Source organism: Ictidomys tridecemlineatus, chromosome 6 (genome assembly GCF_052094955.1).
Source record: "Ictidomys tridecemlineatus isolate mIctTri1 chromosome 6, mIctTri1.hap1, whole genome shotgun sequence".
Classification (NCBI taxonomy): Eukaryota; Metazoa; Chordata; class Mammalia; order Rodentia; family Sciuridae; genus Ictidomys; species Ictidomys tridecemlineatus.
The window spans coordinates 159348521-159420609 of NC_135482.1; the positions used below are offsets into that span (position 1 = coordinate 159348521).

General features: G+C 40.5%; 4 protein-coding genes and 1 long non-coding RNA gene across 5 annotated transcripts; 4 read left to right on the plus strand and 1 right to left on the minus strand.

The window, feature by feature from the left end:
• The first annotated feature begins 11835 nt into the window (after positions 1-11835).
• LOC144365117 (sperm motility kinase 2B-like) lies at positions 11836-13365 on the plus strand. Its single transcript, XM_078015915.1, has one exon. It carries the CDS (start codon positions 11836-11838, stop codon positions 13363-13365), a length of 1530 nt encoding a protein of 509 aa, XP_077872041.1.
• A 12557-nt stretch (positions 13366-25922) lies between these two features.
• Positions 25923-27416, plus strand: LOC144365118 (sperm motility kinase 2B-like). The gene has a single exon (XM_078015916.1). The coding sequence runs from the start codon at positions 25923-25925 to the stop codon at positions 27414-27416; it is 1494 nt and encodes a 497-aa protein (XP_077872042.1).
• Positions 27417-39315: 11899 nt separating this feature from the next.
• LOC144365119 (sperm motility kinase 2B-like) lies at positions 39316-40809 on the plus strand. The gene has a single exon (XM_078015917.1). The coding sequence runs from the start codon at positions 39316-39318 to the stop codon at positions 40807-40809; it is 1494 nt and encodes a 497-aa protein (XP_077872043.1).
• Positions 40810-52731: 11922 nt separating this feature from the next.
• LOC144365120 (sperm motility kinase 2B-like) lies at positions 52732-54225 on the plus strand. The gene has a single exon (XM_078015918.1). It carries the CDS (start codon positions 52732-52734, stop codon positions 54223-54225), a length of 1494 nt encoding a protein of 497 aa, XP_077872044.1.
• A 1407-nt stretch (positions 54226-55632) lies between these two features.
• On the minus strand, positions 55633-58363 carry LOC144365144 (uncharacterized). The gene is made up of 2 exons (XR_013423359.1): positions 58137-58363; positions 55633-56428 (listed from the first exon to the last, which is right to left on the minus strand). It is a non-coding gene; the product is annotated as an uncharacterized LOC144365144 (long non-coding RNA).
• Positions 58364-72089: the final 13726 nt, after the last annotated feature.

A 72089-nucleotide genomic window follows, 5' to 3' on the forward strand; every position in this document is an offset into this window, starting at 1 on the left:
GGAGGAGGAGGAGGAGGAGAGAGGAGAGAGAAAGCAGAGAAGAGAGAGCAAGAGAGAGAGAGAGAGCAAGAGAGAGGGGCCCAGCAGGAGGGAGTTTTTAGCCAAAATCTAATGGTGTCTTTGAGTCTGCAAGCTGCCTTGTTGGCCTAGTGATTGGATCACACAGTAGTTGCTAAGGCTGTCATCTTCTGCCTTCAGGCAGACGGGGCAGGGGTCAGATGTGGGTTTTCATTGCGACAGACGGGTGGGGGGGTCCAGTTTTCGGCCTTGAGTGGGGTTGAGTGTTCAGATTTGACGCAAACAGGTGATAAAGGACCAGAGGTGGGGGGTTTGAGTGCCCGGGTTATCCTGCAGCTAACATTCATTCAGCCCACCCTGCAGACAACTTAGTTCAGCCTGCCCTGCACCTAACAGACCCAAAATCCACAATATATTTTATTTTATTATTTTTAAATTTTATTATTTTTAAATTTTGTTTTTTAAATACATGACAACAGTGGAATGCATTACAATCTTTTTTTTTTTTAAGAGAGAGTGAGGGGGGGGGGAGAGAGAGAGAGAGAGAGAGAGAGAGAGAGAGAGAGAGAGAGAATTTTAATATTTATTTTTTAGTTCTCGGCGGACACAACATCCCTGCTGGTATGTGGTGCTGAGGATCGAACCCGGGCCGCACGCATGCCAGGCGAGCGCGCCACTGCTTGAGCCACATCCCCAGCCCCTGCATTACAATCCTTATTATACATATATAGCACAATTTTTCATATCTCTTAATATAAAGTATGTTCATGCCAATTTATTCCATTATATATGTTCCTCTTAATACACATATATACCACGATTTTTCATATCTCTGTATGTTGGCACCAAATTCAAATCTTCATTCATGTATTTTGAATAATGATGGCCATAACATTCCACCATCCTTGCTAATCATCTTCCTCCTCCCCTTTCCCTTCCACTCCTCTTCCCTATCTAGAAATAATCTAATCCTCCCATGCTCTCCCTCCCTATCCCGCTTTGAGTCACCCCCCTTATATCAGAGAAAACATTCGACATTTGTTTTTTTGGGATTGGCTAATTTCACTTAGCATTAACTTCTTTAACGCCATCCATTTACCTGCAAATGCCATGATTTTCTTCTTTTTTTAGTGCTGAGTAATATTCCATTGAATATAATTGTCACTTTTTTTAATCCATTCATCCACTGAAGGACATCTAGGTGGGCTCCACAGTTTAGGTATTATGAATTGTGCTGCTATAAACATTGATGTGTCTGTGTCCCTGTGTCTGTGTCTGATATGCTGTTTTAGGTCCTTTGGGTATAGTCGGAGAAGAGGAATAGCTGGGTCAAATGGTGGTTCCATTCCCAGATTTCCAAGGAATCTCCATACTGCTTTCCAAATTGGCTGCACCAATTTGCAGTCCCACCAGCAGTGTATGAGTGTACCTTTTCCCCCACATTCTCCCCAACACTTGTTGTTGTTTGTCTTCATAATAGCTGCCATTCTGACTGGAGTGAGATGATATCTTAGAGTAGTTTTGATTTACATTTCTCTGATTGCTAGAGATGATGAGCATTTTTTCATATATTTGTTGATTGATTGTATATCCTCTACTGAGAAGTATCTGTTCAGGTTCTTGGTCCATTTATTGATTGAATTATTTGGGTTTTTTTGGTGCTTGAGCTTGTTGATTTCTTTTCATACCCTAGAGATTAGTGCTGTATCTGATGTATGAGGGGTAAAAATTTACTCCCAGGATGTAGGCTGTCTGTTCACCTCACAGATTGTTTCTTTTGCTCGGAAGAAACTTTTTAGTTTGATTCCATCCCATTTTTGATTCTTGGTTTTAATTCTTGCTCTATAAGAGTCTTATTAAGGAAGTTGGGCCTAATCCCACGTGATGGAGATGGGCCTACTTTTTCTTCTATTAGACGCAGAGTCTCTGGTTTAATTCCTAGATCCCTGATCCATTTTGAGTTAACTTTTATGCATGTTGAGAGATAGGGAGTCAATTTCATTTTGATGCAACTGGATTTCCAGTTTTCCCAGCACCATTTGTTGAAGATGCTATCTTTTCTCCAGTGCATGTTTTTGGCATCTTTGTTTAATATAAGATAAGTTGTAATTTTGTGGGTTAGTCTCTGTGTCCTCTATTCTGTACCATTGGTCTACTAGCCTTTTGGTGCCAGTACCATGCTATTTTTGATACTATTGCTCTGTAGTATAGTTTAAGGTCTGGTATAGTGATACCATCTGTTTCACTCTTACTGCTTACAATTGCTTTAACTATTCTGGGTCTCTTATTTTTCCAGATGAATTTCATGATTGCTTTTTCTATTTCTATGAGGAATGCCATAGATGATCGGAATTGCATTAAATCTGTACAGTGCTTTTTGGTAGTACGGTCATTTTGATAATATTAATCCTGCCTATCCATGAGCAAGGTAGATCTTTCCATCTTCTAAGGTCTTTTTTGATTTCTCTTTAGGGTTCTGTAGTTTTCACTGCATAGATTCTTCACTTCTTTTGTTGATTTCCAAGTGTCTTATTTTTTTTTTTTTTTGAGGATATTGTGAATGGGGTAATTTTCCTCATTTCCTTCTCAGAGGAGTTGTCACTGATATACAGAAATGCCTTATTTTTAAAATTTTTTTATGTGGTGCTGAGGATCGAACCGAGTGCCTCACATGTGCTAGGCAAGTGCACTACTACTGAGCCACAACCCCAGCCTGTGTCCCTTTTTTATAATTATACTTCCTGTTGATTCTGTTCCTCTAGAGAACCCTGACTAATACCTCTCCCATCCCTTCAGTCTCAGCCACACTGGTCTCCTAGCTGTTCCTCATACAGCCCAAGCGCTCTAGCTTCAGGGCCATTGCATTTCCCAGCGCCCATTTCTCAGTTCTTAGAAACTGCGTGTTGCCTCTGCTCTCACCCAGCTTGCGCTCTCATTTCATTCCGTCTCCTCTCAGTCACACCTTTCCCTGGCCACCCATCCAACACAGCACCCCCGCCATCATTCTCTTTCTTTTTTACCTTGCTTTCTTTTTTCTCTTTGATGAGGTCTTGCTAGATTGCCCTGCCTCCCAAGTAGCTGGAGTTGCAGGTCCATGCCACACAACTAGCTTTATTTTTCTTTATAACAAGTCTCACTGAGCAATATTTACTTACATGTTTGTTTATTATCTCTCTCTTCCTAAGTAAGGGGCAAAGTCCAAGAGGAAAAGAGCTTTGATTTATTCGTTGTTGCATGGATTGTGCCTACTATAGTAGCTGGCATAAAAATGAAATTAATAAATATGCAATGGTTGTATAATTTGTCTAAAAGAATATATTTTTTGAGACTATAACTAACTGGGTAACCTACCTTAGAGCTAGGCTTTCACCACACTTTTTTCCATTCTATGGATTTAAACTGATTTAAATCAAGAATAAGAATATGAGATTAAAGTCATGAGGAAATAAGACCTAGACAGTAGGGTAATCTGCTGATCTGCATTCAACTTATATTCTTGGTACATAATGAATTTTTTGAATTCATAAAATCAGGGCATAAAGAAGATTAAGAATGATATCAATTGTATTAAGCACTAAATTTATATTAGGAACTTGGAAAATTGCTTCTTCAGAACCAGATGGGTATAGTTAGCACAAAAGGAAGTACAGATTGGGTAAAATAAAGAGCTTATCAAGATAAAATTGGGGCATCTGACTTCTAAATTGGTCAAATTATGTTGGTAATTACTAAGTCTTTGTTTTATGTCATGATGACCAGAGACCATTAAGCACTGTTGAAGACTTCACTTATTGAAATACTGAGAGAATGGGATAGGACATTGTCTAGGTTTGTTAAGAACTGTGTCATACACTGGACTTTTCATATTTACATAAGGATCTTTCACCGAGGTAAAACATAACTGAGACGTCATTAAGAGAGAATGCTCTGTCACATTTGGGAGTAAATGTATGGGTGCAAAAGGATTCTGTGTACGGTAGGGTTTGGATAATGGCCCCAAGAATGTCAAGGTACTAATTCCTGGAACCTATAAATGTTAACTTATATGGTAAAAGAAACTTTGCAGGTGGCATTAGGTTAGGGATCTTGAGACTTGAGATCATCCTAAATTATCTGGGTGGGCCCTAATCATAACCACAAGGGTCCTTATAAGAGGGAGATAGAGAAGACTTAACAATAGGAGAGGAGAAGGCAATGTGATGATGACAACAGAGATCAGATGGGACACCTGGAAGGAGCCACAAGCCCAGGAATAAAGGTATCACTAGAAGTTGAAAAGAACAGAGACATTCTCCTTGCAAAGCCTCCAGAAGGAACCAGCTCTGCCAACACCTTGGTTTTGACTCAGTGAAATTGATTTCAGATTTCTGACTTACAGAACTGGAAGAGACATTGTTCTGTTTATACTAAGTAACTAGACTCCTGATAACTTGTTACAGCAGCAATAGGAAACTAATACATGTGTTTTCTGGGAATACTTTGCTTCCAAGGAGTGGATACCAGAGCATCTGAAGTGGAAGCAAGCTCCTAGCTGTGACACCCATGCACATTGGCTGCTGCCTTCACCTTGTTTCCCAGAAAGCAGGACGTTTGGCAAAGGATAGGATGCTAACATCTTTATGAGGGGTGAAAATCTGGGATAGTAAGGTGAGAAAAAAAAGGGGAAGTGAAGCAAGAAAAGTTGCCTAAATTATTGACTCTAAGATATGTTGCTTCCCTGGCCACTAATTTTTTTTCTTCTTTATTTATTTTTCTGGGGATTGATCCGAGGGTGCTTTATCACATTCCCAGCCCATTTTATCTTGAGACAGGATCTCACTAAGTAGCTTAGGTTCTTGCTAGGTTGCTGACCCTGGCATTGAACTTGTGATCCTCCTGCCTCAACCTCCAGAGTTGCTGAGATTTTAGGTGTGCGCCACTGTGCTTGGTTCCACTGATTCTTTATGAAAATAAAGAAAGGAAAAAATAGTATGCTGAGGGACACAGGGAATTTTAGCAAGGGAAAGTTATGCATATTTTTCTGGCTTAATTTTTCTGACATGTTGTTTATCATGGGCTTTGGGGCGGGACGTTGTAGGTTTTGACAAATTGTGAATGTGACTACACATGCTTAAGTACCCTAAGTATTCTATAGCAATGGAAAATTAAATAGGCTTAAAGAAGATTTTAAAGTGGTTAATAATGAGACTAAAAAAATCAAATATTACAATTTGAGAAGACTAGACCATTCCATTTTTCCCGTGCAGTTAGTGTGTACTAAAAATGAATAAACAAATTTTCAAAAAGGAAAATTCAACCTTGAGGTGCATTTCTGTAATCGAGAAATATAGCAGAAAGTAAAAACATCCTAATTCTCTAAGAAAAAGCAAAAGTCATAAAAGACAAAATAACTAAAATGATGCAAGAAGGAAACTATCCATTTATGTGAGTGTAGACACACACACATGCAGTAGTTTAATTGTAATTTGTTCTGAGACTATGTGACAGATCGTAGAGAGAGACTACAGACAAAACATCTTCACCAAGTCGTTTTTCCACTCCTCTTGGTTTGTGTTCAATGTGGCCAGCACACTCCAGAGGGTCATAAAGGGCCTGTTGAGCCTTGTTGACTTGACCTAAGGAGGTATTTCATGGAGTCTTTGTGATGTCCTTTTCTTTAGAGAGGATGGCAAGAAGGTCTCTGGAGCTGCTTGGGCAGAAGAGCTCACTGGCTCTCTAGACCTTGTGAGAGGTCATTTTACGTGAACAGGGATATCTTTTCTCTAGGTTTTCTCTAGGTCTTCTGTAAGGTAAATGGCAAAAACTTAGAATATTTTTGCATTGGTAATTCTTGCTGACCTTGAACTCCAGTTGAATTTGAACCACTTTGTTTATATTCCAAATCACAGGTGAAATGGAGCACAGGAGTTCAGCAGGAAGCATTTCCATGGGGTGTTTCTTCACAGAAACGTTTGATACTTTTTCTTGCATTACTTCTTTTCATTGAATTTCTTTGGATCTGTTTGTGAACTTGGTAAAGACATCATCTTCTGGTGTCTGTCTTCCTGAGCTGTCTTCCAGTGTAACGTCTCCCTAGCCCTCCAGAGATAGACTCTTGGGCATGGGCAGGGAGAAATGCTTAAAGGCCCCTGGATGGACTAGAAATTTGTGATTCTACTTAAGGTACAGTAGAGAGGTTTAAAGGGTTCTAGCTTTAAAAGATGCAGATAGTTCAATTAGAACATTGTACTGAATAACTCCATTTCTTTTTACAAATGAAAAATGACAAAATTAAGATCCCAAGCCAAGAAACACATCATGATGTCCCTTGGTGAAAAATCTCCGGTTGGCCACCTCTGAAAGTTAATCATAACCACTTTCTGCCCTCAGGAGAGAGCTGGTGGTCGTGGCCCAGAATGCTTTCTGTGCTGGCTGTGGCACTCCAATAGAGCCTAGTAAATGTGGATAATGGATTACTCTGTCTATTATTGATGACAGAGCAAAGAATATCAGAATAATGGCAGCGCATTATTTTTGTGTAAGATGCATTGACAGGGATTTGTTGTAAGAGATTCATGTACATTCTCCCCCATTTATAAAAGGGCCATGGTGACCACAATGCTGTATGACTGACCAGAAATCAGGAGGACCTGAGTCCTAGCTGCCTCCCCATTAAGCATTTGGCTCTAGTCACATGGCCTCCCTATTGGACCTTCAGGGGGCCAGCTCATTCTTGACTGAGGGATTGGCACCTATGTTCTTCTCCCTCCAGTGTCCATCCGCTTAACTCCCACAGACATCCTATGACTGGTTCCTTTACTTCTGTAACATTTTCACTCAAAAATCTTGGGGTCTTCCCTAGCTACCCTATGGGGAAAATGCCCAGCTTTCCATACTGGCCACAAGCGATTACATGAACACTTTGTATAAGCTGTCATTATGTTTAATTCTTTGCATGTTCTTGCTAGAATACTCTTCTATTTTACTGACTTGTCTCCTTAACTGTCTCCATCACTAGATTGTTTTATCTCCAACTCCTAGAAGAGTGCTGGGCTCATAGCTGGTCCTCAAAGGTTGAGAGAATGAATGGCATGCTGTGATGGTTTAGATGTAGTGTCCCCCAAAAGTTCACATGTAAGACTATGCAAGAAGCCTGGAGGAGAAATGACTGGGTTATAGTCTTAACCTAGTCAGTGAATTTATCAGGGATAAACTGAGTGGTGGCTGGAGGCAGGTGGGGCGTGGCTGGAGGAAGTAATTCACAGGGGGGCATGGTTAGGGGTTATATATTTTCTATCTGGAGAACGGAGTTTCTTTATCTCTCAGTTCCTGATGTTCATGGGAGCTGCTTCTCTCTGCCATACTCTTTTGCCATGATGTTCTGACTTCTATGAACTTTTCCTTTGGAACTATGAGCTCTTAAATAAACCTTTCCTTTTCTACAATTGTGCTAGTTGGGCCTTTTAGTTACAACAGAAAAATAGCTGACAAATATACCTGCCAAGAAGCTGGCCAGCCTTTTTGGAGAGAGTTTGGGGAGGTAGCCTGCGAGGATTGATCACTTCTAAGCTGAGACCTAGAAAGCCAGGTTTCTCTACCTGGAAATGCAAGATTCCCTCTTGGAACTGGGAATTCCTTTCACCCCTATCAGGCACTCTACTTCAAGACATAAAAAGAGAAAGCAGAAATCTTTCTGGACTTCCTCTACTCTGTTGGATGACAGTGCCGACAGGCAGTTTTCTCTGTTATGATAGTGATTTGCTCATGTGGCAAAGTAAAATGAAATTTAAACTAAGTAAAATTTAAATCCTGTTCCTTATTCACATTAGCTACATTCTAAGTGCTCAGCTAACATATGTAACAGGTGGCTACTATGGTGGAAAGCACAGATATAGAATATTTCCAGAAAGTTCTATTTGGATAATCCCATTTTAGAATATTTCCCTCCTATATTTTCCATGTCATTAACTTTTCATGATAGAAGAACAGTTGCTGCTTAGAGCAGGATTTCTCTAATTTAGTGCTGTTGCCTTTCTTGTTGGGGGATGTCCTGTGCCTTGTAGGATATTTAGCAGCATTTGGCAGTAGGAGCCCCCAGTAATGACAACTGGAAATGTCTCCTGCTATTTCTAAATGTTCTTTGAAGAATGAGAGTCACTAGTTTAGGAAACTTTGTTCTGTTTTAATTAAAGGTATTAGGAAACCAGAAGAGATGAGCATAATTTATTCTGTATAGGTATAACACTTGTATGTTTGATGAATGGATGAACAGATGTTGAGATGTTAGGAGCTTTAGATGTTAGAGGAAGATGAATTCCATCAGGAAAATTTATTGGCCCTCCTTTCCTTGTTTCTCTTCCAGTCTTGCCAAGTTTGATCAGGAATTAGAGTGCAGAATCAAGAATATATTAATTAGCTCCAGCTATGACTGTCAAGCCCTGCACCTCCTCTGCTGCACTTGGTGGAGGGAAGGGGAGGAGCTGATGCCTCTGCTTCTGCCCAAATTATCCCTCAGGCCCAGGTCACACTCAGAGCTGATTTTTAAAAGCAAACTAACATTGTAGGTTCTTACTGTTTGCACTCCTTATGCTCCATAAGGTGCCATGAACGCTTTCTGAATTCCTCTGCTTCCTCATTGGCAGTGTATCAAAGGACAGGGCATTAATGCAGGGAGAAATTCTCAACTTATTTTTGTGAGGATGGCATTGCCAGATCATTCAACCAGAAAAGACAGTGCCAAAATAAAACAATGGAAGAAACCAAAATTGACTGGCCAAATTCCATCATGAACTAGACATGAAAGTTTCTATATAATAAGCTATTTTTATTGACAAATGTAGCAAAATCACATCTATGAATTAAAAACCTCTTAGAAAAATAGGAATAGATAGTGGGTTGATATATCCCTGCAATGCATGTTTAGATTTCAACCCCAGACCTAAGAAAAAGGAATGTATTTTTAGAAATGGCATTATTATGATGTATTTACCCCAAGACGGGGTCATAAGGGAATATAGGATGGGTTATTGGTTCAGTGTGACTTGCTTTCTTATAAGGAGAGCAGGGTGGGATGTTGGTACTGTTGCAGTTTTGTCCTTATAAGGAGAACAGAGTGGGCTAGTGGTTCATTGGAACTTGTGCCCTTATAAAAAGAACAGGGAAAGCTCTTATTCACTATGCTTTTCATCCTTCTATGATTGTATTCTGTCTAGTTGATTTTTGTAGTGAAATATTTGAATTCCTATCCCTTTTCATTTTGGATTTGTTCTTCGTGGATTTCTCTGTGGTTCCCAGAAGGGTCCCTTTAACAGGGGAAAGAGAAATTATCTGATGTGAACATAGCAGCCTAACTTCAGTAACATGAAGAATGCTGCTTCCATACATCTGTACTCCGTCTCACTGATGTCAGAAATGTAACAAGTGTACGCATTGTGTGCAGAGTCAAGGATGAAGTTCCTCTGAGGGCCTATGTACTTAAGCCTGGTGAAACAACATTTTAGGTATCCTCTGGGTGGGCAGAAGATCCCATGATCTCTATTCAAATAAATATTCTCTTCTGTTCTTTGGAGCTACTCTCAGTGGGTATGATTTTGCACGTTCCTGAGATACCCTCAAAGCATCTTCCCTATTGTGTTTGTGCAAAGAATCTAGTATGTCTTTAGGGTCGATAAGATCTCCAACAATCACATCTTCTTTAGCATCAACTTTGCATGTGCATTTCTCTCCAAACTGCAAGTTTTAAAAATCCTTTTGCTCTGTTTGCTGCTTCCCATTCTCACAGTAAAGTGGGCTAAAAGCTGCCAGCAATATACATGCCAGTGACTGAATGCTATGCTATCTTGAAATTTCCTCCACTCGGTTAATTAGCCCCTTGCTTTCAAATTCAGCTAAAACAGAGTCTTAGCAAATGGGCAAAATATGATCAAGTTCTTTGACAGAAAATACACAAACGACCTCTAGTCTGATTTCACAGTCTTCATTTCTTTCTGAAACCTCATTAGCATGGTCAGCATTCCTACTGATATTCTGGTCTTCTGAGCTCCCCCCGACAATTGCTCATTAAGCTCTGCTTACTACATTCCAAAACTTTTCAGGCTTGCATCTTTAAACTGTGAAAACCAACTCCAAAGGTTTCTGATCCATGTGGTCCAGTTATCACAGGAATGACCCCACTTCTTGGTGCCAATTTCTGTTTTTTTTAGCTTAATTTGGCAGTAACCACACCACCCAATGAGAACAACTTAGGGATGAAAACTTTATCCCAAACACATGCTTTTAGAGGTCACAGTCTGTAGATGGCTGAAAACATTGCTCTGGGCCCAATATGAGGCAGCACATCATGGGCAAGGACTAAGCAAAGGAAAGCTGCTCTCTTCATGGCAAAAATGAAGTAGACCCAGGGAAGAAGCACCCTTTCAGCTTCCACCTGCCTATAGTTAACTAACCACCCAGTTAGTCCATTGGAACTAGTAGGGTCTGATTAGGTACAGCTCTCACAATCCAGTCGTTTTGTCTTTGAATATTCCTGCATTGACACAACAGCTTTTGGGGAACACCTCATTTTTAAACCACAAGAAGTCGTAAGCCTATCTGCTCAGGATAGTGAAACTGGGGAAATGACATGTTCAAGCCCAGCTTGAACAACTTAGAAAGACCTTTTCTCACAATTAAAAGGATATGGATCTAACTCAGTGTCAGAGTACTTGCTTAAAGCATGTGATACTCTGGGTTGATGCGTTGAGTTGCCAGTATGTTGTGGGGGGGGGAGAAAGAAAGAAAAAGGGTGAGGGGTTTTTGAGGGAATGAGTTCCATCCTCTGCCCTTCTATTATGTGAGGACACAGAACCAAAGTAGTGCTTTGACCTTGAACTTGCCAGTCTACAAAACTTGGACAGATGAATTTGTTAATAAATTGCCCAGTCTAATGTATTTGGTTACCACAGCAGGAAGGTACCCAGTCATCTGAGAATGCCTCCATTTCTTCCTGCTTTGGGATGGACACTTGTACTGGTTCTAGGATTCTTGGCTTCCAGAGTATATCTTTTATCACTTTGAATGTTTCAACACACTGTGTTTTGTGCTCTAGTGTTTCTAAGCAGAGATCTGATGAAGACCTTATGGGGAAATTATGATGAGCCCTTTCTCCCTGTCAACCTTGTAGGTGTGCCTACCATGCTCTAGAGGGTCTTAGGGAACCGAGCATTGTTATATTATAATGATGTGTGTGAGGTGCAACCATCCTTTTGACACCCATTATTCAGTGTTGGATAGAAGAAAAAGAAGTGGGATACCTTGAGTGTAGATCTGATGAGGTCTTTCAATTCCAAAGTGATTACAGACTTCTAGACTTGAAATGAAAAGTCCATTGACTACTGTACAAATTTTAATTAAAAAAAATACATGTCAGTTTCTATAACCCATTGAATTGAAAAACTTCTGGATTCCTTTCTAATTCTTACTATGAAAGTGGCCTAAAGGGAGATGGCCAGTGTGGGTGATGTCCAGGCGTGACCGGGACATTTCTCACCAATGTGAGCGAATTTCAAACACTGGATATATATATAAGAGGGTGGCTGCAGCTGGGTATTTGTCCATAAGTACAGGAAGCTCTTGGTGGTGACCTGTCAGACTCCCAGCTAGTTAGCACATTTGTTTGGTGGTTGGCAGTTGGTGGTTATGGTCTTTAGAGATTGGTTCTTTGATTTGGGTTTCTTGTTTTGTCTTTGTTTTGTTTTGTTTTGTTTGTTTGTTTTGTTTTATTTATTTATTTATTTATTTTTTAGGTGGCATCCTTATTTGGTGTTCCTGCTTAGGATGCATAGTAGTGAGACTAGTGTAATGCCGCAGAGGACTTATTCCTGCCAGGAGAAGGCCTTCACAGACCATTACCAGGTCTTGAAGGACATTGGGTATGGATTGTTTTGTCAAGTCAAACTAGCTCGCCATCTGCGCACTGGAGCTGAGGTGGCAGTGAAAGTCATTCCAAGGAGCATGTGGAAGACTTTGGTCCTCCCTGAAATGCAGGCGATGAAGACCCTGAACCACCCGAACGTGATCCAGCTCTTTGAGGTGATTGAAACCTGCAAACAGATCTACATCGTGATGGAGTACGGGATTGGGGGAACTTTATTTGACCTCATCCCGCCTGGGGGCATGCAGGAGGAGGAGGCCAGGAGACTCTTCAGGCAGATCACGTGTGCGGTGTGCTACTGCCACAAGATGCACATCTTGCATGGAGACCTGAAGCCCGAGAACATTGTGCTGGATGCCAAAGGCAACATCCGAATCATCGACTTTGGCTTAAGCACCATGTTCAAGCCTGGGCGGAAGCTGACCCACTTTTGGGGCACCCTGGAGTACCATGCCCCCGAAATTGTGCGCAAGGAAATACACGAGGGTCCCCCAGTGGACAGCTGGAGCCTGGGTGTCATTTTGTATTTTATGTTGACTGGTCACCGCCCATTTAGGGCATCCAGCAAGAAGAAGCTAAGGAAGAAGATCTTACACCCGAAGGTGAAATTTCCCCAGCATGTCTCGGCCGAAGCACAAAGACTCTTAAAGAAAATCTTGATAGTGGACCCTAGAGCAAGGCTCTCCGTAGAGGAAATCTTGGAGGACCCATGGCTGAATCAGGATGAGGAGAATTTATCTTACCATGATGTTCCCCTCCCCAACCTCTCAGACCCCACAGTACTGACAATGCTGTTCGACATGGGGTACGACCCTTACAGTACCTGGGTGTCGCTGTCCCAGAGAAAGTTTGATGAGGTGATGGCTTCCTATCTCATAATCCAGCGGCAGATAAGCCAGGAGGCAGGCTGCATGAAGCCTGTGAGAAGGGATCCTTCCATTTCCCCTGCCCTCCTGCAGAGGAGGGCGAGTGAGCCTGCCCTTCACACCTTCCCCTTGCCCTGTGAGCATCATCAGCCTCAGGAGGCCAAGGAGTCAGGGCAGAAGGGCTTCAGAAGGGCCAGCTGGCCTGCCATTAGTCTCTGCTTCCTGCATGAGAAGCCCCCCACTCCCAGGCTAGCCTCCCAGCATTACTCTATGTTCGACTCACCCCAACCCTGCCCATCAACAACAGACAGCCATGTCTCCCAAGATGCCACCACAGGGAGTCCCTGGGGTCACAGGAAGGGCTGGAAGCAAGTAAGGCAGAGGATCGCTGCCTCCTTTCGCATACTGTGCTGTAGCACATCCTCATGTGATGGCGAAAACAAGGCTCCTACAAGGAGATTAGAATCCTATGTTACTACAGTTCAGATGGACCAAACGAAGAAACAGCCAGCCAGAGGACCTTTTGCTCTGTGGATGCTGTCATCACTATGTGGGCATTGGTCATGTGGACCCCAACAGCTGCAGGACTGAGAGGGCATACTGGTTGGGCTTCTCCACATGGGGTCCAGCCAGGAGCACACCTGGATCTACCTGGACATCAGGCGCCTCCCTTGCCTTCACCTGCCGGGAACATCAGATGAGACTGTTTACCCGGGGACCCTTCCCCTGCCCTGCTCTTCTCTGTCCTTTCTCCCATGCTCCTGGGATGGCAGAGATATTTCTTAATAAATTTGTTTCTCTCAAATTGCATAGTCAAATTGATATTCTAAAGATTAAAAAAAACTAATCAAACAAACAGGGTGGGGGGTGTCTGTGAGTGAGGGCTGGAGCCCACCAGGCATCCTCTCTAAGGCCTGCACCACTGTGCCTCCCTCTCCTGTTCAATGTACAGAGACTTACTCGCCTTGAACCAGTGCAGATGAGGACTCACTTGCTTTAGCTTGTGTACAAGGGAACACACTCACCTTTAGCCAATGTAGATGGAGACTCACTTGCTTTGATCTAGTGCCAGTGGAGACTTGCTCCCATTAAACTAATGGATGAATGTTTTGACTTAGAGCCAGTGTAGATATGAGTGACTTTGATCTGGTAGCTTTTGGCAGAAGGAATCCCTCTCTGAGGTATGTGGAGAAGAAGGTGGGTGGCAACTGTTGGAGAAATCATATCCGAGAAGACCCCGGAGAGTTCTATGACATCATCTCCTTCATACTGTTTGCTAGGAAGTCGGAGGGGGCCAGGGGTTAGGGGTGGGCTTCCTGCAGCAGTGACTGTGTGCCTCACCACCTGCCATGCTGCCTCGTCACCCAAATCTTCCTCTTGGCTCCTGCTTGTGAGAAACTAATGTGACTCCATTTTTGAGAAACCAGCCTCTACCTCAGAGCAAAGCCTGTCCAGGAAGGGAGCATGACCCTTGTCCTTGGAAAAACCCACAGAGCACTCCTAGGCACCTACCCACCCTGCTGAGTTGCTTGTCTGCAAATAATGAAAGACCTGCAGCGCCAGGTGTCCCTGACTCAGGCTAGGTGAGGACCCATAGCAACCCCCTAGTAACCACCAATCAGCATGAGACAGGGAAAATACCTGGGATGCCAGATGACCCCCCCAGTAGTTTATGGTGGTTGATAACATGTTGGGAAACCATGTAGTTTAGTACATACACCCCTCGTGGTTTAAACCAGTCAGTTCAAACGAACCCCCCTCTTGTACTAGCCAATCACCCCTACCCAACTTGTTCCCGCCAGTGAATGTGCTAATCAATGTTAAGAGCTGTCGTTTGATTTTCCCCACGGTGTGGAATGATTTGCTGTATGATGTTGTGATGCATAGAGTATCCCCCTAAAACCTATAAAATCTCACTGAACAAAGGACCAGGACTCACTCCCCGGGACCGCTGCATTGGAAACGGTTGTGAGTCCTGGCTCGAGCTTGCAATAAAGACTCTTGTGTGATTGCATTGGATTCAGCTCCTGGAGGTCTATTGGGGTCCCATGAATCTGGCACAATACTTAGAGGTAGCAGAGGAGGGAGCACATGGGATTTGGGGAGTCAGATGACAGGCCATCTTATGGATGCTATTTACATAAAAGCAAAGTGTACCCATGTGGAATTGCTCTTTGTTTTGGGTTCTCTTGATGCTGAAGTTTGTAAATTAAAGGGTGCCCAAATGAAGAGTGGGAATACTGTGTTGGCCAGGAGGAGAGGCTCCAAGTCCTTCTGCCCTGATACCTTTATAGGACTGCGCCCCCAGAGTTTATCTGGCAGTTTTTTCCTATTATTCTCTCAGTGGTCAGATATGGATATACCTTTTAAAAAAAGTATGTCACATGTGTCATTTTAGTAGTTTGCTATTTTGTGATAGGCCTCTAGTTGTAAGGTTATCCGATGGAAGTTTTTTAAAGAGAAACTCTGCACACATTTTTCTATAGAAAAATCCCAATGGTGGTGAATCCCCCTAAGGCAAAGCCACTTCCCCGCTTGAGTCAGGGCACAGGGTGTACAGACAGGAAATGGCCATTTTCTGACCTAACCTTGGCCTGAGGAAGGGATTGCCTAAGAGCTGCCTGAAAGATCACAATGTGCAGGAGGTTCTGGGAAACAGGAGAGGCCATCATGGAGGTGGTCCTGGGGAGGAAGCCCAGGCTCAGGTGACAACTCCAGGCCCACATTGGGACAATCACAGGGGTGTGCAGGGATCCTGGAGGACGGAAGGGGGCCAGTGTAGAGGAGGAACGCCTTTTTGCATTTTGTGTGGCTTGTTCACAGGAGCAGAAGGACATTTCAGCCCTATTTTGTATTTCATTTAAAGACAGGGTCTCATTGAGTTGCTTATTGCTTCGCCATTGCTGAGGCTGGCTTTGAACTTCTGATCCTCCTGTCTCAGCCTTCTAAGCTGCTGGGATTACAGGTGTAGGCCACCATGGCCAGCCAAGAAAAATGGATTTTAAACAGTGTATTTTTGAATGTATCTGATACATCAAAACATAAAAAGTATACACATGATGAGGTTTTGTGATATTTTAATACATGGGTACATTGTGAAATGTTTAGATCAGGTTGAACATATCTATTTCCTAAAACAACATTTTTATGGTAAAAAATTCAAAATCCTCTGGCTTTTGCAGATACCCAATTCATAACTGCTATATGTAGGTGCCATGTTGTACAAGAGCACTCCAGGAGTTCTTGCTCCTATCTTAATGGTGACTTAGTACCCTTTGATCAACATTTCCCCATTCCTCCTCCCCCCTACTCTCCCCAATCACTGGTAAGCACCATTCTATTTACATCTTCTATAAATCAACTCTTCTAGATTCCATGCATTTGTGAGATCATGCAGCCTTTGTTTCATGCACCTGGCTTACTTCACTTAATAATCTCTAGTTCCATCCATACTGTCACAAATGCCAGGGTTTCTTCCTTTTTATGGCTGAGTGGGATTTCATTGTGTATATGTACCACATTTTCTTTATTGGTTCAGCAGCTAATGGGTACTTAAATTGTTTTCATATCTTGGTTATTGTGAATAGTGCTACACAATCATGGGACCTGCCAATGTCTCTATGACACCCTGATTTTATTTCCTGTGAATATATCCCATTAGAGGGATAGTTGGATCATGTGGTAGTTATGTTTTTGAAATTTTGAGGAGCCTTCATACTATTTTCATAGTTTAGCTATTGTGAATTGAATTGTATCATCATTGATGTGGCTATATTAGTATAGTATGCTGAGACATACTATATTAATATGGGTATAGACCGAGGAGTGGGATAGCTAGGTGAAATGGTGGTTCCATTCCAAGTTTTCTAAGGAATCTCCGTACTGCTTTCCAGATTGGTTGCACCAAAATGCAGTCCCACCAGCAATGTATGAGTGTGCCTTTTCCCCCTACATCCTCGCCAACCGTTACTGTTGTTAGTCTTAATAGCTGCCATTCTTACTAGCATGAGATGAACTCTTAGAATAGGCACAAGGTGTACAGACAGGAATTTGCATTTCTTTAATTACTAGAGATGTTGAACATTTTTTCATACATTTGTTGATCAATTTTATGCTTTTTAGCTCAATTATTGAGTTTTATTTTTTTTTGGTGTTAAGTTTTTGAGTTCTTTATATATTCTGGAGATTAGTGCTCTATCTGACATGCATGTGGCAAAAATTTGCTCCCATTCTGTAGGCTCTCTTCACCTCATTGTTTCTTTTGCTGAGAAGGAGCTTTTTAGTTTGATTGCATCCAATTTATTAATTCTTTTCTTTACTTCTTGTACTTTAGGAGTCTTGTTAAGGAAGTTGGGCCTAATCTGACATGATGAAGATTTGGGCCTGCATTTTCCTCTATTAGGCTCAGGGTCTCTGGTCTAATTCCTAGGTCCTTGATCCACTTTGAGTTGAATTTTGTGCATGGTGAGAGAGAGGGTTTAGTTTCATTTTGATGCATATGGATTTACAGTTTTCCCAGCACCATTTGTTGAATAGGCTATATTGTCTCCAGTGTATGTTTTTGGCACCTTCTCCAATGTATGTCTAGTATGAGATAACTGTATTTATGTGGGTTTGTCTCTGTGTCTTGTGTTCTATACCATTGGTCTACATGTCTATTTTTGTGCCAATACCATATCATTTTTTGTTACTATAGCTTTATAGTATAAAAGATCTGGTATTGTGATGCCTGCTTCATTCTTCTTGCTAAGGATTGCTTTGGTTATTCTGGGTCTCTTTTTTTAAAATATTTTTTAGTTGTTGATGGACCTTTATTTTATTTATTTGTATATGGTGCTGAGAATCGAATCCAATACCTCCCGCATGCTAGGCAAGTGTGCTACCACTGAGCCCCAGCTCAGCCCCTCTCTTATTTTTACAAATAAATTTCATGGTTGCATTTTCTATTTCTATAAGGAATGATGTTGGAATTTTAATTTGTATCACTTTGAATCTGTATAACGCTTTGGGAAGTATGGCCATTTTGATAATATTAATTTTGCCTCTCCAAGAGCATGAGAGATCTTTCCATCTTCTAAGGTCTTTTTCAGTGTGTTTCTTTAGTGTTCTGCAGTTTCTTCTGTCTCATTGCTCTGGCTAGAGTTTCAAGGACTATGTTAAATAGAAGTGGTGAAAGTGGGCATCCCTGTGTTATTCCTGTTTTAGAGGAAGTACTTCCAATTTTTCTCCATTTAGAATGATGTTGGCCTTGGTTTTAGCATAGATAGCTTTTACAATGTTGAGGTCATGTTCTTACTGTTGTTTTAATAGCTGTCATTCTGGTTTTTCTAATGTTTGGAACATGAAAGGGTACTGTGTTTTGTCAAATACATTTTCTGCATCAATTTCTATAATCATGATTCTTATCTTTAAGTCTATTGATGTGATTAATTATATTTAATGATTTCTGTGTGTTGAACCAATCTTGCATTCCTGGAATGAACTCCATTTGATCATGGTGCACTATTTTATAAGTATGTTTTTGTATGAGATTTGCCGGAATTTTATTGATAATTTTTGCATCAATGTTCATCAGGGATATTAGTCAGAAATTTTCTTTCCTTGATATGTGTCTGTCTGGTTTTGGTATCAGGATGATACTAGCTTTGTGGAATGAGTTTGGGAGGGTTTCTTCCCTTCTATTTCATGGAATAATTTGAGGAGTACTGAGATTAATTCTTTTTTGTAGGTCTTGTAGAACTCAGCTGTGAATCTGTCTGGTCCTAGGCTTTTCTTGATTGGTAGGCTTTTGATGGCATCTTCTATTTCTTTGCTTGAAATTGATCTGTTCAAATTGTGCATGTCCTCTTGCCTCAGTTTGAGTTGATCATATGCCTCTCGAAATTTTTTAGTGTCTTCGAGGTTTCCTATTTTAATGAATTATAATTTTTCAAAATAGTTTCTATCTTCTATGTTTCAATTGTGTCTGTCGTGATATTTCCTTTTTCATCACAAATTTTAGTAATTTGAGTTTTCTCCCTCCTTCTTTTCATTAGAGTGTCTAGGGTTTGTCAATTTTATATTTTTTCAAAGAACCAGCTATTTGTTTTGTCAATTTTCTGAACTTGTTTCTTTTGTTTCAATTTCATTGCTTTCCACCCTGATTTTAATTATTTTCTGTCTTCTACTATGTTGATGTTGGTTTGTTCTTCCTTTTCTTGGGCTTTTACCTATAATGTCCGGTCATTTATTTGTTGACTTTTTCTTCTTTTAATGAAAGAACTCCATGCAATGAACTTTCCTCTTAGTACTGCCTTGGCAGTGTCCCAGAGATTTGGATAAGTTGTCTTGGAGTTCTCATTTATCTCTAAGATTTGTTTTTAATCTCCTTCCTGATGTCTGCTGTTATCCATGCATTATTCAATAGCATATTGTTTAGTCTCCAGGTGTTGGAGTAGCTTTTCTTTTTAATTTTATCATTGACTTCTAATTTCATTTCATTATGGTCAGACAGAATGCAGGGCAGTATCTCTATTTTTTTTTTTTTTTTGTATTTGCTAAGACTTGCTTTGTGGCATAACATATGATCTATTTTGGAGAAGGATCCATGTGCTGCTGAGAAGAAAATTTGTTCACTCGATGTTGGATGGAATATTCTATATATGTCTGTTAATCTAAGTTATTGATTGTATTATTGAGTTCTGGAGTTTCTTTGTTTAGTTTTTGTTTGAAAGATCTATCCAGTGGCGAGGGAGGTGTGTTGATGACACTCAGTATTAATTGTGTTGTGGTCTGTTTGCTTCTTGAAATTGAGAAGGGTTTTTTTGATATACATAGATATTTATGATTGTTTTGTCTTGTTGATGTATGACTCCCTTGAGTATTATGAAATATCCTTCTTTATTGCATTTCACTAACTTTGGTTTGAAGTCTACTTTATCTTATATGAGGATGGAAGCCCCTGCTTGTTGATGTGGCCCATGTGAGTGAATGTTTTTTCCCATTGTTTTACCTTTAGTCTGTGGCTATCTTTTCCTGTGAGATGAGTCTCTTGAAGGCCACATATTGTTGGGTCTTTTTAAAAAAATCCAATATGTTAGACTATGTCTTTTAATTGATGAGTTTAGGCCATTTACATTCAGGGTTATTATTGAAATATGTATTTCATTTTCATTTGTATTCCCAGGCATTTTGGTTTATTTTTGGTTTTTTTAAGGTATTAGTAACCTGTAGGAACACAACAAGATTATAGGGTAGAAACTGCAATATCTCACCTCTGAACTGCAAGAGAGGAAGACTCACCAACACATGAAAAAACAAGGGAAGAAAGTGCCCCAAACAAACCAAGGTGATACAATAATAGAATCCACTGACACTGCAGTCGATGAAATGTCAGAGAAGGAGTTCAGAATGTACATAATTAAAATGATCTGAGCATCAAAGAATAACATAAGAGAGCAAATAAAGGCAACAATTGATCTGCAACAAAAAGACAAGAGAGCAAATACAAGTAGCAAAAGATTTCTTAAAGAAAGAGATTCTGAAAAAAAGCCAAACAGAAATCCTTGAAATTAAAGAAAAAATAAATAAAATTAAAAAAAAACTAAATAGAAAGCATCACTAACAGACTAGATCTTGGAAGACAGAACCTCAGACAATGAAGACAAAATATACTATCCTGAAAATAAAGTTGACCACATAGTGAATATGGTAAGAAACCATGAACAGAATATCCAAGAATTATGGGATAGCATCAAAAGACCAAATCTAAGAGTCATTGGAATAAAGGAAGGCATGGAGATTCAAACCAAAGGAATGCACAGTCTCTTCAATAAAATATCTGAAAATTTTCCAAACAGAAAGAATGAATTGGAAAATCCAATACAAGAGGCTTACAGGATACCAAATGTACAAAATTACAACAGATTTACATGTAATTTTATATATATATAATATATATTGTATAATATATAATAATTATAATTTACACATTATAATGAAAATGCCTATCATGCAGAATAAGGATAGAATTTTAAAGTCAGGAAGAGAGAGGAATCAGATCACACATAGAGGGACCCCAATTCAGATCTCAGGAGATTTCTCAACCCAGACCCTCAAAGCCAAGAGATCCTGGAACAACATATACCAAGCTCTGAAACAAAATGGATGCAAATTAAGATTCTTATACCTAGCAAAATTAACCTTCAGATTTGATGATGAATTAAAAACCTTTCATGATAAAAGAAAATTAAAAGAATTTATGGCAAGAAAGCCTGCACTACAGAACAGTCTTGGCAAAATATTCCATGAGAAGGAAATGAAATGAACAGTAAAAATCAGCAAAGGTAGGAACTACACTAAGGGAAAGGACAATCAAAGGAGAAGCCAAGTTCTGTTAAAAACTTCCTATTGATTCTATTTCTCTACAGAATCCTGAAAAATACACCATCCTTTCTGTCCTTTAGGGTTCATGTCTTTAAATCCTTAATTGTTGTTTTTCAGCACTTTTTGCTCTTGTTATAGAGGGACATACTAAAGAAAAGTAATGTTCAGGGTGCCATCTTGGAAGAAAGATCAAGCTTTTAGTTTCTATGTGTGTGCAGTTCAGCTACCTTCTTAACTCTTCTCAATACCTCTATGTCTCACTGTCTCAGGAGCACTTCTAACAGGGAACTGCTATTTGGGACTCTAAAAAGTTGGTTTTGATGATGGTGTGATCTTTTTTTCAGGGCCCACATTCTTTAAAAAGAATGCCATAATATTGAACTGAAACTTATATACCATAAAATAACATTTACTTGCATTGTTTAATGAAGTTTGGCAGATGAATACAGTCACATGAATACTCCAGTGAAGCCTGAAAGCATTTCCATAATTCAACATTCAATGAATTTTTCTTTGGAACCACAGAGAATCTAGTTAAAAAACTGGGCTAAACTGAGTAATATTTTACTACACAAATTGACCTGATTTTTTTTTTATTAAATAAGGATAAGAAGTCACTCTTTAAAAAGGAATAGTTGATTTTTTTTACTGTTTTTTTTTATCATTTCAAAGCACCATACTGTACCATCTGAGTGGTTTCCTGATAAGCCCAGTTGGCCTTATTGTCATAATGCTATTATGACTGTGTGTTTAGACACAGAAGAGCTGGGGATCAGGGTGGGGAAGTGCATCAGCATCTAGGACACACATATTTAAATCCTGGTTATTTATTCACCATTTGTATGTGTATGTGCACACTATTCAACCATTTGGGTCTCAGTTTCTCATGTAAGAAAAGGGAGAATAATAGTCCCTGCCATGAGAGGTAATTGCAAAAATTAAATGAGTTGTAAATGTAAAGTATGTGGAGCAGAGCTGACATAATGGTGAGCATAGTTTGAGAGCTGGTTTTATCAGCACTGTGTGGATTGCAGGGTTAAAAAATGGTCTTGCAGAGCATCAAGTACTCATGTACCTGAACCAGTGTTATGGAACATAAGGAAATATGGGATGCCATTTGTGAATTATTTGAGCTTATTTGAACATCTTCACTTGGCCTTGAGATTTAGGTTTGGCATTGCAAACTATTTGTGGCTCCTTTCACTCAATGGATTGTGCAATGCTAGGGAGACTGCACTGCTAGCTGTGAAGTTGGGTGTAACCTGTTGGAAACTGAACAGCCCATCTCCTATCTTAATTGGTGAAGAACATTCTAGGGAAGACATTTGATATTTCTGCCATACAAATAAAGCAAATGCAAGCTCTTATCCTCTTTCCAGTGTGAAAGCTCTGTCCCTAAGCTATAAGAGCCTTCCAACCCTCCTCCACGGCCTCCCCCCACACCCCGCTTTTTAAAAATACTTCCGATGTCCTTTAGTTTCTCTGCTGTTTTCTCTTTCTTAGCTTTATTTCACAGCCTGCCTATTCCACTGAAGAGGAGTCTTCAATTCCACCACCTGCATGGGCCATGGGTGGGATAGAGAAATATGGAAAATTGTGGCATTGGAAAGAGACAAATGGCACTTGGAGATGTAGAAGAGCAAGGTTCTTGAGCACCAGTGTGAGCTCAGTGAGGCAGCACCTCATGGGGGAAGGGCCAAACAGAGGAGAGCTGCTCCCTTCATGGCAATATCAGAGCAGAGGGAGGGGAAGGAGACACAGGGAAGAAGCACCCATTCAGGGCATGACTCCAGTGACCCATCTCCTCCAGTCACTTTCCACCTGCCTACAGTTAACACCCATTTAGTCCATTGAAATGAGTAGGGTCTGATTAGGTACAGCCCTGGTACAGCACTACTATTCAGTCATTTTGCCTTTGAATATTCCTGCCTTCACACAGCAGCTTTTTGGGGAACACCTAATTTTGAAACCACAAAAGGTTTAAAAGCCTATCTGCTTAGAACTCTGAGGCAGGGGGATCATATGTTCAAGCCCAGGCTTAGCAACAGAGCAAAATCTTGTTATTTTCATGTGAGTATCAGAAAATGTGAACTGAACAACAGAAAACATAAGCTACAATGGACTGAAATAAACCAATTTTTGAAAAGCATGAACTACCCAACAATATGAACCTTTCAGGGTCCAATGATCATTAGGAAGTTAAGTTGCTAATTTGAGAATCTCCAAAGGGATCTTGGGTATAGGTGGAGAATTCTACCTCACAATTAAAGAAGAATCAGTACAATTCTATGCAATCATTTCCGGGAAGCAGATGACCAAGGAGCAATTCACAAGTTATTTTATGAGGCTAGCATTACTATATCATTAACTAGAAATTATAGTGTCAAAATAAACAATGGAAGAAACCCAAAATTGAGTGTTCAAATTCCATCCTAAAGTAAACATGAAAATCCCTATATCATAGTACATTTCATTGATAAGAATAGAATAACAGGGCAAATTCAACATCTATGGATAAAAACTGTTAGAAAACTAAGAATATAATGATATAGCTTGAAATATATCCCTTGAAAGCTTTCTTAGGTTCTAACAAGACTGAAGGAAATGGCATTATGATGATGTAATTACCACAAGATTGGCTCCTAAGGGAATAGGACAAGCCGGGGCAAGGGCCAAGCTTCTCCTTTCCTAGCAACAAGGGACAAACAAGGAAAGGAGACACAGGAAAGAAGTACCCTCTCAGGGCTTTACTCCAGTCACTTTCCACCTACCTACAGTTAACACCCAATATATCCATTGAAACGAGTAGGGTCAGATTAGGTACAGCTCTCACAATCCGCTCATTTTGCCTTTGAATATTCCTGCCTCAACACAGCAGCTTTTGGGGAACACCTCATTTTTAAACCACAAGTGCCTTAAGCCTATCTGCTCGGGACACCGAGGCAGGGGGAATCACATATTCAAGCCCAGCTTAAACAACTCAGCAAGCACTCGTCTCACCATGAAAAGGAGACAGATCTAACTCAGTGGTACAGCACTTGCTGAAAGTGTGAGAGGCTCCTGGGTGTTGGGTTGAGTTCCAGTATATACAAAAAGAACAAAATAGAAAAGATGTAGGGCGAGGGGTTCTGAGGAAATGAGTTCCGTTTTCTGCCTTTCCATCGTATGAGGACACAGCACCAAATTGCATTGACCTAGAAGTTGCCAGTCTACACATGTGGGACTAGATAATTTGTTAATAAATCACCCAGTCCACGGCATTTGCTTTCAGCAGCATGAAGGGTCCCTGAGAATGCCTCCATGTCTTCCCCGTCTGGGAAGGACACTAGTACTGATTCTAGGATTCTTGGCAATCAGGGATTGTTCTTTATCACTTTGAATGTTTGAACCCACTGTGTTTTGTTCCTTAGTGCTTCCTCTCTCTAGACCCCATAGCTGTGCCTACCATGCTTGAGAGTATCTTAGGGAAGAGAGCATCATATAGTATCATGATGTGAGGGGCTACGATCCTTTTGACACCCACGATTCAGTGTTGGAAATAAAGAAGTTGAATATCTTCAGTGTAGATATAAAAATGAGGTCATTCAAAGGCTAAGTTATTACAGACTTCTAGACTTGAAATGAAAAGTCCATTGAGATCCTGTTGTGGCATTCCTTCCTCCACAGAAAATCTTAACTAAGCTTCTCCAGAAATTTTCACCGTAATTTATTTTAGGACTCTCAGCAGAAGAGTCTCTACAGAAGAGTTCTGTGTAGGTAAACTTCCTATTATCCTGTTTCTGTATTTTCCTTGGCCAGTGCCCTGGAAAGAAATCAGCACTCTGGTGCTGTATGCCCTTTTACTAGTTTTTCACAAACATAGATCCAATATAGTACTTTATAGCTGCAAAATGTGATTTGAAAAAAAAGACAAATCCTTTAACCAGGCATCTGGCCTTGAGCTGGAACTTCACAGAGATGTCTATACTTCTAAGACAGTACAGGCTACCAATTGGGCTCCATAGTCACAGCTGGCAGGAGGAGGAAAGAAAGGGGAGAAGAAGCTCTCCCTTCTCAGGCACTGTCTTTGAAGGGTTAATTTTCCCAAAAGAGTAAAAGAAAGATGTGCTTTTGTGTGAACTTCTGCAGACTGTGAACTTCTGAGCCCCTCCCCTAACAAACTGGGTATAAAGTTCTGAAACTACTTGAACTTGGAAGTCAGGGCATTACTTGATTACAGTGAAAACTGTACCCTCTGAACCTGGCTGCAGCCAAGGCAGCCAACTGTACCCTCTGAACCTGCTGTCTTAGGTTCCCTGCATCATCTGTCCCCTACAAGCGCAATGTTCACATTTTAATTTAAAAAAAATACATGCCAGTTTCCATAACCCATTGAATGAAATCCTTCTTGGATTCCATTCTTATTCTTACTGTGAAAGTAGAAAAGGTCCTGTAGGCTCAAAGGGTGATGGCCAGTGGGGGTGATGCCCAGGCATGATTGGGCCATTTCTTGCTGTGACCTCACAAGGAGCCATTGTGAGGGAGTCTGAATCCCAGGGTATATAACAGAGTGACTGAGGCTGGGATTTTGTCCATAAGTACAGGAAGCTCTTGGTGGTGACCTGTCGGACTCCCAGCTAGTTAGTGCGTTTGGTGGTTGGCGGTTGGTGATTTGTGGTCTTTGGCGATTGTTTCTTTGATTTGGGTTTTTTGTGTTATCTTGTTTTGTTTTTTGATTTTGGTTTGTTGTTTTAGTTTCTTATTTTGTTTTTAGCTAGCATCCTTAGTTGGTGTTCCTGCTTAGGATGCATAGTAAGAGTAGTGAGTTTAGTGTAGTGCCTCAGGGGCCTGGCTCCTGCCAGGAGAAGGCCTTCACAGACCATTACCAGGTCGTGAAGGACATTGATCATGGGGCAAATGGTCAGGTGATCCTAGCCCGCCATCTGCACACTGGGGCCGAGGTGGCGGTGAAAGTCCTGCCAAGGAGCACGTGGGAGAATTTGGTCCACTCTGAAATACTGGCGATGAAGACCCTGAACCACCCGAACGTGATCCAGCTCTTTGAGGTGATTGAAACCCACAAACAGATCTACATAGTGATGGAGTACGGGGTTGGGGGATCTTTATTTGACCTCATCCCGCCTAGGGGCATGCAGGAGGAGGAGGCCAGGCGACTCTTCAGGCAGATCGCGAGTGCAGTGTGCTACTGCCACAAGATGCACATCTTGCACAGAGACCTGAAGCCCAAGAACATTGTGCTGGATGCCAGAGGCAACATCCGAATCGTCGACTTTGGCTTAAGCACCATGTTCAAGCCTGGGCAGAAGCTGACCGAGTTTTGGGGCACTCTGGACTACCTCGCCCCGGAATGTGTGCGCGAGGAAGTACACGAGGGTCCCCCAGTGGACAGCTGGAGCCTGGGTGTGATTTTATATTATATGTTGATTGGACACCGCCCATTTATGGCAGCCAGCATGAAGGGGCTGATGAGGAAGATCTTACACCCCAAGTTGAAATTTCCCTGGCGCGTCTCAGCCAAAGCCAAAAGACTCATCAAGAAAATCTTGACAGTGGACCCCAGAGCAAGGCCCTCGGCAGAGGAGATCTTGGCGGACCCGTGGCTGAATCAGGGTGAGGAGAAGTTACCTTCCCATGATGTGCCCCTCCCCAACCTCTCAGACCCCACAGTACTGACAATGCTGTTCGACATGGGGTACGACCCTTACAGTACTTGGGTGTCGCTGTCCCAGAGAAAGTTTGATGGGGTGATGGCTTCCTATCTCATAATCCAGCGGCAGATAAGCCAGGGGGCAGGCTGCATGAAGCCCCTGGGAAGGAGGGTTGCGCCTCGCCCATGCCCCAGGGATCCTTCCATTTCCCCTGCCCTCCCCCAGAGGAGGGCGAGTGAGCCTGCCCTTCACACCTTCCCCTTGCCCTGTGAGCATCATCAGCCTCGGGAGGCCAAGGCGTCAGGGCAGAAGAGCTTCAGAAGGGGCAGCTGGCCTGCCATTAGATTCGCCTTGCTATATGAGAAGCCCCCCACTCCCAGGCTAGCCTCTCAGCATCACTCTGACATACCCCAACCCTGCCCATCAACAACAGACAGCCATGTCTCCCAAGATGCCACCACAGGGCGTCCCCAGGGCCACAGGAAGGTTTGGAAGCGGGTGAGGCAGAGGATGGCTGCCTGCTTGCGCAGACTGTGCTGTTGCACACCCTCATGTGATGGCGAAAACGAGGCTCCTACACCAGGAGAGCAGAAACCTCCTAGGTTCACAAATCGGGTGGTTCCTACATAAATGGACAGTTCAGATGGACCAAAGGAAGAAACACCAGCCAGAGGACTCTCTACTCCATGGATGCTGTCACTATGTTGGCATTTGTCACATGGACTCCCACAGCTGCAGGACTGAGTGCCTACTGGCTGGGCTTCTCCACATGGGGGGTCCAGCCAGGAGCACATCTGGATCTATCTGAACATCAGGCATCTCCCATGCCTCCACCTGCCGGGGACATCAGATGAGACTGTTTTCCCTGAGACCCTTCCCTCCTGCCTTTTCGCATGCTTTTGTATGCAGTGATATTTCTCAATAAATTGGTTTCTCTGAAATTGCATAATCTACCTGATATTCTAAAAAATTTTTAAAAAGAGGCTGATCTATAAAAGGGGGGAAGTGTCTGTGTCAGAGCCCACCAGGCATCCTCTCCTAGACCTAACTGCTTCCCTCTCCTGTTTAATGTACATAGACTTGTTCACCTTGAACCAGTGCAGATGAGGACTCACTCACTTTAGCCTGTGTATAAGGTAACATGCTCACCTTTAGCCAATGTGGATGTGGACTGTTTCCTTAGTGTGGAGGGTCTCTTGCCTCTCACCAGTGTAAATTAATCTCACATGCTTTGACCTATTGCCATTGGAGATTTGCTCCCTTTAACCCAGTTGGATGGGACATAACTGACTTTGAGCTGGCAGCCTTTGACAGAAGGAATCCCTTCCTGAGGTGTGTGGAGGGGATGGATGGCAATTGTGGAGAAATCACATCTGAGAAGACATTGGAAACCCCACAGAGTTCTATGGCATCATCTCCTTCCTACTGTTTGCAAGTAAGGCCGAGGAGGGCCAGGGGTTGGGATGGGCCTGCCTATGGCCCTGACTGTGTGCCTCACCACCTGCCATGCTGCCTCACCATTCCTCGTGGCCCTTGCTAAAGGTAGTAGGGAAGGGAGCACATGGGGTTTGGGGAGTGGAGATGACAAACCATCTATGGATATTTGCTTAAAAGCAAAATGTACTCATGTGGAATTGCTCTTTGCTTTGGGGTTCTCTTGCAGCTTCTGCTATTCCCTCAATGATTGGGTGTGGATACCTTAAAAAAATGTAGGTCACATGTGTCATTTTAGTAGTTTTTTCCATTTTCTGAAATTAGGCCCCATTTGTGAAATTGGGATTTTTTTTTTTAAGGGAAACACTTTGCATGTTTTATATGGAAAAAAATCCCTATGGTGGTGAATCCCTCTAAGGCTTGAGGCAGGGGCACAGGTGTGTAGCCAGGAAATGGCCATTTTCTGACCCAACCTTGGCCTATGGAAGGGATTGCCTAAGAGCTGCCTGAAAGGTCACAAAGTGCAGGAGGTTCTGGGAAGCAGGAGAGGCCTACTGAGGATCATGGAGGAGTGTCCTGGGGAGGAAGCCCAGGCCCAGGTGACAACTGCAGGCCCACACTGGGACAGTCACAGAGGTGTGGGATCCTAGAGGACGGGAGGGAGGCAGTGTAGAGGAGGAACACGTTTTTGCATTTTGTGTGGTTGTTCTCAGGAGCAGAAGGACAGGGTGTCCTGGGCTGGCATTTGCCTCGAGGCCTGCCCCTGGGCCAGGCTGGCACTTGTCAGGCAGGTGTTCTCCCTGCGGCTCCTAGAAACAGATGTTGGCCTTTCCTCTGGGGTCAGTGTAACTCCTGCTCTAGGTAGGAGGAAAGGGCTGTTTCATTTACTCAAATATTTATATATGTTGATGTCGAGTTCCTTCGTGCTGAGGACTTTCTGTTGAGTAGAGGACAAACCATGGGTTCCATCCTTACAACCTACACCAGCTTTTCCACTTTTCCAAGATGCCTGTTCCCTCCAGGGCCTTCTTGCCTCTTCCTGCCTGTTGGACACAAGTATAGTCAAGAGGCGATGGTATGGGCAGTGCATATCTCCAACTGACAGGAGTTTATCCAGAGTGGTCTAGAAAGCCATTTGTGACATCTTTCATCTTCACAAACACTGAATAGAATAGGTCTCATTTTTAGAGTGATAGAAAATTAAACCTTACTAGTTGTCTCCATTGCTCCTTGAGATGACTGGCTATATTTGCTTCCTAAAACCAATGAGATGTTGGAAACAGCTTTACACACTTTTGATTTCACCCTGTCTCTCTGCAAGCAATAACTGCATTTCACAGACTAATCTACTTTTTCACATTCAAAGGTGATTTGAACATTGTGATTCTAGTCTTGCCCTTTGCTCTCTCCTCTTGATCTTTCTCTGACTTTTCTCTTTCCTTTCTCGGTTACCTCTTTGCTTCTTAGGCTACATTGAGACTCCTACTAGGATGTGCAATTTGATCATAGAAGTTTTTTTTTTTTTTTTGTAAATCATTTCAGGGAGAGTTTGATATCTCCCTTTACAGAATTTTAAGAGATGATTTTGGTCTGGTTCATATCTGTAATCCCAAATGACTTGGCAAGCAGAGGCAGGAGGATCACAATTTGAAAGGCAACTTTAGCAACATAGTAAGCATCTTTCTCATATTAAAATTAAGCAATAATAATAAAACAGACTGGGGATGCAGCTCAGCAGTAGAGGACCTGTGAGTATAGTCTCCAATCTCTCTCTCTCTCTCTCTCTCTCTCTCTCTCTCTGACACACACACACACACACACACACACACACACACAGCAGATTATGTTTAAATTGATATTGACCATTCTATCTATATTCTGGTGTTTTCCAATTCAAATGTCATACTGATCTCCATCTTTCCTATTTCTTTAAGAAGCCGCATTAACAAAGTGCTCAGTTTTCCATGAATATATTTTATAGTTCACCTGGGTAATGTCTGATGCTGTGCTGACAGAGCAAGTGGTGTAGATTCTGTTTCCTGAAGATTGATCATCTATTGATCAGTTGACAGATATTTTTGTCTGGTGGTTTCTTACACTGATGGAAATGAGAAAACTATGTTATTTCAAGAAACCTCTGTTAGGACTGCAAACTTATAGGTCTTTACAGTACTGCCCACCTCTCTGATTTTTTTTTGGTTGAGAAATGAATTTCCACAGTGAATTAAAAGACTGAAATATATAGACATTTGGTGTAATGTCTCTTTACATGGAATTTTAATAATTTTTTTCTGAGAATTGACATATATACATGAGTATATTATGAGAATATGACATATACACGAGTTGTTATCAATTTTATTTCATTGATTCCTATTCTGTAGGTTAAAAGAGAGCTATGTAGTAGGTTTAGAAATAGTTGATTAGAGACCTTCTGTAGGTCCCATTAATTAGTCGTATTTTTTATGTTAGGGTGATAAATTTTAAATAACTATGTTGTGTTAGTAATTATTCAGAAAGCTTTACTGATTTACAGGGATTGGCTTTTTTTTCCTAAAGTTTTTAGCTGGTCACACATAAGCATATTAACTGAAATACCATCTTATGTTGCATTATTGTAATTAAATGGATTTTGCATATTTTGGTATAAGGTATTTTATGAATAGTATCAACATGGTAGCCGTATTAATAATCCTAAATCATTTATATTAGCTTTAGGATATCTGTATGGATATTCTTTGAATAAAGAGTGGTTGAAACTTTACTAGAAAGAAAATAGTGAAGGCCCACTGGGCAGTTCTAATACAAGAGGGTTGAAGAGCCCAGATTCTCCAGATACCTCAATACCAACCAAGTCAAGTTTCAAATTACTCTGTGTATGTTTGATTTAAAGCTTCCCCTCTGCATGTGAAATAGGGATAAATACAAAATAGGATGTCAACAAGGCAACCAGTGAAGTGGGTGCTTAGGTATCCTCATGAGACATCAAAGTGAGATATGAAAGTAAGACATGAAATGTCTGCAGGCAGTCTGTCTTTTGCTGATAGTGGAGGGTAGACTCTTCACTTTAAAAAATTTTTGCATTAAAATTCTTAATACACCATTATACCATAATTTATATTTCTGCTTATATATAAGGTATGTTGACACCAAATTCACATCTTCATACGTGTATTTTGTATAATGATGAGGGTCTCTTTTGATTTATCATCTTGATTGGAAAACTCGAAACATCAACAGGCAGGTGTCCAACTTTTGTAGGGAGTATTTTTCCAATTTATTTGCATTCTTTCAAAAAAAATTTTTTTTATTTGGACACAATGCCTTTATTTTATTTATTGTTATATGGTGCTGAGGATTGAACCCAGAGCCTTCATATGCTAGACAAGCACTCTACCACTGAGCCACAACCCCAGCCTCATATTTGCATTCTTAAATTAGATATTCCATGACTTTATTGCACAGAGAAGATAAGAAGAAAATCATCTTGGCAGAAGATTGCCAATGTAAATGGCAAGAAATTTCCTGTTTAGAATTTTTTTCTTTTTTGTAATATCAGAAATTCTGAAAATTTGTAGATGGTAAACCTGTTTCAGAGTGAAAAAGAACAACATTGATTTTGAACAGTATATTTTTGTACTTAAATTTATTTTGGAACATAAAAATCATAAACACAAAATCATAATGTAAAATTATGTAATATTTTGATTCATGTGTATATTGTAAAATGTTTAGATCAGGTTAAACATATCTATTTCCTCCAACATATTTTTATGTGTTGGAGGAAATAGAAATTCAAAATCCTCTGGCTTTTGCAGATACCCAGTTCATAATTGTTATGTGTAGTTACTGTGTTGTACAAGAGCACCCCAAGAGTTCTTGCTCCTGTCTTAATGGTGACTTCGTATGCTTTGATCAACATTTCCCCAACCCTCCTCTCTACTCTCCCCAGTCACTGGGAAGCACCATTCTATTTCCAACTTCTGTGAAATCAACTCTTCTAGATTCCATGTATTTGTGAGATCATGCAGTCTTTGTCTTCCTGCACCTGGCTTACTTCATTTAATAATCTCTAGTTGCATCCATGCTGTCACAAATGCCAGGGTTTCCTCCTTTTTATGGCTGAGTGGTATTCCATTGTGTATATGTACCACATTTTCTTTATTCATTCATCAGCTGATGAGTACTTAGATTGTTCCCATATCTTGGTTATTGTGAATAGTGCTGCACAATCATGGGAGTGCAGATGTCTCTATGACTCACTGATTTCATTTCCTGTAGATATATCCCAGTGGGGGATGGCTGGATCATGTGGTAGTTCTCTTTTTGAAATTCTGAGGAACCTCCATACTGTTTCCATGATGGCTGAGTTCACCAGCTGCTCCTACCAATAGTATGTATTCACTCCATGTCCTTGTCAGCACTTGATGTTGTCTTTTTGATATTAGTCATTCATACAAGAATGAAGATTTGACATTGTGGATTTGATATATATTTTCCTCATGATTAGTGATGTCCTAAAGCATTTCCCATGTTTCCATCTAGTAGTTTCACAGTTTCAAGTTTTACATTTAGTCTTTAATCCATTTGGAATTGGTTTTTTTTAAAAAAAATGGTGATAGGTTAGGAATCTAGTTTCACTCTTCTGCATATGAATTTCCTTGTTTTACCAACAACTTTTACTGAAAAACCTATCTTCTCTCCATGACATGTTCCTAGCACTTTTTGTTGAAAATTAGTTGGCTGTTAATTTGTGTGTTTACTTCTAGGCCCTCTATTCTGTGTATGTGACTACTTTTATGCAAATATCATGCTGTTCTTACAGCTTTCACTCTCATTTATTTGGGAATGTTGTACCTTACATTAAAATAAAGTAGTGTTTTCTTATACATGAATTAATTTTTTTTATGAAGTCCTTTTTTATTGATAGACTCATTTCTAATATCTTACTGTTCAACTCTGTACACACCATATAAATCCTTACATGTGGACACGTTTATACAAATAAATATTCACCTATGAATTCCTAGGATAGCTTTTTCTCCCCCACCCAACTGTTTTGGAGACAGATTATTATCATTCTATTAGTTATTGGTCTAGGCTTCCAAGTCACCAGTGTAAGAAGGTATTCATTTTTACCAACGTAATCTTTCTGGGGTCAGGGTGAGCTGTTGTCCAGTGGTAACAAGGTCCTATTATTTAAACATAATGATTGGGTCATTGGTTTTATAGAATAGAATAGGTGTAATTTAGTCAGGATAGAAATATTCATTCAAATTATTTTTAAGCAACTGATATTTGAAATATATGAAGTTCTTACCATTCAATGAGCTGCAATTTCAGTACTTTGTGATATTCTCCCACAGCATTGATTTTTAATGTTGATTAATTATGGTGAGTAATCTTTTTCTTTGCATCTTTCCTCCACTGACCATCATTCATTTACCCATTTTCTGCTCTTTGATGTAGTCCAAGATGGAGTTTATCCAGTGGTGTGCTGGTCATATTTTATAGCCAGATCTAGGAGAATGGGTGGTAAAACTCTGCTTTTGACAATTCCTGAGATGTAAAATACTTGTTATGGCTGTGGATGACTTCAAGCTACCTATGTGATGCTATGGACACAGAGCATGGAAGAGATGGGCTCTCACAGGCTGGTGCAAGCTGAATTGCTCACCCTGGCTTATCCCATCTTAGCCCTAATTCTACTACAAAGATAACGAATCATGAATGATTTTCTGGTTGGTATTGTTCTTATACTATAGTTAGGATTTTGAGTATAGCCAAGTATAAAATACCTGTGGGTATGTACCATTATTATGATATTCCAAAATAAAAACTGACAATGTATAACCCCATCTTTTCCATTTTTCAGTTGGATGGAAAGCTTTAGATGTGAATCTAATATTGAATTAGATTCCAATTGTGTATGAAACAAACTATCTTGCAACAAGAGATTCTTAGGATTGAATAGACTGTCTGATGTTTAACTCCTGGTATATACAAACAAATCTAATAAAATATCCAAGTGAATTTTTTATAATATTCAATTGAACTAAAAGTTTTATGAAATGGGAGAATATTGTAAATGCTTAGGAGAAAGAAAACAAAAGTAAGGATGTGTAGTTCATTTATTCAAATTTAAAGGTAATTAAAGCAGACTTCATCTTTATTGGTTAAATTTCCAGATATGGTTTTGAAGTGTACATACACAAGGGGCCTTTGTTCTGAAGCCAGCTCCTTTGCTCATATTTTCTCCGCTATTGAGATTAGCTCACTGCAGACAGAGGCTCATCACGACATTCATGTAGTGTGGTCCCAGAGATTGGGATTTGGGGTGTTAACTTTCTTCTACCTAAAACCTTTATCTTAAGTGGCCCGAGATTCTGTATTAGGTAATAATGGGCCTCATATAGAATGCATGTGGAACCTGCCATTGGTCTCAGTTTATAAGAGGCCAGTTACATTATCCAGAATTGCTTTTTTTTGTTTTTTTGTTTTTTGGTTTTTTTTTGTTACTGATTGAACTCAGGGGCACTCGGCCACTGAGCCACACCTCCAGCTCTATTTTGTATGTTATTTAGAGACAGGGTCTCACTGAGTTGCTTAGCACCTTGCTTTTGCTGAGGTTGGCTTTGAACTTATAATTCTCCTGCTTCAGCCTCCCAAGCCACTGGAATTACAGGCGTGCACCACCATGCCCAGCTATCCAGAGCTGTTTTTTGACATTCAGAAACTTATGTCCTGAGACCTTTAAAAATTTGTCACACCTCTCTAACCTCTAATAAATAGCTTTCAATAGGGCACTTTAATTGCTATTACTAGTAATTTGACTCCTTCTCATATAGAGTCAAAAAAATTCTGTTTCTCTTTGCTTTATTTTGTAGATCATTGAAATAATTTTGTAAATTATTTTGTAAATTATTGTAAGTAGTAATTCTGTGTTTAGTTATAGATACTGATGAGTGGTAATCTAACTTCAATCCAGTTTTAAACCGAGCATTACCCATTTTTACATTAACAAAATCAGAAGATATTTCCTATGATGGGTCTTCAGAGTCACAGGATACTGGTTAATACCATGAAATCAGAAAATGCTCATAGTCTACCCTTCACAGACTATAATTTAAGAGACAGAGGGTTTGTCAGAGAAAGTAGGTAGTGCACTTGAAGGAGATCACCAGGAGTCATCTTGAGTGGCTGGAGGAGCTACATGATTTGATTCAGAAGGACAGACACTGGCTAAGGCATCCAGGAGGGTGGGAAGTGAAGGGGAAATGCTGGGTACAAGCTTTTCTTAATCCTGAGGTGTATGAGGACAGAGCCAGCTCTTTAGTATTCATTAATCATTGATTGACCTTGTGAATCAGATCTAAATGGTGCTTTATAATCTGCTGACAATTCCTGTGATTATCATGGCATGTTGTAGTTTCTGGCTCAATGCCTGCTGTTTTCTTGTCTATTATGAAACAGCCTAGAGCATCACAGAGGTAAGCATTTCCTGACTGGTTTGGCTGCCTGTGTAAACATTTTCCCATATCTGAGACAGATAAGTCTTTCCAAAAGTCCTATCCTGGGGACATTAGCCCATATGCTTGATCTTCATCCCAAATCATCCCATTTTTATTTAGGTGTTTATAACTGCATTGCCTTCTTGATGATTACTGTCATTGTGATTAGGATCCATAACATTAACTATGGCAGTTTCTACATCATACCTTCCTCAGACTGTTCTTCACCTTTGCTAGTTTTATGAACTAATAAACAGTGTAATATTGCATTATTGTGAACAGTATAATATTGTATTCAAGTGTGGATTTTGAGTGCTTTAAATGTATCTAATCTGAAATGAGATGTGCTATAAGTGTAAAATAATACACATTATTTCATTCTTCTTTATGGCTGAATACAACTCCATTGTTTGTATATACCTCATTTTCTTGAATCATTCATCTGTTGATGGACATCTGGGTTGTTTCCATAATTCGGCCATTGTGAACTATGCTGCTATAACCATTGCAGTGGGTATATTGTTACAGTATGCTGATTTTAGTTCTTTTGGATAAACACTGAAGAAGCACCCCTCAGGGCATGACTCCAGTGACCCATCTCCTCCATTCACTTTCCACCTGCCTACAGTTAACACCCATTTAGTCCATTGAAATGAGTAGGGTCTGATTAGGTGCAACGCTAGTACAGAGCTACTGTTCAGTCAATTTGCCTTTCAATATTCCTGCCTTCACACAGCAGCTTTTTGGGGAACACCTAATTTTGAAACCACAAAAGGTTTAAAAGCCTATCTGCTTGGAACTCTGAGGCAGGGGATCATATGTTCAAGCCCAGGCTTAGCAACAGAGCAAAATCTTGTTATTTTCATGTGAGTATCAGAAAATGTGAACTGAACAACAGAAAACATAAGCTACAATGGACTGAAATAAACCAATTTTTGAAAAGCATGAACTACCCAACAATATGAACCTTTCAGGGTCCAATGATCATTAGGAAGTGAAGTTGCTAATTTGAGAATCTCCAAAGGGATCTTGGGTATAGGTGGAGAATTCTACCTCACAATTAAAGAAGAATCAGTACAATTCTATGCAATAATTTCCGGGAAGCAGATGAGAAAGGAGCAATTCACAATTTATTTTATGAGGCTAGCATTACTAGATTATTAACTAGAAATTATAGTGTCAAACAATGGCAGAAACCCAAAATTGAGTGTTCGAATTCCATCCTAAAGTAAACATGAAAATCCCTATATCATAGTACATTTCATTGATAAGAATAGAATAACAGGGCAAATTCAACATCTATGGATAAAAACTGTTAGAAAACTAAGAATATAATGATATGGGTTGAAATATATCCCTTGAAAGCTTTCTTAGATTCTAACAAGACTGAAGGAAATGGCATTATGATGATGTAATTACCACAAGATTGGCTCCTAAGGGAATAGGACAAGCCGGGGCAAGGGCCAAGCTTCTCCTTTCCTAGCAACATGGGACAAACAAGGAAAGGAGACGCAGGAAAGAAGTACCCTCTCAGGGCTTTACTCCAGTCACTTTCCACCTACCTACAGTTAACACCCAATTTATCCATTGAAACGAGTAGGGTCAGATTAGATACAGCTCTGACAATCCGCTCATTTTGCCTTTGAATATTCCTGCCTCAACACAGCAGCTTTTGGGGAACACCTCATTTTTAAACCACAAGTGCCTTAAGCCTATCTGCTCGGGACACCGAGGCAGAGGGAATCACATATTCAAGCCCAGCTTAAGCAACTCAGCAAGCACTCTTCTCACAATGAAAAGGGGACAGATCTAACTCAGTGGTACAGCACTTGCTGAAAGTGTGAGAGGCTCCTGGGTGTTGGGTTGAGTTCCAGTATATACAAAAAGAAAAAAAATAGAAAAGATGTAGGGCGAGGGGTTCTGAGGAAATGAGTTCCATTTTCTGCCTTTCCATCGTATGAGGACACAGCACCAAATTGCATTGACCTAGAAGTTGCCAGTCTACAGATGTGGGACTAGATAATTTGTTAATAAATCACCCAGTCCACGGCATTTGCTTTCAGCAGCATGAAGGGTCCCTGAGAATGCCTCCATGTCCTCCCCGTCTGGGAAGGACACTAGTACTGGTTCTAGGATTCTTGGCAATCAGGGTTTGTTCTTTATCACTTTGAATGTTTGAACCCACTGTGTTTTGTTCCTTAGTGCTTCCTCTCTCTAGACCCCATAGCTGTGCCTACCATGCTTGAGAGTATCTTAGGGAAGAGAGCATCATATAGTATCATGATGTGAGGGGCTACGATCCTTTTGACACCCATGATTCAGTGTTGGAAATAAAGAAGTTGAATATCTTCAGTGTAGATATAAAAATGAGGTCATTCAAAGGCTAAGTTATTACAGACTTCTAGACTTGAAATGAAAAGTCCATTGAGATCCTGTTGTGGCATTCCTTCCTCCACAGAAAATCTTAACTAAGCTTCTCCAGAAATTTTCACTGTAATTGATTTTAGGACTCTCAGCAGAAGAGTCTCTACAGCAGAGTTCTGTGTAGGTGAACTTCCTATTATCCTGTTTCCTGTTTCTGTATTTTCCTTGGCCACTGCCCTGGAAAGAAATCAGCACTCTGGTGCTGTATGCCCTTTTAATAGTTTTTCACAAACATAGATTCAATATAGTACTTTATAGCTGCAAAATGTGATTTGAAAAAAAAGACAAATCCTTTAACCAGGCATCTGGCCTTGAGCTGGAACTTCACAGAGATGTCTATACTTCTAAGACAGTACAGGCTACCAATTGGGCTCCATAGTCACAGCTGGCAGGAGGAGGAAAGAAAGGGGAGAAGAAGCTCTCCCTTCTCAGGCACTGTCTTTGAAGGGTTAATTTTCCCAAAAGAGTAAAAGAAAGATGTGCTTTTGTGTGAACTTCTGCAGACTGTGAACTTCTGAGCCCCTCCCCTAACAAACTGGGTATAAAGTTCTGAAACTACTTGAACTTGGAAGTCAGGGCATTACTTGATTACAGTGAAAACTGTACCCTCTGAACCTGGCTGCAGCCAAGGCAGCCAACTGTACCCTCTGAACCTGCTGTCTTAGGTTCCCTGCATCATCTGTCCCCTACAAGCGCAATGTTCACATTTTAATTTAAAAAAAATACATGCCAGTTTCCATAACCCATTGAAGTGAAATCCTTCTTGGATTCCATTCTTATTCTTACTGTGAAAGTAGAAAAGGTCCTGTAGGCTCAAAGGGTGATGGCCAGTGGGGGTGATGCCCAGGCATGATTGGGCCATTTCTTGCTGTGACCTCACAAGGAGCCATTGTGAGGGAGTCTGAATCCCCGGGTATATAACAGAGTGACTGAGGCTGGGATTTTGTCCATAAGTACAGGAAGCTCTTGGTGGTGACCTGTCGGACTCCCAGCTAGTTAGTGCGTTTGGTGGTTGGCGGTTGGTGATTTGTGGTCTTTGGCGATTGTTTCTTTGATTTGGGTTTTTTGTGTTATCTTGTTTTGTTTTTTGATTTTGGTTTGTTGTTTTAGTTTCTTATTTTGTTTTTAGCTAGCATCCTTAGTTGGTGTTCCTGCTTAGGATGCATAGTAAGAGTAGTGAGTTTAGTGTAGTGCCGCAGGGGCCTGGCTCCTGCCAGGAGAAGGCCTTCACAGACCATTACCAGGTCGTGAAGGACATTGATCATGGGGCAAATGGTCAGGTGATCCTAGCCCGCCATCTGCACACTGGGGCCGAGGTGGCGGTGAAAGTCCTGCCAAGGAGCACGTGGGAGAATTTGGTCCACTCTGAAATACTGGCGATGAAGACCCTGAACCACCCGAACGTGATCCAGCTCTTTGAGGTGATTGAAACCCACAAACAGATCTACATAGTGATGGAGTACGGGGTTGGGGGATCTTTATTTGACCTCATCCCGCCTAGGGGCATGCAGGAGGAGGAGGCCAGGAGACTCTTCAGGCAGATCGCGAGTGCAGTGTGCTACTGCCACAAGATGCACATCTTGCACAGAGACCTGAAGCCCAAGAACATTGTGCTGGATGCCAGAGGCAACATCCGAATCGTCGACTTTGGCTTAAGCACCATGTTCAAGCCTGGGCAGAAGCTGACCGAGTTTTGGGGCACTCTGGACTACCTCGCCCCGGAATGTGTGCGCGAGGAAGTACACGAGGGTCCCCCAGTGGACAGCTGGAGCCTGGGTGTCATTTTATATTATATGTTGACTGGACACCGCCCATTTATGGCAGCCAGCATGAAGGGGCTGATGAGGAAGATCTTACACCCCAAGTTGAAATTTCCCTGGCGCGTCTCAGCCAAAGCCAAAAGACTCATCAAGAAAATCTTGACAGTGGACCCCAGAGCAAGGCCCTCGGCAGAGGAGATCTTGGCGGACCCGTGGCTGAATCAGGGTGAGGAGAAGTTACCTTCCCATGATGTGCCCCTCCCCAACCTCTCAGACCCCACAGTACTGACAATGCTGTTCGACATGGGGTACGACCCTTACAGTACTTGGGTGTCGCTGTCCCAGAGAAAGTTTGATGGGGTGATGGCTTCCTATCTCATAATCCAGCGGCAGATAAGCCAGGGGGCAGGCTGCATGAAGCCCCTGGGAAGGAGGGTTGCGCCTCGCCCATGCCCCAGGGATCCTTCCATTTCCCCTGCCCTCCCGCAGAGGAGGGCGAGTGAGCCTGCCCTTCACACCTTCCCCTTGCCCTGTGAGCATCATCAGCCTCGGGAGGCCAAGGAGTCAGGGCAGAAGAGCTTCAGAAGGGGCAGCTGGCCTGCCATTAGATTCGCCTTGCTATATGAGAAGCCCCCCACTCCCAGGCTAGCCTCTCAGCATCACTCTGACATACCCCAACCCTGCCCATCAACAACAGACAGCCATGTCTCCCAAGATGCCACCACAGGGCGTCCCCAGGGCCACAGGAAGGTTTGGAAGCGGGTGAGGCGGAGGATGGCTGCCTGCTTGCGCAGACTGTGCTGTTGCACACCCTCATGTGATGGCGAAAACGAGGCTCCTACACCAGGAGTGCAGAAACCTCCTAGGTTCACAAATCGGGTGGTTCCTACATAAATGGACAGTTCAGATGGACCAAAGGAAGAAACACCAGCCAGAGGACTCTCTACTCCATGGATGCTGTCACTATGTTGGCATTTGTCACATGGACTCCCACAGCTGCAGGACTGAGTGCCTACTGGCTGGGCTTCTCCACATGGGGGGTCCAGCCAGGAGCACATCTGGATCTATCTGAACATCAGGCATCTCCCATGCCTCCACCTGCCGGGGACATCAGATGACACTGTTTTCCCTGAGACCCTTCCCTCCTGCCTTTTCGCATGCTTTTGTATGCAGTGATATTTCTCAATAAATTGGTTTCTCTGAAATTGCATAATCTACCTGATATTCTAAAAATTTTTTAAAAAGAGGCTGATCTATAAAAGGGGGGAAGTGTCTGTGTCAGAGCCCACCAGGCATCCTCTCCTAGACCTAACTGCTTCCCTCTCCTGTTTAATGTACATAGACTTGTTCACCTTGAACCAGTGCAGATGAGGACTCACTCACTTTAGCCTGTGTATAAGGTAACATGCTCACCTTTAGCCAATGTGGATGTGGACTGTTTCCTTAGTGTGGAGGGTCTCTTGCCTCTCACCAGTGTAAATTAATCTCACATGCTTTGACCTATTGCCATTGGAGATTTGCTCTCTTTAATCCAGTTGGATGGGACATAACTGACTTTGAGCTGGCAGCCTTTGACAGAAGGAATCCCTTCCTGAGGTGTGTAGAGGGGATGGGTGGCAATTGTGGAGAAATCACATCTGAGAAGACATTGGAAACCCCAGAGTTCTATGGCATCATCTCCTTCCTACTGTTTGCAAGTAAGGCCGAGGAGGGCCAGGGGTTGGGATGGGCCTGCCTATGGCCCTGACTGTGTGCCTCACCACCTGCCATGCTGCCTCACCATTCCTCGTGGCCCTTGCTAAAGGTAGTAGGGAAGGGAGCACATGGGGTTTGGGGAGTGGAGATGACAAACCATCTATGGATATTTGCTTAAAAGCAAAATGTACTCATGTGGAATTGCTCTTTGCTTTGGGGTTCTCTTGCAGCTTCTGCTATTCCCTCAATGATTGGGTGTGGATACCTTAAAAAAATGTAGGTCACATGTGTCATTTTAGTAGTTTTTTCCATTTTCTGAAATTAGGCCCCATTTGTGAAATTGGGATTTTTTTTTTTTTAAGAGAAACACTTTGCATGTTTTATATGGAAAAGAATCCCTATGGTGGTGAATCCCTCTAAGGCTTGAGGCAGGGGCACAGGTGTGTAGCCAGGAAATGGCCATTTTCTGACCCAACCTTGGCCTAGGTAAGGGATTGCCTAAGAGCTGCCTGAAAGGTCACAAAGTGCAGGAGGTTCTGGGAAGCAGGAGAGGCCTACTGAGGATCATGGAGGAGTGTCCTGGGGAGGAAGCCCAGGCCCAGGTGACAACTGCAGGCCCACACTGGGACAGTCACAGAGGTGTGGGATCCTAGAGGACGGGAGGGAGGCAGTGTAGAGGAGGAACACGTTTTTGCATTTTGTGTGGTTGTTCTCAGGAGCAGAAGGACAGGGTGTCCTGGGCTGGCATTTGCCTCGAGGCCTGCCCCTGGGCCAGGCTGGCACTTGTCAGGCAGGTGTTCTCCCTGCGGCTCCTAGAAACAGATGTTGGCCTTTCCTCTGGGGTCAGTGTAACTCCTGCTCTAGGTAGGAGGAAAGGGCTGTTTCATTTACTCAAATATTTATATATGTTGATGTCGAGCTCCTTCGTGCTGAGGACTTTCTGTGGAGTAGAGCACAAACCATGGGTTCCATCCTTACAACCTACACCAGCTTTTCCACTTTTCCAAGATGCCTGTTCCCTCCAGGGCCTTCTTGCCTCTTCCTGCCTGTTGGACACAAGTATAGTCAAGAGGCGATGGTATGGGCAGTGCATATCTCCAACTGACAGGAGTTTATCCAGAGTGGTCTAGAAAGCCATTTGTGACATCTTTCATCTTCACAAACACTGAATAGAATAGGTCTCATTTTTAGAGTGATAGAAAATTAAACCTTACTAGTTGTCTCCATTGCTCCTTGAGATGACTGGCTATATTTGCTTCCTAAAACCAATGAGATGTTGGAAACAGCTTTACACACTTTTGATTTCACCCTGTCTCTCTGCAAGCAATAACTGCATTTCACAGACTAATCTACTTTTTCACATTCAAAGGTGATTTGAACATTGTGATTCTAGTCTTGCCCTTTGCTCTCTCCTCTTGATCTTTCTCTGACTTTTCTCTTTCCTTTCTCGGTTACCTCTTTGCTTCTTAGGCTACATTGAGACTCCTACTAGGATGTGCAATTTGATCATAGAAGTTTTTTTTTTTTTTTTGTAAATCATTTCAGGGAGAGTTTGATATCTCCCGTTACAGAATTTTAAGAGATGATTTTGGTCTGGTTCATATCTGTAATCCCAAATGACTTGGCAAGCAGAGGCAGGAGGATCACAATTTGAAAGGCAACTTTAGCAACATAGTAAGCATCTTTCTCATATTAAAATTAAGCAATAATAATAAAACAGACTGGGGATGCAGCTCAGCAGTAGAGGACCTGTGAGTATAGTCTCCAATCTCTCTCTCTCTCTCTCTCTCTCTCTCTCTCTCTGACACACACACACACACACACACACACACACACAGCAGATTATGTTTAAATTGATATTGACCATTCTATCTATATTCTGGTGTTTTCCAATTCAAATGTCATACTGATCTCCATCTTTCCTATTTCTTTAAGAAGCCGCATTAACAAAGTGCTCAGTTTTCCATGAATATATTTTATAGTTCACCTGGGTAATGTCTGATGCTGTGCTGACAGAGCAAGTGGTGTAGATTCTGTTTCCTGAAGATTGATCATCTATTGATCAGTTGACAGATATTTTTGTTTGGTGGTTTCTTACACTGATGGAAATGAGAAAACTATGTTATTTCAAGAAACCTCTGTTAGGACTGCAAACTTATAGGTCTTTACAGTACTGCCCACCTCTCTGATTTTTTTTTGGTTGAGAAATGAATTTCCACAGTGAATTAAAAGACTGAAATATATAGACATTTGGTGTAATGTCTCTTTACATGGAATTTTAATAATTTTTTTCTGAGAATTGACATATATACATGAGTATATTATGAGAATATGACATATACACGAGTTGTTATCAATTTTATTTCATTGATTCCTATTCTGTAGGTTAAAAGAGAGCTATGTAGTAGGTTTAGAAATAGTTGATTAGAGACCTTCTGTAGGTCCCATTAATTAGTCGTATTTTTTATGTTAGGGTGATAAATTTTAAATAACTATGTTGTGTTAGTAATTATTCAGAAAGCTTTACTGATTTACAGGGATTGGCTTTTTTTTCCTAAAGTTTTTAGCTGGTCACACATAAGCATATTAACTGAAATACCATCTTATGTTGCATTATTGTAATTAAATGGATTTTGCATATTTTGGTATAAGGTATTTTATGAATAGTATCAACATGGTAGCCGTATTAATAATCCTAAATCATTTATATTAGCTTTAGGATATCTGTATGGATATTCTTTGAATAAAGAGTGGTTGAAACTTTACTAGAAAGAAAATAGTGAAGGCCCACTGGGCAGTTCTAATACAAGAGGGTTGAAGAGCCCAGATTCTCCAGATACCTCAATACCAACCAAGTCAAGTTTCAAATTACTCTGTGTATGTTTGATTTAAAGCTTCCCCTCTGCATGTGAAATAGGGATAAATACAAAATAGGATGTCAACAAGGCAACCAGTGAAGTGGGTGCTTAGGTATCCTCATGAGACATCAAAGTGAGATATGAAAGTAAGACATGAAATGTCTGCAGGCAGTCTGTCTTTTGCTGATAGTGGAGGGTAGACTCTTCACTTTAAAAAATTTTTGCATTAAAATTCTTAATACACCATTATACCATAATTTATATTTCTGCTTATATATAAGGTATGTTGACACCAAATTCACATCTTCATACGTGTATTTTGTATAATGATGAGGGTCTCTTTTGATTTATCATCTTGATTGGAAAACTCGAAACATCAACAGGCAGGTGTCCAACTTTTGTAGGGAGTATTTTTCCAATTTATTTGCATTCTTTAAAAAAAATTTTTTTTTATTTGGACACAATGCCTTTATTTTATTTATTGTTATATGGTGCTGAGGATTGAACCCAGAGCCTTCATATGCTAGGCAAGCACTCTACCACTGAGCCACAACCCCAGCCTCATATTTGCATTCTTAAATTAGATATTCCATGACTTTATTGCACAGAGAAGATAAGAAGAAAATCATCTTGGCAGAAGATTGCCAATGTAAATGGCAAGAAATTTCCTGTTTAGAATTTTTTTCTTTTTTGTAATATCAGAAATTCTGAAAATTTGTAGATGGTAAACCTGTTTCAGAGTGAAAAAGAACAACATTGATTTTGAACAGTATATTTTTGTACTTAAATTTATTTTGGAACATAAAAATCATAAACACAAAATCATAATGTAAAATTATGTAATATTTTGATTCATGTGTATATTGTAAAATGTTTAGATCAGGTTAAACATATCTATTTCCTCCAACATATTTTTATGTGTTGGAGGAAATAGAAATTCAAAATCCTCTGGCTTTTGCAGATACCCAGTTCATAATTGTTATGTGTAGTTACTGTGTTGTACAAGAGCACCCCAAGAGTTCTTGCTCCTGTCTTAATGGTGACTTCGTATGCTTTGATCAACATTTCCCCAACCCTCCTCTCTACTCTCCCCAGTCACTGGGAAGCACCATTCTATTTCCAACTTCTGTGAAATCAACTCTTCTAGATTCCATGTATTTGTGAGATCATGCAGTCTTTGTCTTCCTGCACCTGGCTTACTTCATTTAATAATCTCTAGTTGCATCCATGCTGTCACAAATGCCAGGGTTTCCTCCTTTTTATGGCTGAGTGGTATTCCATTGTGTATATGTACCACATTTTCTTTATTCATTCATCAGCTGATGAGTACTTAGATTGTTCCCATATCTTGGTTATTGTGAATAGTGCTGCACAATCATGGGAGTGCAGATGTCTCTATGACTCACTGATTTCATTTCCTGTAGATATATCCCAGTGGGGGATGGCTGGATCATGTGGTAGTTCTCTTTTTGAAATTCTGAGGAACCTCCATACTGTTTCCATGATGGCTGAGTTCACCAGCTGCTCCTACCAATAGTATGTAAGGGTTCCCTTCACTCCATGTCCTTGTCAGCACTTGATGTTGTCTTTTTGATATTAGTCATTCATACAAGAATGAAGATTTGACATTGTGGATTTGATATATATTTTCCTCATGATTAGTGATGTCCTGAAGCATTTCCCATGTTTCCATCTAGTAGTTTCACAGTTTCAAGTTTTACATTTAGTCTTTAATGCATTTCGAATTGATTTTTTTAAAAAAATGGTGATAGGTTAGGAATCTAGTTTCACTCTTCTGCATATGAATTTCCTTGTTTTACCAACAACTTTTACTATCTTCTCTCCATGACATGTTCCTAGCACTTCTGTTGAAAATTAGTTGGTTGTTAATTTGTTGAAAATTAGTTGGTTGTTAATTTGTATGTTTACTTCTAGGCCCTCTATTCTGTGTATGTGACTACTTTTATGCAAATATCATGCTTTTCTTACAGCTTTCTCATTTATTTGGGAATGTTGTACCTTACGTTAAAAAAAGTAGTGTTTTCTTATACATGAATTAAATTTTTTTCCTTTATGAAGTCCTTTTTTATTGATAAAAATTCGTTTCTAATATCTTACTGTTCAACTCTGTACACACCATATAAATTCTTACATATGGACACGTTTATACAAATAAATATTCACCTATGAATTCCTAGGATAGCTTTTTCTCCCCCACCCAACTGCTTTGGAGACAGATTATTATCATTCTATTAGTTATTGGTCTAGGCTTCCAAGTCACCAGTGTAAGAAGGTATTCATTTTTACCAACGTAATCTTTCTGGGGTCAGGGTGAGCTGTTGTCCAGTGGTAACAAGGTCCTATTATTTAAACATAATGATTGGGTCATTGGTTTTATAGAATAGGTGTAATTTAGTCAGGATAGAAATATTCATTCAAATTATTTTTAAGCAACTGATATTTGAAATATATGAAGTTCTTACCATTCAATGAGCTGCAATTTCAGTACTTTGTGATATTCTCCCACAGCATTGATTTTTAATGTTGATTAATTATGGCGAGTAATCTTTTTCTTTGCATCTTTCCTCCACTGACCATCATTCATTTACCCATTTTCTGCTCTTTGATGTAGTCCAAGATGGAGTTTATCCAGTGGTGTGCTGGTCATATTTTATAGCCAGATCTAGGAGAATGGGTGGTAAAACTCTGCTTTTGACAATTCCTGAGATGTAAAATACTTGTTATGGCTGTGGATGACTTCAAGCTACCTATGTGATGCTATGGACACAGAGCATGGAAGAGATGGGCTCTCACAGGCTGGTGCAAGCTGAATTGCTCACCCTGGCTTATCCCATCTTAGTCCTAATTCTACTACAAAGATAACGAATCATGAATGATTTTCTGGTTGGTATTGTTCTTATACTATAGTTAGGATTTTGAGTATAGCCAAGTATAAAATACCTGTGGGTATGTACCATTATTATGATATTCCAAAATAAAAACTGACAATGTATAACCCCATCTTTTCCATTTTTCAGTTGGGTGGAAAGCTTTAGATGTGAATCTAATATTGAATTAGATTCCAATTGTGTATGAAACAAACTATCTTGCAACAAGAGATTCTTAGGATTGAATAGACTGTCTGATGTTTATACAAACAAATCTGGTATATACAAACAAATCTAATAAAATATCCAAGTGAATTTTTTATAATATTCAATTGAACTAAAAGTTTTATGAAATGGGAGAATATTGTAAATGCTTAGGAGAAAGAAAACAAAAGTAAGGATGTGTAGTTCATTTATTCAAATTTAAAGGTAATTAAAGCAGACTTCATCTTTATTGGTTAAATTTCCAGATATGGTTTTGAAGTGTACATACACAAGGGGCCTTTGTTCTGAAGCCAGCTCCTTTGCTCATATTTTCTCCGCTATTGAGATTAGCTCACTGCAGACAGAGGCTCATCACGACATTCATGTAGTGTGGTCCCAGAGATTGGGATTTGGGGTGTTAACTTTCTTCTACCTAAAACCTTTATCTTAAGTGGCCCGAGATTCTGTATTAGGTAATAATGGGCCTCATATAGAATGCATGTGGAACCTGCCATTGGTCTCAGTTTATAAGAGGCCAGTTACATTATCCAGAATTGCTTTTTTTGTTTTTTTGTTTTTTGTTTTTTTTTTTGTTACTGATTGAACTCAGGGGCACTCGGCCACTGAGCCACACCTCCAGCTCTATTTTGTATGTTATTTAGAGACAGGGTCTCACTGAGTTGCTTAGCACCTTGCTTTTGCTGAGGTTGGCTTTGAACTTATAATTCTCCTGCCTCAGCCTCCCAAGCCACTGGAATTACAGGCATGCACCACCATGCCCAGCTATCCAGAGCTGTTTTTTGACATTCAGAAAGTTATGTCCTCAGACCTTTAAATATTTGTCACACCTCTCTAACCTCTAATAAATAGCTTTCAATAGGGCACTTTAATTGCTATTACTAGTAATTTGACTCCTTCTCATATAGAGTCAAAAAAATTCTGTTTCTCTTTGCTTTATTTTGTAGATCATTGAAATAATTTTGTAAATTATTTTGTAAATTATTGTAAGTAGTAATTCTGTGTTTAGTTATAGATACTGATGAGTGGTAATCTAACTTCAATCCAGTTTTAAACCGAGCATTACCCATTTTTACATTAACAAAATCAGAAGATATTTCCTATGATGGGTCTTCAGAGTCACAGGATACTGGTTAATACCATGAAATCAGAAAATGCTCATAGTCTACCCTTCACAGACTATAATTTAAGAGACAGAGGGTTTGTCAGAGAAAGTAGGTAGTGCACTTGAAGGAGATCACCAGGAGTCATCTTGAGTGGCTGGAGGAGCTACATGATTTGATTCAGAAGGACAGACACTGGCTAAGGCATCCAGGAGGGTGGGAAGTGAAGGGGAAATGCTGGGTACAAGCTTTTCTTAATCCTGAGGTGTATGAGGACAGAGCCAGCTCTTTAGTATTCATTAATCATTGATTGACCTTGTGAATCAGATCTAAATGGTGCTTTATAATCTGCTGACAATTCCTGTGATTATCATGGCATGTTGTAGTTTCTGGCTCAATGCCTGCTGTTTTCTTGTCTATTATGAAACAGCCTAGAGCATCACAGAGGTAAGCATTTCCTGACTGGTTTGGCTGCCTGTGTAAACATTTTCCCATATCTGAGACAGATAAGTCTTTCCAAAAGTCCTATCCTGGGGACATTAGCCCATATGCTTGATCTTCATCCCAAATCATCCCATTTTTATTTAGGTGTTTATAACTGCATTGCCTTCTTGATGATTACTGTCATTGTGATTAGGATCCATAACATTAACTATGGCAGTTTCTACATCATACCTTCCTCAGACTGTTCTTCACCTTTGCTAGTTTTATGAACTAATAAACAGTGTAATATTGCATTATTGTGAACAGTATAATATTGTATTCAAGTGTGGATTTTGAGTGCTTTAAATGTATCTAATCTGAAATGAGATGTGCTATAAGTGTAAAATAATACACATTATTTTATTCTTCTTTATGCCTGAATACAACTCCATTGTTTGTATATACCTCATTTTCTTGAATCATTCATCTGTTGATGGACATCTGGGTTGTTTCCATAATTCGGCCATTGTGAACTATGCTGCTATAACCATTGCAGTGGGTATATTGTTACAGTATGCTGATTTTAGTTCTTTTGGATAAACACTGAAGAAGCACCCCTCAGGGCATGACTCCAGTGACCCATCTCCTCCATTCACTTTCCACCTGCCTACAGTTAACACCCATTTAGTCCATTGAAATGAGTAGGGTCTGATTAGGTACAGTGCTAGTACAGAGCTACTCTTCAGTCAATTTGCCTTTGAATATTCCTGCCTTCACACAGCAGCTTTTTGGGGAACACCTAATTTTGAAACCACAAAAGGTTTAAAAGCCTCTCTGCTTGGAACTCTGAGGCAGGGGATCATATGTTCAAGCCCAGGCTTAGCAACAGAGCAAAATCTTGTTATTTTCATGTGAGTATCAGAAAATGTGAACTGAACAACAGAAAACATAAGCTACAATGGACTGAAATAAACCAATTTTTGAAAAGCATGAACTACCCAACAATATGAACCTTTCAGGGTCCAATGATCATTAGGAAGTGAAGTTGCTAATTTGAGAATCTCCAAAGGGATCTTGGGTATAGGTGGAGAATTCTACCTCACAATTAAAGAAGAATCAGTACAATTCTATGCAATCATTTCCGGGAAGCAGATGACCAAGGAGCAATTCACAATTTATTTTATGAGGCTAGCATTACTAGATTATTAACTAGAAATTATAGTGTCAAACAATGGCAGAAACCCAAAATTGAGTGTTCGAATTCCATCCTAAAGTAAACATGAAAATCCCTATATCATAGTACATTTCATTGATAAGAATAGAATAACAGGGCAAATTCAACATCTATGGATAAAAACTGTTAGAAAACTAAGAATATAATGATATGGGTTGAAATATATCCCTTGAAAGCTTTCTTAGATTCTAACAAGACTGAAGGAAATGGCATTATGATGATGTAATTACCACAAGATTGGCTCCTAAGGGAATAGGACAAGCCGGGGCAAGGGCCAAGCTTCTCCTTTCCTAGCAACATGGGACAAACAAGGAAAGGAGACGCAGGAAAGAAGTACCCTCTCAGGGCTTTACTCCAGTCACTTTCCACCTACCTACAGTTAACACCCAATTTATCCATTGAAACGAGTAGGGTCAGATTAGATACAGCTCTGACAATCCGCTCATTTTGCCTTTGAATATTCCTGCCTCAACACAGCAGCTTTTGGGGAACACCTCATTTTTAAACCACAAGTGCCTTAAGCCTATCTGCTCGGGACACCGAGGCAGAGGGAATCACATATTCAAGCCCAGCTTAAGCAACTCAGCAAGCACTCTTCTCACAATGAAAAGGGGACAGATCTAACTCAGTGGTACAGCACTTGCTGAAAGTGTGAGAGGCTCCTGGGTGTTGGGTTGAGTTCCAGTATATACAAAAAGAACAAAATAGAAAAGATGTAGGGCGAGGGGTTCTGAGGAAATGAGTTCCATTTTCTGCCTTTCCATCGTATGAGGACACAGCACCAAATTGCATTGACCTAGAAGTTGCCAGTCTACAGATGTGGGACTAGATAATTTGTTAATAAATCACCCAGTCCACGGCATTTGCTTTCAGCAGCATGAAGGGTCCCTGAGAATGCCTCCATGTCCTCCCCGTCTGGGAAGGACACTAGTACTGGTTCTAGGATTCTTGGCAATCAGGGTTTGTTCTTTATCACTTTGAATGTTTGAACCCACTGTGTTTTGTTCCTTAGTGCTTCCTCTCTCTAGACCCCATAGCTGTGCCTACCATGCTTGAGAGTATCTTAGGGAAGAGAGCATCATATAGTATCATGATGTGAGGGGCTACGATCCTTTTGACACCCACGATTCAGTGTTGGAAATAAAGAAGTTGAATATCTTCAGTGTAGATATAAAAATGAGGTCATTCAAAGGCTAAGTTATTACAGACTTCTAGACTTGAAATGAAAAGTCCATTGAGATCCTGTTGTGGCATTCCTTCCTCCACAGAAAATCTTAACTAAGCTTCTCCAGAAATTTTCACTGTAATTGATTTTAGGACTCTCAGCAGAAGAGTCTCTACAGCAGAGTTCTGTGTAGGTGAACTTCCTATTATCCTGTTTCCTGTTTCTGTATTTTCCTTGGCCACTGCCCTGGAAAGAAATCAGCACTCTGGTGCTGTATGCCCTTTTAATAGTTTTTCACAAACATAGATTCAATATAGTACTTTATAGCTGCAAAATGTGATTTGAAAAAAAAGACAAATCCTTTAACCAGGCATCTGGCCTTGAGCTGGAACTTCACAGAGATGTCTATACTTCTAAGACAGTACAGGCTACCAATTGGGCTCCATAGTCACAGCTGGCAGGAGGAGGAAAGAAAGGGGAGAAGAAGCTCTCCCTTCTCAGGCACTGTCTTTGAAGGGTTAATTTTCCCAAAAGAGTAAAAGAAAGATGTGCTTTTGTGTGAACTTCTGCAGGCTGTGAACTTCTGAGCCCCTCCCCTAACAAACTGGGTATAAAGTTCTGAAACTACTTGAACTTGGAAGTCAGGGCATTACTTGATTACAGTGAAAACTGTACCCTCTGAACCTGGCTGCAGCCAAGGCAGCCAACTGTACCCTCTGAAATTGCTGTCTTAGGTTCCCTGCATCATCTGTCCCCTACAAGCGCAATGTTCAAATTTTAATTTTAAAAAAATACATGCCAGTTTCCATAACCCATTGAATGAAATCCTTCTTGGATTCCATTCTTATTCTTACTGTGAAAGTAGAAAAGGTCCTGTAGGCCCAAAGGGTGATGGCCAGTGGGGGTGATGCCCAGGCATGATTGGGCCATTTCTTGCTGTGACCTCACAAGGAGCCATTGTGAGGGAGTCTGAATCCCCGGGTATATAACAGAGTGACTGAGGCTGGGATTTTGTCCATAAGTACAGGAAGCTCTTGGTGGTGACCTGTCGGACTCCCAGCTAGTTAGTGCGTTTGGTGGTTGGCGGTTGGTGATTTGTGGTCTTTGGCGATTGTTTCTTTGATTTGGGTTTTTTGTGTTATCTTGTTTTGTTTTTTGATTTTGGTTTGTTGTTTTAGTTTCTTATTTTGTTTTTAGCTAGCATCCTTAGTTGGTGTTCCTGCTTAGGATGCATAGTAAGAGTAGTGAGTTTAGTGTAGTGCCGCAGGGGCCTGGCTCCTGCCAGGAGAAGGCCTTCACAGACCATTACCAGGTCGTGAAGGACATTGATCATGGGGCAAATGGTCAGGTGATCCTAGCCCGCCATCTGCACACTGGGGCCGAGGTGGCGGTGAAAGTCCTGCCAAGGAGCACGTGGGAGAATTTGGTCCACTCTGAAATACTGGCGATGAAGACCCTGAACCACCCGAACGTGATCCAGCTCTTTGAGGTGATTGAAACCCACAAACAGATCTACATAGTGATGGAGTACGGGGTTGGGGGATCTTTATTTGACCTCATCCCGCCTAGGGGCATGCAGGAGGAGGAGGCCAGGAGACTCTTCAGGCAGATCGCGAGTGCAGTGTGCTACTGCCACAAGATGCACATCTTGCACAGAGACCTGAAGCCCAAGAACATTGTGCTGGATGCCAGAGGCAACATCCGAATCGTTGACTTTGGCTTAAGCACCATGTTCAAGCCTGGGCAGAAGCTGACCGAGTTTTGGGGCACCCTGGACTACCTCGCCCCGGAATGTGTGCGCGAGGAAGTACACGAGGGTCCCCCAGTGGACAGCTGGAGCCTGGGTGTCATTTTATATTATATGTTGACTGGACACCGCCCATTTATGGCAGCCAGCATGAAGGGGCTGATGAGGAAGATCTTACACCCCAAGTTGAAATTTCCCTGGCGCGTCTCAGCCAAAGCCAAAAGACTCATCAAGAAAATCTTGACAGTGGACCCCAGAGCAAGGCCCTCGGCAGAGGAGATCTTGGCGGACCCGTGGCTGAATCAGGGTGAGGAGAAGTTACCTTCCCATGATGTGCCCCTCCCCAACCTCTCAGACCCCACAGTACTGACAATGCTGTTCGACATGGGGTACGACCCTTACAGTACCTGGGTGTCGCTGTCCCAGAGAAAGTTTGATGGGGTGATGGCTTCCTATCTCATAATCCAGCGGCAGATAAGCCAGGGGGCAGGCTGCATGAAGCCCCTGGGAAGGAGGGTTGCGCCTCGCCCATGCCCCAGGGATCCTTCCATTTCCCCTGCCCTCCCGCAGAGGAGGGCGAGTGAGCCTGCCCTTCACACCTTCCCCTTGCCCTGTGAGCATCATCAGCCTCGGGAGGCCAAGGAGTCAGGGCAGAAAAGCTTCAGAAGGGGCAGCTGGCCTGCCATTAGATTCGCCTTGCTATATGAGAAGCCCCCCACTCCCAGGCTAGCCTCTCAGCATCACTCTGACATACCCCAACCCTGCCCATCAACAACAGACAGCCATGTCTCCCAAGATGCCACCACAGGGCGTCCCCAGGGCCACAGGATGGTTTGGAAGCGGGTGAGGAGGAGGATGGCTGCCTGCTTGCGCAGACTGTGCTGTTGCACACCCTCATGTGATGGCGAAAACGAGGCTCCTACACCAGGAGAGCAGAAACCTCCTAGGTTCACAAATCGGGTGGTTCCAACATAAATGGACAGTTCAGATGGACCAAAGGAAGAAACAGCCAGCCAGAGGACTCTCTACTCCATGGATGCTGTCACTATGTTGGCATTTGTCACATGGACTCCCACCGCTGCAGGACTGAGTGCCTACCGGCTGGGCTTCTCCACATGGGGGGTCCAGCCAGGAGCACATCTGGATCTACCTGAACATCAGGCATCTCCCATGCCTCCACCTGCCGGGACATCAGATGAGACTGTTTTCCCTGAGACCCTTCCCCCCTGCCTTTTCGCATGCTTTTGTATGCAGTGATATTTCTCAATAAATTGGTTTCTCTGAAATTGCATTGTCTACCTGATATTCTAAATATTCTGACAATGCTGATCTATAAAAGAGGGGAAGTGTCTGAGTGTCAGAGCCCACCAGGCATCCTCTCGTAGACCTAACTGCTTCCCTCTCCTGTTTAATGTACATAGACTTGTTCACCTTGAACCAGTGCAGAGGAGGACTCACTCACTTTAGCCTGTGTATAAGGTAACATGCTCACCTTTAGCCAATATGGATGTGGACTGTTTCCTTAGTGTGGAGGATCTCTTGGTCAATAGGTCATGCTTTGACCTATTGCCATTGGCGATTTGCTCCCTTTAACCCAGTTGGATGGGACATAACTGACTTTGAGCTGGCAGCCTTTGACAGAAGGAATCCCTTCCTGAGGTGTGTGGAGGGGATGGGTGGCAATTGTTGGAGAAATCACATCTGAGAAGACATTGGAAACCCCAGAGAGTTCTATGGCATCATCTCCTTCCTACTGTTTGCAAGTAAGGCCGAGGAGGGCCAGGGGTTGGGATGGGCCTGCCTATGGCCCTGACTGTGTGCCTCACCACCTGCCATGCTGCCTCACCATTCCTCGTGGCCCTAGCTGAAGGTAGTAGGGAAGGGAGCACATGGGGTTTGGGGAGTGGAGATGACAAACCATCTATGGATGTTTGCATAAAAGCAAAATGTACTCATGTGGAATTGCTCTTTGCTTTGGGGTTCTCTTGCAGCTTCTGCTATTCCCTCAATGATTGGGTGTGGATACCTTAAAAAAATGTAGGTCACATGTGTCATTTTAGTAGTTTTTTCCATTTTCTGAAATTAGGCCCCATTTGTGAAATTGGGATTTTTTTTTTTAAAGAGAAACACTTTGCATGTTTTATATAGAAAAAAATCCCAATGGTGGTGAATCCCTCTAAGGCTTGAGGCAGGGGCACAGGTGTGTAGCCAGGAAATGGCCATTTTCTGACCCAACCTTGGCCTATGGAAGGAATTGCCTAAGAGCTGCCTGAAAGGTCACAAAGTGCAGGAGGTTCTGGGAAGCAGGAGAGGCCTACTGAGGATCATGGAAAGGTGTCCTGGGTGTGAGACCAGGACGCAAGAAAAGACCACTGACTCCAATTAAAATCAAATTAAAGCAAGCTTATTATTTCGACCGGCCGGACTGCCTTTTCCTCCCAAAACGGTGGGAACAAGACAGCAGCCCCAGCTTTCCTACCCAGAAAGTTCCACAAAGGGGGGTTACAGATAACAGAACTCTGACAAGCATCACACTAATGGTAGTTTACATTTTTTGCTGGCCCCAACATCAGAATTTATGAGGACCATTAGAGCCTCAGAGAGGGTCGTTGTCTGGCCAGGGAAGGCCAATATTTATGAGGTGTCACTAAAGTTTCAGAGAGGGCTGCTATCTGGTCAGAGAGCCAGGCATGGGTGAGTTCAAGGCACGGGCAGGCATTTCAAGCAGGTTCAGAATTTGCAGTAATTTATAGTAAAGCCGAAATTAGCTTTTCATGGCTTTGTGGTGAGAGGGCTCCCAATTTAATAAAAGATCAGGTTGGGTTTATCATTCCCCCCTTTTCTTATGTGTCCCTTTCAAATTTTTGATAGGGTAGGGGAAGAGCACTGAGGGAATTTTAATCCCTCAGGTAACAGTCTCCAAATTTTTAGAACTCACCCAAAACCGGTCTCCCTGATTTTACCTGACTTAATTAATTACTTATATTGATAATCTATTTATTTTTGGCTCCATTGTTGTAAGAAGAGAGGCGTCACTCATTTTGGCTTCTTCTGAGCTGAGAGAGGGTGATGTGAGGGGGCACGGTGTGAGGGACATGAGTTGCCTTTTAGAAGTCAGTTCGGTTTGAAGTCTGGTTGGGGAAGAACAGGTTGTAAAGTCATCTGGGGATGGGTGCTTCTATGAGAGAAACAAAAACCGTGAGTACTGAGTAAATGTTGCAGCAGCTGGAACATGTCACTGTATAGAAGTTCCCTCACCAGGCTTTAACATTTCCAGTTATCAGGCCTGTAAATTTAACATTTAACTTTTAGTGTTACAGATGTCCTTCCCCATAAGATACAGCTTAATAATTTAATGTCATCTGATCTTGCAAAATTCTTTTACTAGTATGAGCTCTGTGTCTAATAGAGAAACCTTTAATTCTGTTACTCAGGGCTGGATAATCATACTAGCAAACACGAAGCCTACCTGTGTAGGTTAGGAATATCTGTAGGCCTTAAACTAAAACTTCTGTCTCTGGCAGCTCCTCTTGATAGTCTCTTTTTATAGTTATCAGACATTTCTGTCTGAGAATCCTTCTTTGTAGCCTCCAGTCTTACTTATTTTGGGAGGCTAACATAAAGTGTATACCTTAAATAATAACAATAATAATAATAATTATTATTATTATTACCATCATCATTATTATTATTTAAAATGCCCAGGAATGGCTGTATTTTGGTTTTAACTGTCTTTGCTAAGTGTTTAAGATGAAGCAGTCAAACTGACTTTTGTTTCTATCTATTGTTAACAGTCAGCTGAGCTTTTATGGGAGTCATTCCTGGGGAAACTTCTCAGTTCTGCTAGTGCCATTTGCGCTAGGATGGGTCTAGGTCTTGCTTGACCATGTGGCTTCCCTCGGAAGCACCAGGGATGTCTCCCTTCTCTGATGACTCTCCTCTTCATAGCAAATGTACTGATTGGCTTTCTGTTCTCCAGTGGTCTCATTAGACTCCCTGATCAGGAGGTTATGTGGCCCAGAGTTGCAAAGCTCTTTAGAGAAGTCCCCTGTTCCCTGGATTCAGACTGACTCAGAGGGCAAGAGCCAAATATTGGTTTTTCTGGCCCTTTTCATTTAACTTTAATTTTAAAACTTAATCTTAAACATCCAGCAAATAAATTTTAACAGCCTTATATTAAGAGTACTGGGCTTTAATGTCTATAACTTTATAATTATTCATCTTTTTATTAATTGGAATCTGTATTATCCTATCTGATGGCTTATTATCTCAAACTAACCCATGTTGTGTTCTAAAAGCAACACTTCTGTAAAACACTAACAGGGAATCTTTAGATCACTTATAAGGAAATTACAAAATAAAATTAACAAGAGTAAAAAACACTTAGTTCGTGTAACAGCTACCCTGAATTTTTGGCTGAGTTATATATTATATCCCCTGTTTGAGATCCTAGTAATCTTGACAGAAGAAAAACATCAACAAAAACAAACTTTTGAATATAACTTTAAATGAACTAAAATCTGGCCTACTGTTGTTTTCATAGTCATTCTCACATGTAGTAAGATGGGACACAGAGCCTCATCTCAGGTAAGGCAGGGCTCTTTATAAGTCTTAAGTGTTTTAGTTCTAAAGCTGATCTTTGTATTTTTAATTATCATTTTACAAAGTTTACATAAATTGTTTGAGGTCACATGAACATTAGCTAACACCATATGATATCACATTTAAAACATGAATTAAAGAAAAGCTGAAAGTTTTTAACCTTTACATAGATTAGGCTCTCATTAACTTAAAAATACATTTAAATTGTTCCCCAATGTAAGAAGTAACAAAACTTTACATATCTTATTGATAACAGGTAAATAAATCCCCAATATATTTTTTACCATACAACTTCCGAACACCAGCTTGATATAATGCTCTTTCAAAGTTTCTACCTTACAGACTTGTATACCTGGAAGATATGAGCACATTAATAGCATCACAATTACATTGATGTTTCTACATTAACCAAGTTTAGCTTTTAAAGAAATGGCAGTACAGTGCTCTAAAATAACAGTTCTTATTTAACCAGTTGTTTAATTTTTATGGTTGCTTGCTCTAGAAAAAAGTAAAACTTAAGTTTATGTTATGGGTAAACTTATGTTTTAAGAAATTTTTGTCTCTTTAACACATGACTGATTTTTACAATCTTATACAGACTTTAGTGCAAACTTATACAGACCTTAGTAAATCAATCAGATATCTAACAAAAGTACTCATGAATGAGTAATCCCATATCAAATTTACTTTACTTATTTATCAAAATATTAGACAAATGTATTGAACAGTGTAAACCATTTTTTGTTGAAGGAAAAGTCCTAGAACCAAGGTATATTAGACATTTTATAGACATTAATATTTTATGAGTTTTTTGAACACCTAGAAAAACTTGTAAGCTTAAATTTAAAGACATTTATTTTTATCTGTTTATCCAATTTAAATTGAACCATTTAAATCACATGAATTAAAGATCTTTGGATCCATTTTTTAAATTTGTTTTTATGAGCGCTCCTTATATATGTTAATTTGTATATCATATATATGATATACAGACATATGTATATATAGACATACAACACATTACAAAAGTGTGCACACATAACAATAGTAAAGGCCTTAGTAACTTTTCACAGGTGAAATCTCCATTGCAATGTTTCAAAAACTCCACAGTTGGTCAAAGATAGGACTGATCAGAAAAACATTAACCTAGGTCTGTAGGGTCAAAATCATGAGCTCAAAAAAATACAGAATCTAAGGAAAAAAAAACAAGAGTCCTAGTAAAAATGACTGGCCAGTAATTAGTAAATACCATACAATTTACTTTTTTTTTTTTTCCTTAGGTCTCAGATCAGTCTACTACTGAGCTTGCAGGCTTCTTTCATTTGCATTTCAACATAAGTCCTGGCTGAGGTCTGGAAGGAGCAGGGAAAAACTGCTACTCTGAGCAGACACCTCAGGCCTAAGGCATTTTAATTATAAGTCATAATTTTCAGGTTCGAATGTTGAAAATTATGATACAAGTTTAAGATACAATTCACAAAATTTTATATCTTTACATCTTGTTTTTACAACAGATACCATACTATGATTTACTATCCTTGTCCAAATTAATGCACTGGTACACACAGTAACATTTTCTCAGGCTACCCAATTCAAAATTGGTGAAAAAAGACTGAATGATTGGGAAGTTACTTGCCAACTTGGAAGTAGAGTTCTTCAGTTTTCCATCCTAAGTATTTAAGTTCTCTGGCATGAATTATCTGAAATCATAAACTAAACAATTACCTAAACCCAACTTTTAACTACAGCATTGTGCAATGCATCAAAAACCCATTCAGATACCAGATTGTTACAATAAAACATCATCTTTTAGACACACATTCAGCCAAGATCATTCCCAAGAAACAATTTATAATATCAACACACTATTGCACATGTCTTAAAGGGTCAGAAACAAAGACACAGGACAGACAGAGAGGAGCTCCAGACTATGGCTGACAGACAGAAACCTTTAAAACAGAGCAGATAAGAGAAAAATCTCCTACACCAGTGGCACCATAGATGTCCCCACAAGGGGACCAGATGTTTTCACAGAGGGGCAACCTGAAATATAAAATCAAGGGTCTCCATGGCGACTTTACTGCATTAAGTGTCTCCTTTTTCTTTTTCTCTTTTCAAGAAGATAGAGGTGGCATAATCCTTACAGTGCAGGGAAAGAAGGAGGGAATCCCGAAGCAACAGGGCTTCGGCAGCTACTGGGAGTCCCTCAGTCCCTCCTTTTACTTACAGGATTCCACCCCAAGCACATTCCATCTCCTATCATTTCAGTAGTCAGTTCTCAAAAAGTTCTGGGGGTGGGGGGGTATCAAAATTTGTAACTGAAAGTTCGGTTCCTGACCTCAGAGCCAATTAATGCCAATTTAATAATGAGGACAGGGTTTTGAGAAAAAGAAAAAGGGAATTTTATTGCTTTGCTAACAAAGGAGAAACACCGGGGACTCTGCCCAAAGGTTGTGACTCTTGATCTGGAGGGACAAGGGGTTTTAAAGGAGTCTCACTTGTTAACCTGGGAAATACTCAGTTAGATCCCCAGCAGGCATTGCCCTCCTGCAGTGGGTGTGATCCAGCAGCCAGCCAGGGGCTTCTCTCCTCCTGCTTAACAAAGGGGGATAAAGTTCATCACAGTTCCTTAAAACACAGTCCAAAGGGGTGTCAGGCTGACTTGCTTTATTACCCATTTTCACGTCCAATATCCTTAAGTTTTTACCACTGAAAGCACACAAACAAACAACCAAAAAACATATAGAACACAGAACAAAACACAAGAAAACAGAAACCCGGCGCCGAAACAGAAAAACAGAGGAGCAATGCAACGTCTTGCCAAAGCTCCGGGGTAGGAGTGCGTGCATGCCCGTCGGCACCTCTCTACCCTTCCAGAGGAATTCCCTACAGAACAGAACAGAAGACAGAACGATTTCTCGTACTGTCCGGACAGGAGTATATGTGAGCCTCGCCAGGCCACCTCTCTGTCATCAGAAGAGATCTCCCTTAACCGGATATCAGATGTTATAAAGGCACCACTTACCTATGGAGGCCTCCTCCACCAGGTGCTTGCTGATTTTAGTGCTGCAGTTCACTGCAGGGTTCCGGGGACTGAAGGCTCACCCGAGGCCTTGGAACCTCTCAAGTTGCGCACCCCCTAGAGTGGCTCTCCAGCCCGGGGCCCTGGAGCAAAGGCCAGCTTTAGAATTTCCAGCAGTCTGGTCTTGTGGTCTGGTCGGGCAGGGTCATCTCGCTGAGGAACTCCAAAATGTTAGACCAGGACGCAAGAAAAGACCACTGACTCCAATTAAAATCAAATTAAAGCAAGCTTATTATTTCGACCGGCCGGACTGCCTTTTCCTCCCAAAACGGTGGGAACAAGACAGCAGCCCCAGCTTTCCTACAGCCCAGCTTTATAGCCCAGAAAGTTACACAAAGGGGGGTTACAGATAACAGAACTCTGACAAGCATCACACTAATGGTAGTTTACATTTTTTGCTGGCCCCAACATCAGAATTTATGAGGACCATTAGAGCCTCAGAGAGGGTCGTTGTCTGGCCAGGGAAGGCCAATATTTATGAGGTGTCACTAAAGTTTCAGAGAGGGCTGCTATCTGGTCAGAGAGCCAGGCATGGGTGAGTTCAAGGCACGGGCAGGCATTTCAAGCAGGTTCAGAATTTGCAGTAATTTATAGTAAAGCCGAAATTAGCTTTTCATGGCTTTGTGGCAACATGGCTCCCAATTTAATAAAAAGATCAGGTTGGGTTTATCACTGGGGAGGAAGCCCAGGCCCAGGTGACAACTGCAGGCCCACACTGGGACAGTCACAGAGGTGTGGGATCCTAGAGGACGGGAGGGAGGCAGTGTAGAGGAGGAACGCCCTTTTGCATTTTGTGTGGTTGTTCTCAGGAGCAGAAGGACAGGGTGTCCTGGACTGGCATTTGCCTCGAGGCCTGCCCCTGGGCCAGGCTGGCACTTGTCAGGCAGGTGTTCTCCCTGCGGCTCCTAGAAACAGATGTTGGCCTTTCCTCTGGGGTCAGTGTAACTCCTGCTCTAGGTAGGAAGAAAGGGCTGTTTCATTTACTCAAATATTTATATATGTTGATGTCCAGCTCCTTCATGCTGAGGACTTTCTGTTGAGTAGAGCACAAACCATGGGTTCCATCCTTACAACCTACACCAGCTTTTCCCCTTTTCCAAGATGCCTGTTCCCTCCAGGGCCTTCTTGCCTCTTCCTGCCTGTTGGACACAAGTACAGTCAAGAAGCAATGGTATGGACAGTGCATATCTCCAACTGACAGGAGTTTATCCAGAGTGGTCTAGAAAGCCATTTGTGACATCTTTCATCTTCACAAACACTGAATAGAATAGATCTCTTTTTAGAGTGATAGAAAATTAAACCTTACTAGTTGTCTCCATTGCTCCTTGAGATGACTGGCTATATTTGCTTCCTAAAACCAATGAGATGTTGGAAACAGCTTTACACACTTTTGATTTCACCCTGTCTCTCTGCAAGCAATAACTGCATTTCAAAGACTAATCTACTTTTTCACATTCAAAGGTGATTTGAACATTGTGATTCTAGTCTTGCCCTTTGCTCTCTCCTCTTGATCCTTCTCTGACTTTTCTCTTTCCTTTCTCGGTTACCTCTTTGCTTCTTAGGCTACATTGAGACTCCTACTAGGATGTGCAATTTGATCATAGAATTTTTTTTTTTTTGTAAATCATTTCAGGAAGAGTTTGATATCTCCCGTTACAGAATTTTAAGAGGTGATTTTGGTCTGGTTCATATCTGTAATCCCAAATGACTTGGCAAGCAGAGGCAGGAGGATCACAATTTGAAAGGCAACTTTAGCAACATAGTAAGCATCTTTCTCATATTAAAATTAAGCAATAATAATAAAACAGACTGGGGATGCAGCTCAGCAGTAGAGGACCTGTGAGTACAGTCTCCAATCTCTCTCTCTCTCTCTCTGACACACACACACACACACACACACACACACACACACACACACAGCAGATTATGTTTAAATTGATATTTACCATTCTATCTATATTCTGGTGTTTCCCAATTCAAAGGTCATACTGATCTCCATCTTTCCTATTTCTTTAAGAAGCCGCATTAACAAAGTGCTCAGTTTTCCATGAATATATTTTATAGTTCACCTGGGTAATGTCTGATGATGTGCTGACAGAGCAAGTGGTGTAGATTCTGTTTCCTGAAGATTGATCATCTATTGATCAGTTGACAGATATTTTTTTCTGGTGGTTTCTTACACTGATGGAAATGAGAAAACTATGTTATTTCAAGAAACCTCTGTTAGGACTGCAAACATATAGGTCTTTACAGTATATGCCCACCTCTCTTATTTTTTTTTTTGTTGAAAAATGAATTTCCACAGTGAATTAAAAGACTGAAATATATAGACATTTGGTGTAATGTCTCTTTACATGGAATTTTAATAATTTTTTTCTGAGAATTGACATATATACATGAGTATATTATGAGAATATGACATATACACGAGTTGTTATCAATTTTATTTCATTGATTCCTATTCTGTAGGTTAAAAGAGAGCTATGTAGTAGGTTTAGAAATAGTTGATTGGAGACCTTCTGTAGGTCCCATTAATTAGTCGTATTTTTTATGTTAGGGTGATAAATTTTAAATAACTATGTTGTGTTAGTAATTATTCAGAAAGCTTTACTGATTTACAGGGATTGGCTTTTTTTTCCTAAAGTTTTTAGCTGGTCACACATAAGCATATTGACTGAAATACCATCTTATGTTGCATTATTATAATTAAATGGATTTTGCATATTTTGGTATAAGGTATTTTATGAATAGTATCAACATGGTAGCCGTATTAATAATCCTAAATCATTTATATTAGCTTTAGGATATCTGTATGGATATTCTTTGAATAAAGAGTGGTTGAAACTTTACTAGAAACAAAGTATTGAAGGCCCACTGGGCAGTTCTAATACAAGAGGGTTGAAGAGCCCAGATTCTCCAGATACCTCAATACCAACCAAGTCAAGTTTCAAATTACTCTGTGTATGTTTGATTTAAAGCTTCCCCTCTGCATGTGAAATAGGGATAAATACAAAATAGGATGTCAACAAGGCAACCAGTGAAGTGGGTGCTTAGATATCCTCATGAGACATCAAAGTGAGATATAAAAGTAAGACATGAAATGTCTGCAGGCAGTCTGTTTTTTGCTGATAGTGGAGGGTAGACTCTTCACTTTATAAAAAAATTTTTGCATTAAAATTCTTAATACACCATTATACCATAATTTATATTTCTGCTTATATATAAGGTATGTTGACACCAAATTCACATCTTCATACGTGTATTTTGTATAATGATGAGGGTCTCTTTTGATTTATCATCTTGATTGGAAAACTCGAAACATCTACTTAACTTTTTTTAGCCATAACAACAGGCAGGTGTCCATCTTTTGTAGGGAGTATCTTTCCAATTTATTTGCATTCTTTCAAAAAAAATTTTTTTTAGTTGCACACAATGCCTTTATTTTATTTATTGTTATATGGTGCTGAGGATTGAACCCAGAGCCTTCATATGCTAGACAAGCACTCTACCACTGAGCCACAACCCCAGCCTCATATTTGCATTCTTAAATTAGATATTCCATGACTTTATTGCACAGAGAAGATAAGAAGAAAATCATCTTGGCAGAAGATTGCCAATGTAAATGGCAAGAAATTTCCTGTTTAGAATTTTTTTCTTTTTTGTAATATCAGAAATTCTGAAAATTTGTAGATGGTAAACCTGTTTCAGAGTGAAAAAGAACAACATTGATTTTGAACAGTATATTTTTGTACTTAAATTTATTTTGGAACATAAAAATCATAAACACAAAATCATAATGTAAAGTTATGTAATATTTTGATACATGTGTATATTGTAAAATGTTTAGATCAGGTTAAACGTATCTATTTCCTCCAACACATTTTTATGTGTTTAGAAATTCAAAATCCTCTGGCTTTTGCAGATACCCAGTTCATAATTGTTATGTGTAGTTACTGTGTTGTACAAGAGCACCCCAAGAGTTCTTGCTCCTGTCTTAATGGTGACTTCGTATGCTTTGATCAACATTTCCCCAACCCTCCTCTCCTCTACTCTCCCCAGTCACTGGGAAGCACCATTCTATTTCCAACTTCTGTGAAATCAACTCTTCTAGATTCCATGTATTTGTGAGATCATGCAGTCTTTGTCTTCCTGCACCTGGCTTACTTCATTTAATAATCTCTAGTTGCATCCATGCTGTCACAAATGCCAGGGTTTCCTCCTTTTTATGGCTGAGTGGTATTCCATTGTGTATATGTACCACATTTTCTTTATTCATTCATCAGCTGATGAGTACTTAGATTGTTCCCATATCTTGGTTATTGTGAATAGTGCTGCACAATCATGGGAGTGCAGATGTCTCTATGACTCACTGATTTCATTTCCTGTAGATATATCCCAGTGGGGGATGGCTGGATCATGTGGTAGTTCTCTTTTTGAAATTCTGAGGAACCTCCATACTGTTTCCATGATGGCTGAGTTCACCAGCTGCTCCTACCAATAGTATGTATTCACTCCATGTCCTTGTCAGCACTTGATGTTGTCTTTTTGATATTAGTCATTCATACAAGAATGAAGATTTGACATTGTGGATTTGATATATATTTTCCTCATGATTAGTGATGTCCTAAAGCATTTCCCATGTTTCCATCTAGTAGTTTCACAGTTTCAAGTTTTACATTTAGTCTTTAATCCATTTGGAATTGGTTTTTTTTAAAAAAAATGGTGATAGGTTAGGAATCTAGTTTCACTCTTCTGCATATGAATTTCCTTGTTTTACCAACAACTTTTACCGAAAAACCTATCTTCTCTCCATGACATGTTCCTAGCACTTTTTGTTGAAAATTAGTTGGCTGTTAATTTGTGTGTTTACTTCTAGGCCCTCTATTCTGTGTATGTGACTACTTTTATGCAAATATCATGCTGTTCTTACAGCTTTCACTCTCATTTATTTGGGAATGTTGTACCTTACATTAAAATAAAGTAGTGTTTTCTTATACATGAATTAATTTTTTTATGAAGTCCTTTTTTATTGATAGACTCATTTCTAATATCTTACTGTTCAACTCTGTACACACCATATAAATCCTTACATGTGGACACATTTATACAAATAAATATTCACCTATGAATTCCTAGGATAGCTTTTTCTCCCCCACCCAACTGTTTTGGAGACAGATTATTATCATTCTATTAGTTATTGGTCTAGGCTTCCAAGTCACCAGTGTAAGAAGGTATTCATTTTTACCAACGTAATCTTTCTGGGGTCAGGGTGAGCTGTTGTCCAGTGGTAACAAGGTCCTACTTATTTAAACATAATGATTGGGTCATTGGTTTTATAGAATAGAATAGGTGTAATTTAGTCAGGATAGAAATATTCATTCAAATTATTTTTAAGCAACTGATATTTGAAATATATGAAGTTCTTACCATTTAATGAGCTGCAATTTCAGTAATTTGTGATATTCTCCTACAGCATTGATTTTTAATGTTGATTAATTATGGTGAGTAATCTTTTTCTTTGCATCTTTCCTCCACTGACCATCATTCATTTACCCATTTTCTGCTCTTTGATGTAGTCCAAGATGGAGTTTATCCAGTGGTGTGCTGGTCATATTTTATAGCCAGATGTAGGAGAATGGGTGTTTAAAACTCTGCTTTTGACAATTCCTGAGATGTAAAATACTTGTTATGGCTGTGGATGACTTCAAGCTACCTATGTGATGCTATGGACACAGAGCATGAAAGAGATGGGCTCTCACAGGCTGGTGCAAGCTGAATTGCTCACCCTGGCTTATCCCATCTTAGCCCTAATTCTACTACAAAGATAACGAATCATGAATGATTTTCTGGTTGGTATTGTTCTTATACTATAGTTAGGATTTTGAGTATAGCCAAGTATAAAATACCTGTGGGTATGTAGCATTATTATGATATTCCAAAATAAAAACTGACAATGTATAACCCCATCTTTTCCATTTTTCAGTTGGGTGGAAAGCTTTGGATGTCAATCTAATATTGAATTAGATTCCAATTGTGTATGAAAGAAACTATCTTGCAACAAGAGATTCTTAGGATTGAATAGACTGTCTGTTTGACTCCTGGTATATACAAACAAATCTAATAAAATATCCAAGTGAATTTTTTATAATATTCAATTGAACTAAAAGTTTTATGAAATGGGAGAATATTGTAAATGCTTAGGAGAAAGAAAACAAAAGTAAGGATGTGTAGTTCATTTATTCAAATTTAAAGGTAATTAAAGCAGACTTCATCTTTATTGGTTAAATTTCCAGATATGGTTTTGAAGTGTACATACACAAGGGGCCTTTGTTCTGAAGCCAGCTCCTTTGCTCTTATTTTCTCCGCTATTGAGATTAGCTCACTGCTGATAGAGGCTCATCACGACATTCATGTAGTGTGGTCCCAGAGATTGGGATTTGGGGTGTTAACTTTCTTCTACCTAAAACCTTTATCTTAAGTGGCCTGAGATTCTGTATTAGGTAATAATGGGCCTCATATAGAATGCATGTGGAACCTGCCATTGGTCTCAGTTTATAAGAGGCCAGTTACATTATCCAGAATTGCTTTTTTTTGTTTTTTGTTTTTTGTTTTTTTGGTACTGATTGAACTCAGGGGCACTCGGCTACTGAGCCACACCCCCAGCTCTATTTTGTATTTTATTTAGAGACAGGGTCTCACTGAGTTGCTTAGCACCTTGCTTTTGCTGAGGTTGGCTTTGAACTTAAAATTCTCCTGCCTCAGCCTCCCAAGCCACTGGAATTACAGGCGTGCACCACCATGCCCAGCTATCCAGAGCTGTTTTTTGACATTCAGAAACTTATGTCCTCAGACCTTTAAAAATTTGTCACAACTCTCTAACCTATAATAAATAGCTTTCAATAGGGCATTTTAATTGCTATTACTAGTAATTTGACTCCTTCTCATATAGAGCCAAAAAAATTGTTTCTCTTTGCTTTATTTTTTAAATCATTGAAATTATTTTGTAAATTATTTTGTAAATTATTGTAGGTAGTAATTCTGTGTTTAGTTATAGATACTTAAGCGAGGTAATCTAACCTCAATCCAGTCTTAAACTGAGCATTACCCATTTTTACATTAACAAAATCAGAGGATATAGCCTATGATGGGTCTTTGGAGTCACAGGATATTGGTTAATACCATGAAATCAGAAAATGCTCATAGTCTACCCTTCACAGACTATAATTTAAGAGACAGAGGGTTTGTCAGAGAAAGTAGGTAGTGCACTTGAAGGAGATCACCAGGAGTCATCTTGAGTGGCTGGAGGAGCTACATGATTTGATTCAGAAGGACAGACACTGGCTAAGGCATCCAGGAGGGTGGGAAGTGAAGGGGAAATGCTGGGTACAAGCTTTACTTAATCCTGAGGTGTATGAGGACAGAGCCAGCTCTTTAGTATTCATTCATCATTGATTGACCTTGTGAATCAGATCTAAATGGTGCTTTATAATCTGCTGACAATTCCTGTGATTATCATGGCATGTTGTAGTTTCTGGCTCAATGCCTGCTGTTTTCTTGTCTATTATGAAACAGCCTAGAGCATCACAGAGGTAAGCATTTCCTGACTGGTTTGGCTGCCTGTGTAAACATTTTCCCATATCTGAGACAGATAAGTATTTTAAAAGTTCCATTCTGGGGACATTGGCCTATATGCTTCATCTTCATCCCCAATAATCCCATTTTTATTTAGGTGTTTACAACTGCATTGCCTTCTTGATGATTACTGTCATTGTGATTAGGATCCATAACATTAACTATGGCAATTTCTACATCATACCTTCCTCAGACTGTCCTTCACCTTTGCTAGTTTTATGAACTAAATAAACAGTATAATATTGTATTATAGTGAACAGTATAATATTGTATTCAAGTGTGGATGTTGAGTGCTTTAAATGTATCTAATCTGAAATGAGATGTGCTATAAGTGTAAAATAATACACATTATTTCATTCTTCTTTATGGCTGAATACAACTCCATTGTTTGTATATACCTCATTTTCTTGAATCATTCATCTGTTGATGGACATCTGGGTTGTTTCCATAATTCGGCCATTGTGAACTATGCTGCTATAACCATTGCAGTGGGTATATTGTTACATATCCTGATTTTAGTTCTTTTGGATAAACACTGAAGAAGCACCCCCTCAGGGCATGACTCCAGTGACCCATCTCCTCCAGTCACTTTCCACCTGCCTACAGTTAACACCCATTTAGTCCATTGAAATGAGTAGGGTCTGATTAGGTACAGTGCTAGTACAGAGCTACTCTTCAGTCAATTTGCCTTTGAATATTCCTGCCTTCACACAGCAGCTTTTTGGGGAACACCTAATTTTGAAACCACAAAAGGTTTAAAAGCCTCTCTGCTTGGAACTCTGAGGCAGGGGGATCATATGTTCAAGCCCAGGCTTAGCAACAGAGCAAAATCTTGTTATTTTCATGTGAGTATCAGAAAATGTGAACTGAACAACAGAAAACATAAGCTACAATGGACTGAAATAAACCAATTTTTGAAAAGCATGAACTACACAACAATATGAACCTTTCAGGGTCCAATGATCATTAGGAAGTTAAGTTGCTAATTTGAGAATCTCCAAAGGGATCTTGGGTATAGGTGGAGAATTCTACCTCACAATTAAAGAAGAATCAGTACAATTCTATGCAATCATTTCCAGGGAGTAGACGAGCAAGGAGCAATTCACAAGTTATTTTATGAGGCTAGCATTACTAGATCATTAACTAGAAATTATAGTGTCAAAATAAACAATGGAAGAAACCCAAAATTGAGTGTTCAAATTCCATCCTAAAGTAAACAGGAAAATCCCTATATAATAGGACATTTCATTGATAAGAATAGAATAACAGGGCAAATTCAACATCTATGGATAAAAACTGTTAGAAAACTAAGAATATAATGATATGGGTTGAAATATATCCCTTGAAAGCTTTCTTAGGTTCTAACAAGACTGAAGGAAATGGCATTATGATGATGTAATTACCACAAGATTGGCTCCTAAGGGAATAGGACAAGCTGGGGCAAGGGCCAAGCTTCTCCTTTCCTAGCAACATGGGACAAACAAGGAAAGGAGACACAGGAAAGAAGTACCCTCTCAGGGCTTTACTCCAGTCACTTTCCACCCACCTACAGTTAACACCCAATTTATCCATTGAAACGAGTAGGATCAGTTTAGGTACAGCTCTCACAATCCACTCATTTTGCCTTTGAATATTCCTGCCTCAACACAGCAGCTTTTGGGGAACACCTCATTTTTAAACCACAAGTGCCTTAAGCCTATCTGCTCGGGACACCGAGGCAAGGAGAATCACATATTCAAGCCCAGCTTAAGCAACTCAGCAAGCACTCGTCTCACAATGAAAAGGGGACAGATCTAACTCAGTGATACAGCACTTGCTGAAACTGTGAGAAGCTCCTGGGTGTTGGGTTGAGTTCCAGTATATACAAAAAGAACAAAATAGGAAAGATGTAGGGCGAGGGGTTCTGAGGAAATGAGTTCCATTTTCTGCCTTTCCATCGAATGAGGACACAGCACCAAATTGCATTGACCTAGAAGTTGCCAGTCTACAGATGTGGGACTAGATAATTTGTTAATAAATCACCCAGTCCACAGCATTTGCTTTCAGCAGCATGAAGGGTCCCTGAGAATGCCTCCATGTCTTCCCCGTCTGGGAAGGACACTAGTACTGGTTCTAGGATTCTTGGCAATCAGGGTTTGTTCTTTATCACTTTGAATGTTTGAACCCACTGTGTTTTGTTCCTTAGTGCTTCCTCTCTCTAGACCCCATAGCTGTGCCTACCATGCTTGAGAGTATCTTAGGGAAGAGAGCATCATATAGTATCATGATGTGAGGGGCTACGATCCTTTTGACACCCACGATTCAGTGTTGGAAATAAAGAAGTTGAATATCTTCAGTATAGATATAAAAATGAGGTCATTCAAAGGCTAAGTTATTACAGACTTCTAGACTTGAAATGAAAAGTCCATTGAGATCCTGTTGTGGCATTCCTTCCTCCAAAGAAAATCTTAACTAAGCTTCTCCAGAAGTTTTCACCGTGATTGATTTGAGGACTCTCAGCAGAAGAGTCTCTATAGCAGAGTTCTGTGTAGATAAACTTCCTATTATCCTGTTGCTGTATTTTCCTTGGCCAGTGCCCTGGAAAGAAATCAGCACTCTGGTGCTGTATGCCCTTTTACTAGTTTTTCACAAACATAGATCCAATATAGTACTTTATAGCTGCAAAATGTGATTTGAAAAAAAAGACAAATCCTTTAACCAGGCATCTGGCCTTGAGCTGGAACTTCACAGAGATGTCTATACTTCTAAGACAGTACAGGCTACCAATTGGGCTCTATAGTCACAGCTGGCAGGAGGAGGAAAGAAAGGGGAGAAGAAGCTCTCCCTTCTCAGGCACTGTCTTTGAAGGGTTAATTTTCCCAAAAGAGTAAAAGAAAGATGTGCTTTTGTGTGAACTTCTGCAGACTGTGAACTTCTGAGCCCCTCCCCTAACAAACTGGGTATAAAGTTCTGAAACTACTTGAACTTGGAAGTCAGGGCATTACTTGATTACAGTGAAAACTGTACCCTCTGAACCTGGCTGCAGCCAAGGCAGCCAACTGTACCCTCTGAAATTGCTGTCTTAGGTTCCCTGCATCATCTGTCCCCTACAAGCGCAATGTTCAAATTTTAATTTTAAAAAAATACATGCCAGTTTCCATAACCCATTGAATGAAATCCTTCTTGGATTCCATTCTTATTCTTACTGTGAAAGTAGAAAAGGTCCTGTAGGCTCAAAGGGTGATGGCCAGTGGGGGTGATGCCCAGGCATGATTGGGCCATTTCTTGCTGTGACCTCACAAGGAGCCATTGTGAGGGAGTCTGAATCCCCGGGTATATAACAGAGTGACTGAGGCTGGGTTTTTGTCCATAAGTACAGGAAGCTCTTGGTGGTGACCTGTCGGACTCCCAGCTAGTTAGTGCGTTTGGTGGTTGGCGGTTGGTGATTGTGGTCTTGGGCGATTGTTTCTTTGATTTGGGTTTTTTGTTTTATCTTGTTTTGTTTTTTGATTTTGGTTTGTTGTTTTAGTTTCTTATTTTGTTT

What these genes read in the sequence shown, in the direction of transcription:
- LOC144365119 (XM_078015917.1), top strand. Translation starts at nt 39,316, where the DNA reads ATGCATAGTAAGAGTAGTGAGTTTAGTGTAGTGCCGCAGGGGCCTGGC.
- LOC144365120 (XM_078015918.1), top strand. Translation starts at nt 52,732, where the DNA reads ATGCATAGTAAGAGTAGTGAGTTTAGTGTAGTGCCGCAGGGGCCTGGC.
- LOC144365118 (XM_078015916.1), top strand. Translation starts at nt 25,923, where the DNA reads ATGCATAGTAAGAGTAGTGAGTTTAGTGTAGTGCCTCAGGGGCCTGGC.
- LOC144365117 (XM_078015915.1), top strand. Translation starts at nt 11,836, where the DNA reads ATGCCGCAGAGGACTTATTCCTGCCAGGAGAAGGCCTTCACAGACCAT.